Source organism: Carettochelys insculpta, chromosome 22 (genome assembly GCF_033958435.1).
Source record: "Carettochelys insculpta isolate YL-2023 chromosome 22, ASM3395843v1, whole genome shotgun sequence".
Taxonomy (NCBI): Eukaryota; Metazoa; Chordata; order Testudines; family Carettochelyidae; genus Carettochelys; species Carettochelys insculpta.
The window spans coordinates 6075929-6143951 of NC_134158.1; the positions used below are offsets into that span (position 1 = coordinate 6075929).

The 68023-nt window shown below is 52.6% G+C and overlaps 2 long non-coding RNA genes across 3 annotated transcripts; one reads left to right on the forward strand and one right to left on the reverse strand.

The window, feature by feature from the left end:
• Positions 1-476: 476 nt before the first annotated feature.
• LOC142025007 (uncharacterized) lies at positions 477-3793 on the reverse strand. The gene is made up of 3 exons (XR_012648571.1): positions 3714-3793; positions 2243-2364; positions 477-1432 (listed from the first exon to the last, which is right to left on the reverse strand). It is a non-coding gene; the product is annotated as an uncharacterized LOC142025007 (long non-coding RNA).
• Positions 3794-10357: 6564 nt separating this feature from the next.
• Positions 10358-41677, forward strand: LOC142024992 (uncharacterized). Of its 2 annotated transcripts, XR_012648552.1 has the most exons (8): positions 10358-10578; positions 28922-29054; positions 30706-30919; positions 31963-32090; positions 34076-34218; positions 34700-34767; positions 37355-37598; positions 41119-41677. It is a non-coding gene; the product is annotated as an uncharacterized LOC142024992 (long non-coding RNA). The 2 variants fall into 2 exon arrangements; XR_012648553.1 differs by lacking the exon at positions 30706-30919.
• The last annotated feature ends 26346 nt before the right edge of the window (positions 41678-68023 follow it).

Consider the following 68023-nt stretch of genomic DNA (forward strand, 5'->3'; position numbering starts at 1 on the left):
CTGCACCTGCTCAGGGCTGCCAGGCTGGTCGCAGACCCAGCTCAGGGACCTCAGCTGCAGAGGAGACCCCATGCCTCAGCAGCAGCTCCCTGAGGGGGAGGTCCAACGGGCCCTGCCCAGCCTGCTGGCCTCGCTGCTGGTGCCTGACCTCCAGGTGCACCGGAGGTTGAGTTGCACAGGATCCCTCCTGCGGTCCCCCTGCCAGGGGCAATGTCCAAGCCCCATCCTGCTGACCCGGCGATGCTGGGGCTAGCGCACCAGGACGCAGTGGTGGGACTGCCTCATGCTGGGGGACTGGGACGATGACTGGTGGTTGCAAAACTTCAGCACGACCAGGAAGCTCTTTGAGGAGCCCTGCCACTAGGTCGCCCCAGTCCCCCACTGGGCGAGTGTGTGCAGGGGTTGTTCACACTGGAGACATTTCTGTAGGGCTGGAATATTAGCAAAGAGGTTCAAGTTTTAGTACAAGGCAATGCTGGAAAAACACAACATGGATTTTTATTTAAGCTTCAAGTCCTTGCAGGACACCAGGGTGCAGCCGCACTCCTCCTGCACAAGGGGACAGCCATTGCCCTTTGGAAGCTGGCCAGTCCGTCAGCCATCAGTTCAGGGTGGGCAAGGCCACCACTGGGGCAGGCTGGCTGGAAGTAAGCCTGGCTCAGGCCACACACTCACCATGGAGAGGGGGGCCCTGCACAGGGACAGAGACCACCTGGCCACACGCTCATGGACAGATCTGTATTGCGCCCCCCCATGCAGGTTGTCTCGGCAATTAACACCCTTCTCCTCTGCCAGGTCGTCACCATCAGGGACCTGGATCTTGCACGCACCAGCTTTGTGGACCTGGGATTCCCCAACTGTTTTGGCGCACTGGACAACGCACACATCACCATCCGTGTCCTGGACCACAGGGCGGGTGCCTGTATAAACAGAAAAGGGACCCCTCTGTTGTCCTTCAGGCCCTTGTTGACTCCACCGTCAAGTTCATGGATGTGTGTGCGGTGCTGTTTGGCAGGACTCCTGGTGTCCAGGGTGTTCAGGAGCTTTGTGGCTCAGCTGCGGAATGCAGGGGGGACCTACCTCCTACCGTGGGAGCTCCCAGTGGGAGACATCACCGTGTCGCCCTGCATTGTGGCTGATGCCACGTACCCCCTGCACCTGTGGCTCATGAGGCCCTACACAGGATGCACGGACCCATCCCAAGGCCTGTACAACACATGCCTGAACCAGGTCAGGAACACCGCAGAGGGGGCAGCTGGGGGGCTGAAAGGGTGTTTTAGCTGCCCCCTCACACGGCTGGAGCTCGGCCTCCCCTGCGTGCCCCTGGCGGCTGCAGCCTGCTGTGCTCTCGACAATAGTGTGAAGAGTAAACAGGATCCCGTCCTCCAGGCTGGGCTGCTGCCGCCTACGACCAGTCGCCCGCTGTCCCGTGCTGCCAGGCACAAAAGGGATGAGCTGCGGGTCAGGGAGATCCTGTGGGAGGCCTTCGCCCCAAGGCCCACAGTGACCCGCTCCAGCCACCCTCCGCCACTGCACAACCCCTCACCTCTCACTGCTCCCCGACCACACACCCCTCATCCATGACGCAAGAGGGACACGGGGATGGGGTGAAAGTTCAGATATTTACTTAGGACAAATAAATGTTTCTGTATATAAACTTCTAAACAAGAGCTTGAAACTCTTTACAACGGGGGGAACTATGTACAGCAAGGATCCTGGGGCAGCATCTGGGGAGGGACTGAACTTGCGGGAGGGGACAGGGGACTCAACTCATCCTCTGGGGTGCAGGGCCAGGAGCCTCAGCAGCTGTGGGAGCCCCTACCACCCCGGGTCCAGGGACCCAGTAGGGCTGGGATGGGGGCTGAGACAATAGGGAGGTCGGGGTGTGGAAGGGGTGCAGTGACCTCGGGGTGGGTGGGGGCATGGGGAGGGGCCTGCTCGCCCTGGATGCTGCTGGCCACCAGCCACTCTGCTAGTGCCAGGCGTGTGGCAGGTGGCAGGATCAGGGCCCCAAAGTTGGCACCGGTGGGGGTGCTGCAGGAGGGGCTGTGGGAGGGGTGGAGGGGGGGCTGGCGAGAGAGGGGAGGTTGAGTGAGACGGGTGGCGACAGACCGGGGGAGGGATTCCAGACTGTCAGCCGCCCGCACCCAAACCTCCTGCTCCGTTGCCAGCCAGTCCCACGGCACAGCCCTCATGTCCCACCAGGCGGCCATGTGGGCAGCTGCCTCCTGCTCCCCCCCACCTTCTGACGATGGCGTCCAGCCTGGGGCAGCTACGCAGGGAGGCAGCAGGGGGTGGTGGCCCCCGTCCCTCGCCGGATGGGGCTGGTCCCAGACAGGCCTGGGGCGGCTTCTGGACACAGACCTGTGGAGACAGAAGGTGACCGTGGGACGGCCCATCAGTTGTGCACCCCGATCCCAGGGGCCGTGGCCCTGCTCCACAGGCCCCCCCACCCCCTGCTGTCCGATGGCCCGGGGGCCCTGGGATCCCGGGTGCAGAGGGGTCCCGCAGGGGGAGGGTGGGGCTGGGGTTGGTGCACCTCCCCGCACCCTTCCCAGGCTCTGCAAGGCTGCAGGCGCTGAGCGTCGGCTGGGCACATGGCCCCCTGCTGGCCGTGGCGGGAGCAGGGTCCCCCTCCCTGGGCCCCGGGGCACCCGAGCGACCGCTACCGACCTGCTGGGACCTCCCTGCAGTCGGCGGAAGGCCGGCCGGAGGGCTCCCAGCTTGATGACTTGGAGGGGAGGGCAGCGATGAGGGTCCCATCACTGGGCCCTGATCACTGCTCCCCAGGTGGGTCCCCTGGTCCCTCAGACGGGGGATGGTGACCCCCGAGGGCCCAGCTCCTCCTCGCTGCCCGTCTCCAGCTCCTCGTCGCTCTCGGGGGGTGTCAGGAAGACGCTGCAGAGGCGGCGCCTCCTTTGGCCCCAGGAGGTGGTGGATCTCCTCACACTGGGGGCACAGGTAGCTGCGCCCCGGCCAGCTGCTGGCGTCCCTCACGTGGCAGGAGGCCTGGTGGGGCTCCTGGACTTTGGAGCGGACATGCTCCCTGGGCTGGCTGGGGTGAGGCCCCTGGCGGTGAGGCCCCTGGCCAGCCCCGCGAACGCACCCATGTTCCAGCACCGCACCCCAGGCTGGAGAAGGACGTCCCCCTCCCCACCCAGTGAGAGGGTCCTTGAGTTCATCCTCCAGCCCGGAGGGGCCCTGCCTCCACCTCCGCCTCCGCCGCGGGGTGTCCGGGGCCCCTGGCAGTACTCTCCAGGGTCCTCGCTGCCGGACATCGCTGGCTCGGCTCGCGGTCGCGCTCTGGCGCTGGGGGGCGGGGGAGGGAGTGCTCCAGGGAGCTCACAGCCCCCCCCCCCCCCTTCCAGCACACTCTCACCTCCTGCCTGGGGTTGCTGTGCAGCTGCTTCCTGGCACGCGGCCAGCAGGGCCCAGAGCCCCGTGTGGGCCGGCAAGAGCCACGCTGGGCTCCTGCAGGCCACCGCCAGGGCCACCCCTCTATTTCACAGTAGGGGACCTCAGAGCAGCTACACACGGCCTGTTTGGGAGTCACGCTTCAGCGCCCGGCGCGAGTCCCACGACAGGAACCGAACAGCGACTTCAAAATCCAGCCCCGGATTCAGCCCCCATTGCCAGACAGCACCGCTCATGTGTGGCTGCTCTGTGCCGTGCTAACACACAGGGCCAAAGCCCAAAACTCACCGCAAAGTTACCTGCTAGTAACAGAGAGGGAGCCGTGCTGGTCTATACACTATCCAAACAAAAAGCCGTCAAGTAGCACTTTAAAGACTAGCAAAGTAGTTTATTAGGTGATGAGCTTTCGTGGGACAGACCCACCTCTCCAGACCAGAGCCAGACCAGAACAGACTCCATATCTAAGGCACAGAGAACCAAAAACAGTAATCAAGGAGGACAAATCAGAAAAAGATAATCAAGGGGAGCAAATCAGAGAGTGGAGGGGTGGTGGGGGGAGGTCAAGAATTAGATTGAGCCAAGTATGTAGAGGAGCCCCTATAGTGACTCAAAGTTCCCATCCCGGTTCAAACCACATGTTAATGTACCGAATTTGAATATAAAAGGCAGCTCGGCTGTTTCTCTTTGAATGGTGGTGTGAAAATTTTTTTTCAGTAACACACATACCTTGAGGTCATTGACAGAATGGCCCATTCCCTTAAAATGTTGACTAACTGGTTTGTGGATCTGGAGTGTTTTGATGTCTGTTTTGTGCCCATTAACCCTTTGTCTAAGGGAGTTAGAAGTCTGTCCAATATACAAAGCATCTGGGCATTGTTGGCACATGATGGCATATATGATGTTAGTAGAGGAGTATGAGAAAGTGCCCGTGATTCTGTGAGTAACCTGGTTAGGTCCAGTGATGGTATTTCCAGAGAAGATATGTGGACAAAGCTGGCAGCCGGCTTTGTTGCAGGGAAAGGTTCCAGGACTGGTATTCCTGGGGTATAGACTGTGGCTGTTTGTGAGGATCCTCATAAGGTTGGGAGGCTGTCTGTAGGAGAGAACAGGCCTGTCACCCAGGGCCTTCTGGAGTGTAGCATCCTGATTAAAGGTAGGTTGTAGGTCTTTAATAATTCGTTGCAGTGGTCTGAGTTGGGGGCTGTAGGTGATGACCAGTGGTGTTCTGTTCTTGGCTTTTTTGGGCCGATCTTGTAGTAGTTGGTCTCTGGGTATTTGTCTGGCCCTGTCAATTTGTATTTTTATTTCTCCTGGTGGGTAATTCAGGTTTATGAATATTTGGCAGAGATCTTGTAGTTTTTGGTCTCTGTCAGTAGGATCAGAGCAAATGCGATTGTACCTAAGGGCTTGACTGTCAACAATGGATCTAGTCACGTGTGCAGGATGGAAGCTAGAAGGGTGTAGATAAGTATAGCGATCAGTAGGTTTTCGGTACAGTGTGGTGCTGATCAGGCCATGCTTGATTAGTACTGTAGTGTCCAGGAAACGTATCTCTTGCACGTTGTAAACTGTAATGTAATATGGTCTGAAGAAGTGGGTCTGTCCCACGAAAGCTCATCACCTAATAAACTATTTTGCTAGTCTTTAAAGTGCTACTTGACGGCTTTTTGTTTTTTACCTGCTAGTGTAGACACCCCCTGTGCTTCATTTAATTCTTAAACTCCAACACAGTTCTCACGCGCTGGTCTGCAGTTTGTCTAGGCAAAGATAGACACAGATCTATCTGGCATCACTGTGTGCTTGTCCCGAAAGCGAGACTTCCTGGTGAGTCTCTAGCCTTCTGAATGCTGAATATACTCAAACGTCTGAGAGGTTAAACAAAGGTCGGGCAGCCCAGGCCCTGCTCGGTGGCTGTGAAGGCAGAGGGCTCCCCTCAGTGGTGAGTCTGTTCATTGCCCTGACAGACCATATGGCAATTCCTACTTAGATTAGAAATGAAGAAAGGGGACAAACCCAACACTTCCTGCAGCTGTTCCCTGGGGGGAGCCCACTCAGGGTCTTCCCCCGGTCTCTCATTCTGAGCCTTGAGCCAACAAACACTTGAGCAGCCGCCTACGTGCCCAGGCGTAAGCAGCGCCCGTGACTGCGATGGGAGAGGTCGTTCGCATAACACAATCCACGGGCTGGGATTGGAGCCGCAGTCCTCATCGTCCCACGAGCCGGGTGACTCTAGCCTGGCCCGGGTGCTCCCTCACCGGCTCCGTGCCGTGGGCTGGAAGGTTTTCTCCCACTAAGATTTTGCTGATTCCTTCCTGGCCTCATTCCAGCCCAGCAGCTCCTGGCTGCCCTGCGCAGTAATTCCAGCCCTGGCGTTTGGAGCTGCTGGGGATTTGGAGCCCCCAGATTGGGCCCAGCTGATGGCATTTTACAAAGCTTTGCAGGGGCTGGTTTGCAGAGGTGGGTGCTCGGTGCTTTCTGGCAATGCAGGCCCCATTAAGGGGGTGCAGACCAGGCTCCCCCATCACTGTGGAAAAGCTCAGCACAAGTTCCTGCCAGGGCAGATTAGTAATGACCCCATTGCTACACTCCTGGGGGGGGAACACCACAGCCAGCAGCCGGCCCCTCAGCTCCAGCTGCTCCAGTGGTACACATCACCCCCCGGCGTGCAGCATGGCCCAGTGGTACACATCACACCCCGCCTGGTGTACGCACAGGGCTCTCTCCCTCCTGATTGAATGTCTAACTCCCGGGGCACCACCTGCCGCCATTTCTGTCTAGCACAGCCCCCACTGCAGGGCAGAGGAAGGGATGTGCTGGGGAGCAGGGGAGGGTCCATCTCTCCCCAGATCCCCAGGGGTTTCAGCCTGGACTGGTCTAACTCGGGAGCATCTCACCCGCCAGGTGCATTTCCCGTCCCTCCCCCGCCCTGCCCAGCGCTTGGCCTCAGGTATTGTGTGTTCGTGATTTACAGCTTCCAAAGCACTGTGAGAGTCGTGTGTGATCAGCCCGGCTGGTACCAGCCCGACAGAGCCCAAACACCGACCCCCGTGGGACTGGGCGCACGCGGTCAGTTACACCTGAGACGTTCCCGCCTTCCCGGGACAGAGCAAAGCCGCGCAGGTTCCATCCACTTGTGAACCAGGGACAGGACGGACACGCGCGTCCGTTGTTCTTTGCAATTCCACGGCCGGGTCCTGCGAACTCCTGCAGCAGATCTGAGTTTGGCCCCTTTGAGTTTCAGTTTGTTTCTGATTCCCGGGGATCCTGTGGGTGTTTGTCAGCGTTTTGTGGGGTTTGGTCTGACCGGGGACAGCGCCCCCTGGTGGGCAATGTCTCCATTGCATAGACCTGACCGTGGCCTGTAAATTACAGAGAAATCCCAGGCCCAGGGCAGGGTCTCCCACTTTATCTTGGTGGTTCTCGCCTGGGTCTGCAGCCAGCAAACATTTCAGCAGCTGCCTGTGTCTGTGTGTGAGCAGAGCCCGTGGCTGCGACGGGATGAACTGGGCAGACAGGCTCACACGGGCGTCTCCGCCCAGGTTGGGACGGTTGTATCTGTAGGGAATGTGGCAGCAGGAACCCAATGCTGCTGAAGGCTGGGAGGAATGTGTCTCCCAGAGGTCATCTGCATGAGAATGCAAATGGCTGCAGGTGTGATACTGAGGCTGGGAGGAATGTGTCTCCCAGAGATCATTTGCATGAGAATGCAAAGGTGTGCATGGGTGATACCTTTCAGGCAAAGCCTAATGGGTAGCAAGTCAGCCATGAGATTTGGTCTCTTGTAAACATGTAGTTGTAAAATCACAATTTAAGCTGACACTTAATGCGGGAGTTGTGAGATCTCACCAATGCTCTGGGTTGTTGTGGGGGACAGGGCAGTCGCCATAGCTGTGTAAGACATTGATTACACAGGGCTCCCTGGTTTAAAGACTTGGAAAGAAGCTGGGGTGGGTATTGGTAGCGCTAAATAGTTGAAAGCCTTTTTCCTGTTTATTGGTTGGCCTTTTAGCTATGACAGTGGTTTTAGTGGTGTTCCCCATCTGTTGAAAAATCAAGTTGGATGCTAGCCTGTGTGTGAAATCTCACAGTAGCAATATCAAGAGCTAAAACCACAAAGCAGCACCAGGGGCTATGCAGAGCTAAAATTACAGGGTTCTGTCTCGGGGTGATGGGAGGGGCTAGTGGATGACAATGGGCAGCTAGCAGGAGGAGCCACAGTGACTGGCCCGGTGGCAGCAAGGGGGTGCTGTAGACAAGTGGACAGCTAGTCCTGTCCTGGTGATGTATCTGTGGGCTCTGGGTTTGGGACTGCACCGCAGAAGGTACATCCTGTAACCGCGTGGGGTAAAGGGCCAAGAGCCCCAGCAGGAGACTTGGTTCTACTGCGTATGGGGATGGGATCCTTTTAAAGGGGTTTGTCTCTGCTTAGATATACTGCATCTGTCGCTGTAACCTTGGGGTAGGTTACGGTCATTAAACAACCATTTCTATCTCAGACTCTGTGCTTGCGAGGGGGGGAGAACCACCTTACAGGCACCCAGCACGGGGGTGAAATTGTCCCAGGCCACTGGGTGGGGGCTCGAGCCGGTTGGTTGTATCCTTGACAGGAAAACCCCACAGGAGTTGAACCCGGCCCTTCTGACAGGCATCTGGCGTTAACAGAAGGGTTACGTATCTAACACCCCCAATGCTGGGTTTCCCCAGCCTCACCTTGGGCACAACCTGGCTGCTTCCATGTCAGAGGGAGGGAGGTTTTAATATTTAGCTTAATTTCTTCCCTTCACTGGTCTGGCCCAGCTCCCCACACAGCGTGACAACGGCCCAGGTTTGCTGGAGCTGCTGGTGAGTTTGGGCTGGATTCTGAGCTCACATCAGTTTCACACTCACGTACCTCTGCTGACATGGGGAGGTCTGTCAAGGTGTGGGGGGGAACCCAGCCCCTGCCCCTGCCCCCCACCCCTGCCCCACTCAGCAGGTTATCAGGCTCCAGGACACAGCGTAGAACAGACTTGTCAGTCCAGGAGCCAGACGCCCTCAGTACAATCTGTCTTGGGGAGAAGGGCCCAGAGGGGGTCCCTGAGCCAGGCCCTGGCCTCCTTCCTCCCTCTCCAGCCAGAGGAGAATGCATCACCCCACAGCCCAGTTCCAGTTCCAACCAGCCAGGCCCCTCCTCCCTCCTTTTTCTGCTTCCTGGGGAAGGAAGGGCTCACCTGGTTGCCTAGGTTACAAAGTGCAAAGACCCCCAGTGCCTACGTGTGAGAAGTCATCACCCCGACACTCCCATCACCACCATGGACTAGTGCTGTGCCCAGGGAAACTGAGGCACCTGCCTGGGGTTACTGCAGGACAGTCAGAAACACCTGCACCCCAACCAGGGGAATCAAACCCTCCCTCTCCCCACTTCATCACAGGGTCATTCCAAATTCGCACCTGGGTCAGTGAGCTCAGAATCCACCCGGACTCCATTGGACTGAACAGCTGCTCGTGTTCCTGGTCCCTGAGCAGCGAGAAGAACCGTGTCCAGGTTAAGAACGTGCGAGCGGCCGGATTGGGTCCCACCAAAGGTCCATGAAGCGCAGTGTCCTGTCTCCTGACAGTGGCCATTGCAAAATCTGTGATAAATACCTCCCCAGAGGGCCCCAACCCTGGAGAATACACCGAACACGACAGGGGTTAGATGGTCAGTGGCTGAATTTAACCCAAACGCAGAGCTCTCAGCAGAGCTGAGTCTTGATTGCTGAAGTCCTGGGGTTGGCAGGTCCTACGTGATTGCCGAGCAGCATCCCTTGGCTGGCGTTACGCTGGAAAGCCCAGCCTGGGGTGTGCCAGAGCAGCGCAAAGAGAGGACACAGCTGGTGTCTGCAGAGCCCCTGGAACAAGGGGAGGGTTCTGGCCAGGACTGGGGATCCGAGAAATGACACACTACTGCTGATACCAATGAAACGCTTGTACAGCCCCTAGCACCATGGACTGGCGAGCAGTGACTTGCTCTCCCATGCAGTGCCACAAGAGTTATAACTAAATAATGCAACAGCCCCCTGACTCATCCCATGCTATCAGGGCTCTCTGTGAGCTGAGCACTTGGGTAGCTGCTCAACAGAGACACAAATGCCAGCTGATCAGTGCCCAGAGACAGGTTTTGTTGTTGTCTCTCTGGGTGGTGCACAGTCACACAGCCCTGGCTGCACGTAAAATTTATTCCATTGATGGGTGCAATAAATTTTGTTACCTGCACCAGGACATGTGCAGCTGTGCACCACCAATAGAGACACAAGCTGCCAGCTGTGGGCCTGCTGCTTCTCAACTGGGCAGCAGCTGAAGCTCAGCCACCCACGTGCAGCTCCCAGGGACCCCTGGACACCGCCTCCTTCCTGACACTTCCGCCGCACGTGTTTAGAGGGGGGTCAGGGCCCATCTCATGGAACCGCTGGTGCTGCGGCCAGCCAGCAGCCGTTCTCCCCAGGGATACACATACCCCTGGAGGTCTTCCAGGGGCTTCAGCTCATCTGGAGCTTGGCCTAGATTTACAGCAGGCTCCGTACCAGGGTGGGACGAACGCCTGTCTCACACAGTGACTTATTTACAAGGGCTGAGCAGCTGCACACAGCACAGCGCGTCCCATAGCTGTGGTCCCGGCCCCGCGTTTCCTAATGCCCCAGCAGCCAGCTGTGCCCAGTGCCGGAGGCTGGGGCAGTGCTGTAGCTGTGGCTGACTTTGTGAGTGAGGCACATGAAATGGGGGTGGAAGGTGGGTGACACAATCCAGAGGGGGGCGCAGATGCCTGGCAGGGCTGAGTGCGAGCTGCTGGCTGGCTGCCCGGGCTGGGTAACCCTGCCCCCCGCCCCCCCATTGGCTCAGCACCCAGCTGCCTGGCCCCCTGAGTCACAGCTGGGGCGGAGCCGCCTGGAGGAGCTTCTCCTTCCCTGCAGCGCAGGGAGCAGAAGGCACCACTCTCCTTGGCTGGTGGGTACGTCCAGAGCCCGGGGTGGGGCAGGGCCCCGTTCCCACCCTGGGCACTGGGCAGGTTTCCTTGGCTCTGTGGATTTTGCTGGCTGGATTCCCCTGACCAGATGGCTGGATCTGAGCGCCGCGGGCCAGAGCACCGTGGAGGAGAAGGGAGCCGGGTCTGCAGCCAGAGCTTCTGCCCCCACACAGGGGCTGGAGGTGGGCAGCGCAAGCTGGGGCATGGTGGGGTTTGGTGATAGGTCCGGGTCCTGGGTTCCATCCCCTGCTCCGGGAGGGGAGTGGGGACTAGTGGTTAGAGCAATGGGCTGGGCGCCAGGACTCCTGGGTTCCACCCCCTGCTCTGGGAGGGGAGTGGGGACTAGTGGTTAGAGCAATGGGCTGGGCGCCAGGACTCCTGGGTTCCACCCCCTGCTCTGGGAGGGGAGTGGGGACTAGTGGTTAGAGCAGCGCTCGCTGAGAGACAGAACCCTTTGGTTCTAACCTCAGCTCTGGGAGGAGCGTGAAGACTACTGGTTAGACGGGGGCGGGGTGGGGTGGAGGGCCTAAGAGCCAGGACTCCTGGGTTCCATTCCAAGCTCCAGGCAGGGTGTGGGTAGAGCAGGTGGCTGTGAGCCAGGACTCCTGGGTTCTCTCCCTGGCTCTGGAGAGGAGTGGGGGGCCAGTGGCCAGAGTGGGGTGGTTTGGAGCCAGGACGCCCGGGTTCTCTCCCAGCCATGGGACAGCAGCGAGGTGTAGTAGTTAGGATCAGGTGGGGATCGGTTGCCCGAGCAATGGACGGGTGAGGAGGAATCACGCCAGATGTGCGGGGACATCAGAGATCTCCGTGCTGCAGAGCAGGAACAGAGAATGGCGGCGTTTCAGCTGGAATTGCTTTTTTGGGGGCTTTTTCCCCAGCCACAAAATGTGTCAGTCGACTGGACCCTGCAGTTCTGGGCTGGCAGGAGGATCCAGTGGTAATTTTCCTTATCTTGAGCCCATGGGCCAACCGGCGTCCCTGCAGGAGGGGGCGGGGCAGGGCAGGCGAGTGGGGGGGTGGGTAGGCGGCAGACAGGAGGTCTAGAAACACGCACACAGGCAGACAGACAGACAGGCAGACATCCCCCCTTCCAGGTTTATGGACCTCGCAAGCAGAAACGAATCCCCCCCCAGGCTGCCTTGCAGGTCCAGCGTGTCCTGGCTCATCTCAGCGCTTATCCTGTGCCACCCCCTGGCCTCCCGCCAGGTGACAGCCCAGCCTGTGTGCAGAGCCCGGCCGGGGCCTGTGCGAGAAGGCGCACCCAGGACATGGCTGCACCACAAGCTGTGCTGTCGCCTGTGCTACACACTAGGGGCTGCTGGTGCACTTCCCACTGGCTCACCCGGCTTGGAGCCTCTCCACCCTCAATCAACATGAGGCAGGGAGAGGGAACGCCAGGGAGGGAGCCGCTCGCACGAGAGGGACTGGTGTGACAAGACCGTGTCGCACACTTGTTTTGCACGCCGGCTGGAGGCTAACGTACGTGTTACGTGCAGGGAAAGGCCATTAACCCCATGCGGCAGCAGCAGCAGTGGGAGGGCCTGGCCTGTCTGTGTGCTCTGTGTTCAGACAGCTCCTAGCACAGTAAGGTCCTGGCCCGGGACTGGGGCTCTCCAACCCGGCTGCTGTACGAATGGTTTCTGCTCCTCATTAGAATTGTAGCAATAACTAACAGAATCACAGGGCTGGAAGGGACCTCAGGAGGTCATCTAGTCCAGCCCCCTGCTTCAAGCAGGATCAACCCCCACTAAGTCATCCCAGCCAGCACCTTGTCCAGCCGGGACTTAAAAACCTCAAGGGATGGAGAATCCACCACCTCTCTAGGCAACACATTCCAGTGCTTCACCACCCGCCTGGGGAAGAAGTTTTTCCTAATATCTAACCTACACCTCTCCCTCTTGCACACTGCTCCTCTCTGCACAGCACAAGCTCAGGCACACAGGCAGCTGATCAAACTGCCCTTCTCTGCAAAGTAACATAGCTGCACAGAGAGACATTCACCCACCAGCTCACCACACAGTCCCCAAATCCCACACTCACCCAAGCTCCTCTAGGACGCTGTGATGGGGTTCAGGGGTCCCCCTGCACTGCACCCCGTCTGCTGGCAGGAGTGACTCTCACTCAGCAGGTACAACAGGAGGTTTATTAGGCAACAGATGCCCAGTTTCTCACAGAAGCGTCAGTACAGCAGCCAGAGACAGTCCTTCCAACCCCTCCTGGGGGGAAGACCCGAAGGGGTGCCCCTCTGGGGTGTAGCTTTCCCCCTCCTCAGGCAGGCAGCCTTCTAGCTCTCCCTTCCCCTAGCCCCTACCTGCGGCCCCCGATTCAAACCCAGCTCGGCTCCTCCCTCCTCTTTGTTCAGGGCAGAGGTGTTACCTGCCAGTTGTAGCCCCAGGGTCATCCTTAGCCACTGGGAGCTGCTCTGCTTGTCTCAGACATCCAGCCTGACTCACACAGGCCCTCCCCCCACTCCATCACAGACGCTTTGCCCAGAGGCAAACTCCCTTCCCTGTTAGCTGCTGCCCCCTGTTCGCTGCTCACAGTGTTTGCTGAAAGCTCCCTTCTTATAGAGAGCTGCTAGCTGGTCAGGCCTGGCTCAAAGCCTTGCCTCCAGTCTAATCAGCCCTTGAAGGCTCACCTGGCAGGGAACTCCCCCAGTTCACACCTTGCAAACTGCTCCTCTCTGCACAACACAAGTCTACAGAGCCTGCATCCTCAGCACCCTCCTTTACGGCAGCGAGACTTGGACCCTGTATGCCCGCCAGGAAAAGAGGCTGAACGTCTTCTACTTGCGCTGCCTCAGGTGCATCCTTGGCATATCGTGGAAGGACAGAGTGTCCAACACCGCCGTCCTCAAGCAAGCTGGAATCCCAACCATGCACACCCTCCTCAGGCAGCGTTGGCTCCGCTGGCTTGGCCACGTCCACAGGATGAATGATGGAAGGATTCCAAAAGACATCCTGTATGGTGAGCTAGCCTCTGGCAAAAGACCTCCCGGACGCCCCCATCTGCACTACAAAGATGTCTGCAAGAGAGACCTCAGAGAGGTAGACATCGAGCTGGACAACTGGGAAGAGCTAGCAGACGACCGCAGCAGATGGAGGCAAGGGTTACACAAGGGCCTTCAGAAGGGCGAGATGAGGATCAGACAGCTAGCAGAGGAGAAGCGAGCGCACAGAAAGCACACTAAGGACTTACCAGAGACCCACCACATCTGCAAGAGATGCAGCAAGGACTGTCACTCTCGTGTGGGTCTTCATAGTCACAGTAGATGCTGTAAATGAAGTCCTCAACTGAAACTATAAAGGGCGCAGACTGAAGGATGCCTACTACTACCTACTACCTTTCCCTGTTCAACTTCTGACCATTGCTCCTTGTTCTGCCATCTGACACCACTGAGAACAGTTTCTCACCCTCCTTTTTAGAGCTCCCCTTCAGGAAGTTGAAGGCTGCTATTAAATCACCTCTAAGTCTTCTCTTCCGTAAACTAAACAAACCCAAATCCATCAGCCTCTCGTCATAGATCTTGTTCTCCAGACCTTTAATCATTTTTGTTGCCCTTTGCTGAACCTGCTTTAGCAAATCCACATCCTTTTTATACTGGGGGGCCCAAAACTGGGCACAACATTCCAGATGTAGCCTCACCAGTGCCGAATAAAGAGGAACAGCTACTTCTCTAGATCTGCTTGAAATGCTCCTCCTAATGCACCCCAGTATGCCGTTAGCCTTCTTGGCTACAAGGGCACACTGTTTACTCATATCCAGCCTTTCATCCACCATAACCCCTAGGTCCCTTTCCATCGTACTGCTGCTGAGCCAGTCAGTTCCCAGCCTGTAACAATGTTTGGGATTCTTCCGCCCCAGGTGCAGGACTCAACACTTCTCCTTATTGAACTGCATCAGATTTCTTTTGGCCCAGTCCTCCAATTTATCCAGGTTCCTCTGGATTCTCTCTCTACCCTCCACCATATCTACCTCTCCCCCTAGTTTTGTGTCATCCACAAACTTGCTGAGGGTGCAATCCAGTCCCTCATCCAGGTCATTAAGAAAGATGTTGAATAACACCAGCCCCAGAACCGAGCCTTGCGGCACTCCGCTTGAAACAGACCGCCATCCAGATATTGAGCCATTGACCGCTACCCGTTGGGCCCGACCATCAAGCCAGCTTTCTATCCATCTTCTAGTCCAAGGATCCAGTCCATATTTCCTTAACTTATGGACAAGAATGTTGTGGGAGACCGTATCAAAAGCCTTGCTGAAGTCAAGGTATATCACATCCACTGACTTCCCCATGCCCACAGAGCTTGTTACCTCGTCATAGAAGCTGATCAGAGTGATCAGGCAGGACTTCCCCTGGTGAATCCATGTTGGCTACTTTTGATCACTTTCACCTCTTCCAAGTGATTCCCTCCATTATTTGCCCAGGGACTGAGGTAAGGCTGACGGGTCTAGAGTTCCCTGGATTGTCCTTCTTTCCCTTTTTAAAGGTGGGCTCTACATTTGCCTTCTTCCAGTCATCCGGTATCTCCCCTGATCTCCAAGAGGCAGCTTTCAGCCTGGCCTCCAACAGGCAGCCCCAGATCCCAGTTCCTCTCACAGTCTCTCCCCTGTTGTGACCCTGGACATTGTCATGCCCCTGTTGCTGCCCCGTCTTACCTCTCTGCAGGGCCCTGCGTGTGGGCAGAGGCTGTGACAGGGTTTGGCTGGCTCGGGGTGTGAGGGGGTGATGCTGGCCCTTTAAGAGGGAACAGCCCAGTGCACCTGTGACTGGGTAGCTGACCCTAGCTGGGCCTGAGGTCTCCCTCTGGGCCCTAGGACGTGCTGCACACCCACGGGACAGGGCACAGGCCATGGACGCCAGGCCTGAGACAATCAGAGCGCAGGGAGGGGGAGCTCTGCCCAGGAGGGGTCTCGGAGGGAAGAGATTCGACTTTGAGGTTATTTGGTATTTAACAAACCTGTCCCCAAGTCTGGGGGGGGTTATTATTGGACATCAGCCTCTGTGGATCACTTCTGGGAAGGGGAAACTGAGGCAGGAAGTTGCACACACCCTGGCTACAAGAGGGCACCCTGGAGGCAGCAGACCCGTGAACAGGAGTCAAGTCCCACGACTGCTGGGAAATGTCAAACCAAACATTTGTCTTCAGGTCTCAACTGTAATTTCCACGTGTGGCTTTTTGGCGCTGTCCCTTCCTGTCTGTTCCGGGTTTGCCACATAAAGACTGTGTCAGAAGTGGGGGAACCTCATCTCCGCTCCTTTTCCTCCCACTTTTCCTCCCACTGGAAGCAGAAATCTACTTTTAGTCACCAACACTTAAGAACCCCATAATCAAATGTGAATTTTTTAAAGGAAAAAAGCAGCGCGAGCGAGAGAAAGTAGCACATACTGGCTGGGCTATTGAGTCACCCTCGTCCATTTGAAAAAAGCTTCAACTTTTGTGGCAATCTCATAACCAGTTGTAAATATGGTTTATTATTTTTAAGGGGAAAGAATTTGGAAGTTGAAATAAAAATCAAACATTCTGCTTATCCAACCAGCGAGGAGCCTTTCTGTCCAGGGCCAGGCTGGCGACAACCAGCACGTGGGACAATGAAAACTGTGGTCCCGATCCCAGCCCGAAGGTCATTTTATGGGAATGACCTGTCCCATCGCAGTCATGGACTCTGCTCATGAGTGGGCACTTAGGCGGCTGCTCAAGTGTTTGCTGGCTCATGGCCTAGGTAGAGCCGCTCAGAATGAGATACAGGTGGCAGAAGTGGCACAGGTCCCTCTGGGGAACGGCTGCAGGAAGCGTCGGGTTTTTCCCCATCCGTCATTTCTCAGTAAGTTTGCATATGGTTATGCCAGGGCAATGTACAGATCTACCACTAAGAGGAGCTCTTGTGTTCACAGCCATGGAGCAGGGCCCCGGCTGCTGACACCTCTGTTTACTCGCTAAATAAACTTTCAAATACATGTAGAGTTCAAAAGATTAGAGACTTACCAGGAATTGTTGATTGTGCCATAAAGGCACAAAGTGGTGAGGAAAAAAATATTTAATAACAGCCAGGACTAGCAGGCAAAGTCAGAGACCAGCGCTTGAGAACTGCGCTGGAGTTAAGACCAGAACTGCAACCTGAGAGGTTGACGGTTTGTATTGTGACTTTTGGGTGTTAGTGTTAACTCTCTGAATCCCAACAGCTGCTGTCATTGAATAGTTATTGTCTGACACCGTCACTCCTCCGCCTCCAGGTCTGCCCCACTGAATTTCCCACTCCCATGGAAATTTAAATCAATGGAATGAAAAACATATTTAACTCCCCATTACTGTGTACAGCTGTGAAAATGTAAGATGAAAACAGTAAAAAAGGCTTTAAATGAAGTGTGAGCCCTCAAAATTATGAAGAAGTAAAACTCATATTCTGCCAAACCAAAAGGTACTTCAAGCACAAGGACTTGGAAATGTAAATAAAATTCAGTGCTGAGTTTCTACAGAATTTCCTTGTTTTAAAATTTGAATGTCTTTGTTACTATTCCAGGCATATGGAAATGTCTCTAGTGTAGAGAACTCTTGCAAACATTTGCGTAAGTCAGTACCATAGCAGTACGCTGGAGAATTCTGTTTGTGCTCAGCTGGCATCTTATGCAGCTCAGTGGGCAGATCACATAGGATCTTTGTATGTAATAAACAGCCCTGTGGCTCCTCAGAGACTAACAATTGGGTCATGAGCCTTCATGGGTAAAACCCACTTCATTAGATGAAAAATGTAGAAGAGAAACAAAATGCAGGATTTTCCCCTTCTTTGTCCCGTTGATTTCTCATCTGATGAAGTGGGCTTCACCCATGAAAGCTCATGACTTAATACATTTGTTAATCTCGAAGGTGCCACATGACTGCTGATTATTTGTGAAGATACAGACTAACACGGCTGCCCCGAGACTCATTTTGCCAGCTCTCACTAAAACACCCAGTTTCACTTGTTTGGAACTGAAGCAGAACGTTATCCCTAAGGGGACATATACCTAGGGGAGCTAAGGGCAGCGTTAGATTTCCTGATAATGAACTCTGTTTAATTAAAGTAAAAAGTAGTGAAAAACCAGTGTTTACTCTTGATGTATTTTACTCCACAATAAAAGCTTATAAGAAGTTAATCACACCAATACGGCCCAAATTAAAGATTTTTACGTTATTGAAAAAAATGTGTTTGTACTTTATCCAATGGGTATAATTCAACAATATAAAAAAAGAAATGTTTAAAGGCCCAGTATTGAAATTTTGAATGTTTAGCTTTGCAGAAGACTTTTAAGATTTTTGCTTTTTGTCTAACTCATAATGAAAACAAAGCCCATTTTCAAAATCTCAGCATGGAAATTCTGTTTTCCCACCAGCTCATGTAGAAACATCCTTACTTTTATCACGAAAGCTGAGATTTTTCTGTGATCACATGACTCCAGTAGCTGGGGCTTTAAGAACACCCTTTCCCCATATTCTGGTGGTGAGAACTACACTTTTCTTTTAGGGTTTGTTTATTACACCCTCCTCCATAGTCTGATGGTGAGAAAGCCAAGTTTTTATCTTTTTTTATTTTATTTTATTTTTCCAGCTCACCACCAGCACCAGGGATGTTTCTGGTTGAAATTTTTCCCCGTGGGTCACACACAAAATGCTAAATGACTAATTAAGGAAATGAGTCACTTTACAGGCTGGCTACCAAATAGGTTTCAGACTTATGGGAGTGAGTTTCAGAAATACTCAGTATCAGGCCTATTCTGAATGCTTAGCTCCCACATCTCGTCCCTGTGCCTGTTTTGTGGGTGAGTCTGCAGTGCATCCTTTCACTCGGTGTCCAGTTTCAACCCCACCTTTGCAGCTGTGTGTAAGTGGCTGTCACTGGGTTGAGCCCAGCATATGAGAGAGACAGAGTGAGGGAGGGGACAGCTTTTCCTGGACCCGCTCCCTTGGGGCCAGCGCCCGGCTTTGAGCTGCACAGCCCTGATGAAGAGCTCCAGTGTCTCTCCCCAGCAGCAGCGGATCCAGTAAAAGCTGCCCCTTTCCCCGCATTGCTCCTTGTAGCGCTTGGTCTCTCTGTTCCTTGTGCTCACACTGCACTTAGCTCTGTCGCTGCCGTTCTGTGCAGGATGGGCGCTGGGTCCTGGTCTCCATGGGCCAGGTGCTGCCCCCGCACCTAGCAGGAGACAGGCCCTGCCCTGAGCAGCCCCCAGTCTCAGGGGCTGACCCAAAGCCCCTGTAGTGAGAGAGGCCTGGTACAGATTTCAATGGGCGTCAGAGCAGCCCTGTCATTGTAAGCTCTCTGGGGTTGGGACTGGCCTTTTCCATGTCACCAAGACAGACTGAGGGGGGGAGGGAGAAGGAATGTTATCCCCATTGCACAGATGGACAACTGAGGTCCGCAGAGGAAAAATGACTCCACAAAGGTCACATGGGGAGTCAGTGGCAGAGTTAGGGACTGAGCCAGCTCTACTAAATCCTAGCCTTGTACCACAGCAGGAGACCAGCCTAAGCCAGGGGCTACAAACACAGGGAACGTTCATAGCCTTGCCTAGTGACTTACTCCATCACTGATACGTTTGTAGGTAACACAGAAATGGAGGGGTGCTAAACAGGAGAGAGGATGGAAAGTCTGTGTGTCCCTGAGCCGCTTTCTGCGAAAGTCTTTTTTTGGCAGGGGGTGGGGTGGGGTTTGCTCAAAAACTCAGTTTTCCATGCAAACAGCTTTAACGGGCCATTTCCAACCAGCTCTCCCCAAAGCCCTGAGCAAAGGGCCCGGTCCCTCCGGTGCAGAGAGATTCCCTTTCTGAATGCTTCTCACTCCCTGCTACCCTCCTTTCTCTTCAGCTTGCACAGGTGGGATCAGGGCACCTGGGATTTCACTGAAAGCCCAAGGCGGGGGAGCAGCTGGCTCCTTTGTTCTGTGGGTATTTGCGCTGCCTGTAAGTGGACTGATTTAGACCTGGATGGCTTGTTCATTACCCAGGAGCCTTTCAACTCCATTAGTGCCAATATTGATCTCAAATATTTGCTAGGCTCCATTGCCAGTGGATACATTAGAAGCAGGGCTTGCTGTGTGCACTGCATCCGTGTCAGTTTCATAAATAATGCAATAAGGGAGCAAACAGATCATGTGCTTCCCCCGCAGCCTGTCACCCACTGATGTCCATTGCCCACATGTGTGTCAGCTGTTTGCATGCCAGGGAGCCTCAGAAAAGTCCTTGATGATTCAAACCCTCCCTCGAGCACTAGTGGAAAGGCCAAAGCTCGGTACTATCAATAGATCGAATCAAATGAGCAATTTCCAGCTCACAGACTCCCGCTGGTCCCCAGAACAAGCTCTCATTTTTCTAATGGCCCTGTCCTGAAACCCCCTGAGGCATCGCCTTGAATAGAGGCAGAAAGTCCTCCAGCAGAGGAGATGTAACCCACTGATGTACCCGTCTCACAGCTCTCCCCTGTGCCTGGTACAGAGAGGATGTTCGCTGACTCACAGTTTAAAACCAGAAGGGAACATAAGCACAACCACACAGCCTCAGACCAAAGGTCCATCCACCCCTGCATCCTGTCGTCTGACACTGGGCCGTGCCAGGTGCCCCAGAGGGAATGAACGGAACTGGAAATCATATGATCATCACATGATCAAGGGAACATAAGATCATCTAGTTTGGCCACCTGAGTGTTAACCTTGTTGTCCCTTCCCATGATGTGCAGGCGCCCAACACCCATTGGCTTTAACAAGGGTTGTGTTTGTCATTGGATCTAAGGACCCTCCCCCCAGTTAGCAGCCCTGCTGCACTTTTCAGCACACCAGTTGCATTGTGGGATTGCAGCTGGAGGACTGCTTCTCCTAGAAGAGAGATATGGACATCCACGCTCGCCCATCCAGGAGAGGTGGAGCCAGATGTATTGTCCTTGTATAAGATATAAGCCAGGGTGAGGAACCTATGGCCTCTGGGCCAGAAGCCCCAAGTCTTGGCACCTTGCTCCCTTACCCCATCATGGGGCTGGAGGGCAGCGCGCACCGAGTTAAGTGAGTGAGGGGTGGGTCGGGTTCGGGGTATTTTGCTGCCCTTAGGAGCACTGAGGCAGGTGTGTAGCGAGGGCTTTTGTTTTGATTTCTGCTTCTCATTTAGGAGCAGGTGAGCCCTGAGGGTGGTTTTTATTTTATTTTGTTTCGTTTGCCTGTGTGTGGCCCCTGGCTGAGTGAACAAAGGTTCCCCACCCAGATCAAAGGCTGAACCAGAGGCTGGGAACCCAGATTCGGCCCCAGACTTGAGCAGACGTTGACTAGTTCATTGTCTGAGCTTGGCAAAAGCACCGGCAGTGCAGGGAAATCCCAGGTGCAGATACAGAACAGATAAGCCAGAGGGAACAAAGACAGGACAGGTGGTGGCTGTGCGTGAAACCAGCCCTCCCCCACCATGGACACGGGGTGCTAGCACCAGAGGAGGCTGCCCTGCCCCAGAGCCCTGGAGCACCACACACACAAGGGCGCTCACACGCAGAGAGTTGTCTGGACCAGCTGGGAAGTGTCAGGGGGCCTTGTTTTAACCCTTTGTGTGGCCGACACTCGTGTTAGCAGTCCGGGAACCGCAGTCGGGGTGCAAGGGCTGAGACTCGTCCGGCTGAGGGCCTTTGCCACTGCGCTGTGCTGGTAGTGGTGTATTACCGCATGGGCCAAGGGGGCCCATGCCCAGGGCCCCTCGCCAATTCGGGGCTCCCAGAAAAATCGCTGCTCGCTGGAATGGGGTGGTATGGGGGCGGGGTTACAGGAAAAGGGCAGAGCAAAATGGGCTGCAGCCAATCACACGCAGAAGGGCAGGGTCACAGGCGGGGGGCGGGGTCATAATACCAGCCCCAGGGCCCCCACTCCATTTGCTGAAGGCCGGGAGACCTTAATCCGCCTCTGCGTGCCGGGGGTTGGGTTCTTTATGAACGACACCGGGGCGCATCGAAGCTGCAGCTCAGGCTTGCAGCGCTCACCTCCTGGGCGTGCTGAAGGCAAAAACACGGAGAGCCGGGACCTCTCCGAGCAGCCCAGCCTGAGCTACCACAGCAATGTCCTTCCAGCCTCTCTGCCCCACGCAACAGCCCCAGGCCAGCAGAGCGCTGCTGGGAGGGGACGAGGATGTTCTGCGGAGGGGGATCAGGACGCTGGAGATGCTGGCGGGCAGGAGAGAGGTGCGGGCGCAGGACAGGCTGGAGCAGAGCATCTCTGGTGCAGCGTTCTAGCCTGACACAGCCTGTTACAGCCCGTCACAGCCTGTTACAGCCCCAGCCGCAGGCTGCCTCGTTAACTCCACAGCCAGTTAAGCTGCTGGCTCTAGTCCTGTCCAGGTCACCCTGGTAGCGGCCAAGAGAGCAGCTGTCATGGGAGCCAGTGAGGGTGTGGTTCCGGGAAGGAGATCAGATCTATTGCGGGAGATAAGGGATGATCTGTTTTTGAGAACAACAAAAAGTCTTGTGGCACCAAGACTAACCCGGCCGCCTCTCTGATGGATGGCGTGTTTGTGTATCGCTTCACCCAGGGCGGTTCTCCTCTGTGGCCTGACCTTTGTGGGCTCCTGCCTTCAGCTTTGTAAAGCAAGATAGGCACAAACAGGGCCAGGTTCTGATCTCAGAGAGCTCAGGGTAAATCCAGTGACGCCTCCCTTGTCTCTGGAGTTAGGGGCGTATCCTGATTGCAATGATGCCGGTGTAAGTCTGGAGCGACCCCGCTGCAGGCTGTGGAATCATGGCTGGATTCTGGTCTCAGTGCCCTATGGCGAGTGCAAATCTGGAGTGACCCCCATGGAGCCTGGATTCTGTCACCCCAGACTGGCTCATGAGGGATGTCCATGGACTCAGGCCAGACTCTGGCCTCTGTTGCAGGGTTTGGCTTAGGCAGCTGTGAACTGTGCAGCAGGCTCCTGTCTCCTGTTCCTGCCCCTCTGAACCCTGGACCCGCTCCTGCGTCCCGCTGACACAGTGGAAAGCCAGCTACAGGCCTGTGCCCCTATCCGGCTGTCAGGACCCCCACGCGGGCCCCACTGCAGTACTGGGGCCGTAGTTCTGGCGAAGGTATTGTATAACACAACACAACCTCACAAAGGCCTGGTCCGTCCCCCTTTACCATGAACGGCTGGATTCCCAGTGACACCAGTGATCTGTGGAACTCCCTGCCAGGGGATGCTGTGTAGGTGGCAAACGTAACTGGGCTCAGAACAGAGCTAGGTAAGCTTGTGGTGGACAAGGCCATCCATTAGCTGCTGTGAATAGGGATGCACCCCATGCTTGGGGTGTCCCAGAACCTCTGAGTGACAGAAGCCAGGAGGTGAGGATGGAGAGAGGAGAACCTCCCAAAAATTCTGTCAGACACTGGGATGGATGGACCATTGGACAACACTCTTGCCCATAAGTTAAGGAAATATGGTTTGGATCCATGGACTATAAGATGGATAGAAAGCTGGCTTGATGGTCGGGCCCAACGGGTAGCGGTCAATGGCTCAATATCTGGATGGCGGTCTGTTTCAAGCGGAGTGCTGCGAGGCTCAGTTCTGGGGCCGGTGTTATTCAACATCTTTATTAATGACCTGGATGAGGGACTGGATTGCACCCTCAGCAAGTTTGGGGATGACACAAAACTAGGGGGAGAGGTAGATTCATTGGAGGGTAGAGAGAGAACCCAGAGTGACCTGGGTAAATTGGAGGATTGGGCCAAAAGAAATCTGATGCGGTTCAACAAGGAGAAGTGTAGAGTCCTGCACCTGGGACAGAAGAATCCCAAGCATTGTTAATAGGCTGGGGACTGATTGGCTCAGCAGCAGTACAGCAGAAAGGGACCTAGGGGTTATGGTGGATGAATGGCTGGATATGAGTAAACAGTGTGCCCTTGTAGCCAAGAAGGCTAAATGGCATATTAGGGCGCATTAGGAGGAGCATTTCGAGGAGATTTAGAGAAGTGTTTTTTGCCCTCTATTTGGCACTGGTGAGGCCACATCTGGAATATTGCGTCCAGTTTTGGGCCCCCCCACTACTGAAAGGATGTGGATGTGCTGGAGCAGGTTCAGCAGAGGGCAACAAAAATGATTAAGGGTCTGGAGCACAGGACCTATGCAGACAGGCTGAGGGATTTGGGCTTGTTTAGTTTACAGAAGAGAAGACTTACAGGTGATTTAATAGTAGCCTTCAACTTCCTGAAGGGGAGCTCTAAAGAGGATGGTGAGAAACTGTTCTCAGTGGTGACAGGTGGCAGAACAAGGAGCAATGGTCTGAAGTTGAAGAGGGAAAGGTGTAGGTTAGATATTAGGAAAAACTACTTCACCAGGCGGGTGGTGAAGCACTGGAATGCTTTGCCTAGAGAAGTGGTGGATTCTCCATCCCTTGAGGTTTTTAAGTCCTGGCTGGACAAGGTCCTGGCTGGGATGACTTAGTGGGGGTTGATCCTGCTTGAAGCAGGGGGCTGGACTAGCTGACCTCCTGAGGTCCCTTCCAGCTCTGTGATTCTATGACCCAGGACAGCAGATCTTGTGTTCTCCTCAGGGCCCCTGCCCCACTGCCAGGCAGTGTCAGCCGGCAGCCCATAGGGAGAGGTGCTCTTGGGGGGAGTCCAAGGGGCTGACAGAGGAGGGCAGGACAAGTGGTTATGACACAGGGCTGGGACTCAGGTGATATGGCTCCAATTCTAGGTTCTTTGGTAAGACTTTAGCTTGGGTCTTGTACACTCTTGTAGCTCCTAACAAACTAGGCAAATGCAGCCTAGGTGGAGCTACTGTGAGGTGGATGCGGAACTGGTTGGATAATGGTCCCAGAGAGCAGTTATCAGTGGGTCACAGACACACCGAGAGGGCAGAACATGTGGGGTTCTGCAGGGGTCATTTCTGGGACTGGTTCTGTTCAATATCTTCATCAACGATTCAGCTGGTGGGCTAGAGAGTGCGCTTACAACGTTGGCAGGTGAGAGTCAGCTGGGAGGGCTGGCAGCGGTTCGGAGGACAGGGTTATAACTCCAAACGAGCTGGACAAACTGGAGAAATGGTCTGAGGTAAATGGGATGAAGTTCAATAATGACAAATGCAAAGTGCTCCCCTTGGGGAGGAACCATCAGCTGCCCAGAGAGAAAATGGAAGAGCAGAAGGGGATCTAGGGGTCAGAGTGGGCCACAAGGTGAGCGCGACTCAACAGTGTGATGCTGTTGCAAAAAAAGCAAACACCGAAGTGGGATGTATCATCAATTCTTCTGCTGTACGATAGACTGATCAGATCTCCACTAAGCGTTATGCCCAGGTCCGGGCACCACATTCCAGGAAATATGTGAACAAGTGGAAGAAGGTTCAGAAAAGGCCAACAGAATGATTAGCGGTCAAGCAAACATCACACATGAGGGAAGGCTGGAAACCCTGGGTTTGTTCAGTCTGAATAAAGGCGGCTGAGAGGGGACAGGATAACAATTTTGAAGTACATAGAAAGTTGGTACAAAGAAGAGCCTGAACCATTGTTCTTGTGAATCGCTGATGACAGAAGAAGCAGCAATGGGCTTAGACTGCAGCAAGGGAGGTGTAGGTTGGACATTAGGAAAAACTTCCTAACCATGTAGGTGGTTAAACACTAAAATAAATTACTGAGGGAGGTTGTGTCCGTGGAGGAATTTAAGAGCAGCTTAGGCAAATTCCTGCCAGGGATGAGGTAGATATTCCTTTGCCTTGCCTCAAATGCAGGGCATGGACCAGCTGGCCTATTGAGAGCGTTTCCAATCCCACCGGTCTATGATCCTGCCACTGATTCTGTATATGTCCTTGGGCAAGTCACTGCATCTCTCTGAGCCTCACACTTTGGAGGGGGGGATGATCCTGCCTTTGTCTGTGTGTCGACGGCTCGCAGGAGCTCTCGCTGCAGGTATGGGCTGATGTTGTAAAACATTTTCAAAACCAACACTGAGTGATCTCTGCCCAAAGTGTTATTTTGTCAGAGCTATTCCCAGTCATCCGCTTTCTAATTAGATCAGAGTTTCCAGTGAAACTAGAACACCAAGGGGTTTTCCTGATCTGACCGACACCTGGGCTTGCTGCTTCCCCTGCAGCTCTTTCTGCTTATTTTGAGATAGCTTTTGCATATGTACCAGCTTTGCTTCTTTTTTCTGCACCTGTCTCTGAAATACGGCTAGTACATGTGGTGTGCTCGTCAGTGTACTGCTCAGTCTTTTGCCAAGGGAACGTTCTTCATTTAAGTTTATTTATTTATCTATTTTACGATAGCAGCTTGTTGCCCAAATAGGATCAGGGCCCTATTGCACCAGGCGCTGCACAGACACACAGCGAGAGACAGTCCCTGCCCCAGCTGAGATCAGGGCCCCGTTGTGCCGGGCGCTGCACAGACACACAGCGAGAGACAGTCCCTGCCCCAGCTGAGATCAGGGCCCCGTTGTGCTGGGCTCTGCACAGACACACAGCGAGAGACAGTCCCTGCCCCAGCTGAGATCAGGGCCCCATTGTGCCGAGCGCTGCACAGACACCCAGCGAGAGACAGTCCCTGCCCCAGCTGAGATCAGGGCCCCGTTGTGCTGGGCTCTGCACAGACACACAGCGAGAGACAGTCCCTGCCCCAGCTGAGATCAGGGCCCCGTTGTGCCGGGTGCTGCACAGACACACAGCGAGAGACAGTCCCTGCCCCAGCTGAGATCAGGGCCCCATTGGGCTGGGAGCTGCACAGACACACAGCGAGAGACAGTCCCTGCCCCAGCTGAGATCAGGGCCCCGTTGTGCTGGGCGCTGCACAGACACACAGCGAGAGACAGTCCCCACCCCAGCTGAGATCAGGGCCCTGTTGTGCTGGGCGCTGCACAGACACACAGCGAGAGACAGTCCCTGCCCCAGCTGGGATCAGGGCCCTGTTGTACATATTAAGAAACATATTTCCAGCACACACATCTAACTGTGTAAACACCCCATATATTTATCACACCATGATTACCTGAGCCAACCGGTTTTCCTTTACATACAGAACTTTGCATGGCACCTTTTAGATCGCCAGTGCAGCATGAGTTATGTCTGACGAGCGCCAGGGCTCAGGGTTACGTTAGATGAGAGCCAGGGCTCAGGGTTATGTTGGATGACCACTATTGTCGACCATACACAGGAGGTGCCAGAGTGGAGCACCCTCAGCACAGCTTTTTGGAACTGCAACAAGCCACAAATGGGAGATGCGAGTTCTCAGATCAGAACTTTCTGTGCTGCTCGGATTGGGGCCAACTGCATGAAGCCAGCCCAGGCCACATATCACACATCCTCTCTATGTGGGCGTTGCCGTTGGAAACCAGCCACGTAGAGACCACATCCTGCCCTGCACACAAGTTCGTTCCAGTGCAGCTCCGCCTAACCGCCCCCTGCACTGCCCTGCACCTCGCACCGTGAGTCCAATGTCTGCACCGTTCCCACCTCGGCTCCCCTTTGGACTCCCCGCCCCGTGCACGATCGAGCCAACTCCTCTGAGCAGGAGACAGACAAACCCTTTATGACTCTGCACCAGGAGCACCCAGTGAGCTGCACAGACACACTGGGAGAGACAGGCCTGGCCCTGGTGAGCTAGTAAGCGAGCTAGAGAAATGCATCTGTTCTTAGAGCAACACAGAGCGAGCGCGCCATCATCTTAGTGCACCACACAGCACTCTTACTGTGCTTCCAGCCCCCCTGCCGCGTCCTGTACGACCGCAGCTCAAGGCCTACTTGTATTTAGACTCACATCTGCGAGGGCCAGAGCCACGTCTCTGTGGCTACCACAGAGGCCGCCCGCCGCCTTTGCACAAACTCAGAAATGAAAGACGAGTATCTCCCATGGAAACTCCACAGCTGCCCACCCAGCATCATTCTTTCAAGTGTGTTCTTAAAAATAACGCCTATTACTCAGCCCAGTCCTTCCTGGCTGGCTGCTGAGAGCCCCAGTGCTGCAGCGGTAGGTGCTGGGAGCCCCTGGGCCCCACCAGCAGTGTGAGATCAGAAGCAGGGGAGGGTGGAAAGGAACGTTCGCTGCCCCTGCGGCTTTGCCCACGCTAGGAAACGTGCACATGGCAGTTAACGTCTCTGAGCAACACAGACAACTGCATCTGTCACTATCAATGGCTAAATTTCCCAGAACAAGGTCTTATCAGAGGCTCTTGTCTGAACGAACAAGGGCAGCTGTGGTAGAGACACAGTGTAGCCTGCTCTGCAAAATTATTGCCTCTTGTCAAAGTTTCGCTTCCCTCAGAGGAAGCAGACGCAGCCTCTCTCTCAGCCACACAGTCGCTGTGCTTGGCAGTCAATTAATTAGGCAGGTCCAACAAATGAGGGATTCTCTTTGTGCTTCCCATGTTCTGAGGTTTTTGAAAGCCTTATGCAGCCCTGAGTGTAAGCTAGAGCAGTCCATGGGCTGCTCCAATTTACAGTCTGCTCCCTGTGGGCCCTGGGTCGCATGGACTAGCCATAAGGCAGCATGCTATGGCCACATCCCCAGCGCCTGTGCCGGCAGCCTGAGAGCAGGGTGGTTGCGGGTTCCTTACGCCAGCCACTCAAGAGGAATGGCCTGTACTAGAGGATCAAAGCTGTCCCACCCATTGGACAGCTGGGGGCAGGACAGGGGCTTTCACACCTCTCTGGCTGAGACCGGAAAGCCCCTGGACTCCCCGTGCAGTATCGCTCTGAGATCAGACAGAAGCCAAGCAGGGACGGCCGCACGCTACATTCAGTTTCATGTTGTGAATGTTCTGGCAGGTGACAGATTCCGAAGCCTCTCAAGAGGAGCGGCTTCCTGCACCGCCGCATCGGAGCATCCCATCCATGGCCGGCGCGGGGTGGCTGCCCCAGGGCCCACGGCAGCCACCTCCGCTGTTCTATGGACAGGCCCCAGGGCAGCCCAGGAGATTATCTGGGGAGAAGGGCTTGATGCCCTCCTCTCTCTCAGAGCCAGGCTCACAGTGGCTTCCCCTGGCTCCTTGCCTCATGCCTCTGCAGCCCAGTCTCCTAGCCCCTGCATCTGCAGTCAGGGAAACCCCTCCGCCCACATGGCTTAGCTGTGCCCTGCCATGCACCTTGGAGGGTCCCATCCTTTGCTCCCAGCTGCTTTTACGACAGAGCAGCGGCTTCCTGGCTCCTTGCACTGAGCCTGGCAGGGGGTGCTCAGCCACCTGGGGACTCCCACGTGGTCTGCATCTGTCTTAGGAGCGAAGACTTACTTGGTGGTAACCGTCAGTGACTCCCAGCACAGCGCTAATTTTGTGTAGTGTCGAGCACAATGGGGACCAATCTTGAGGGGTTTTGATGCTTCCTTTAGTATTAATTACAAGCATTTTTCTGTGGAAGGACTTAGAGAAGCACTGGGGATGATACAGGCAGCAGGATATCCAAAGAGAAGAAGGGAAATGTCCCCTCTGGCTGACCCTCCATTAGGCAAGTTGAACGCAATACCCTTTGTGTAAGCTGAGACAGGGCAGAGTCGAAGGGAAGGCCCAGGGGTCTGGAGGCCTCTGCAGTTGCCACAAAGAGGAATTACTTCATGGTTCGTTGTCCGATCTCATTGGCAGGTGGAAGCTTCCCAAGAGAAGAGGTGATTGCATTAGCTCTAAATCGAGACATTTCATAACTCAGGAGTCACGGCAGAGCTGCTCAACATTTTTCATGCAAGACAAAAGGTTTCAAGGGAAAAATTTACTTTTGGTAAGATATGGAGGGATTTTCACCAGCAACCAAAATATTTCCATTTTCAGCAACCAAATCCTTCTTCTTCTTCTTCTTTTTTTTTTAAAGAAAGCAACTGAAAATTTAGACCCAATCTGGAGAACTTTTTGAGTGACACCAAAAATTTTGGCCAAAAATTTCATTGCGGTGTAGCAGGAAATCCTCACAGGTGTGTTTCTGGGAATAAATACATTGTTGATTGTGACGTGCTCAGATACTCGGTTGGTCAGGCCACACAATAAGACCAGGGACATCTTTGTTTGTTTAACGTGGATCATTAGGAGTTCATTTATTAACAAGCTGCATAAACAACAGAGGCTTCATTCCAGGGAAAGATCTCACACACTTCTCAGTCCTTCCATTTGCCGCCATGTCGCATGAATGTGTCCTCTCCACCCGGTCAAAGGCTGTTTCCCGAGTGTCCTTCTGCTTGTGCACTCATTGGCACTAGTGTTAGGGGATCTGGAGCATGGCTGGGATTTGGAAGCACTCCCCAGCTGGTGTAAATGACCTCTCCCTGGTGTAAATCAGGGCCCGCCAACTCATGCAGAACTAAGACTGCAGCCTGGCTGGTTCTGGCTTTCCCCTCACTGAAGGGGGAACCTTGTCAACCTCTAGAAACTCTTAATCAGTGACCTCAAATATGGTTCATTTCTAAGGAGGCTGCTGTGGCCAGTGAGTACATTAACAGGCAGCTGTGACATTTGTTTCTCATGCCTCAGTAGCGTGACAGCGCACCGCCCTTACAGCACCAATAACTAGCTGTTATATATGGGGGTGTAAACACAGATCACAATGAAATGGATTCATGCAGATGAACAAGAAGAATGGTCTGGGGCTGGGAAAAGCTGCCTTACAGTGAGCTACTAACAACGAGAGCTGGAACAATTATCTGGCTGTATTGTGCAGCGATACAAAACAGGGTTTCAGGTCAGCTAAAACTCCCAGATTGTTTGGGCCAGCCAATGAAATGAATAACTAGCTTCTCCAGGGGACTTAGGAACCATTTATTGAACCACTGGAGGAATGAGTGGTGCCCAGGCCCGCCCTTAAGCCCAGTGTTTGGGACACTCACCTGGTGCATGGGACGTGTTGGGCTGTAAGTCTGGACAGGGGTGTGACAGCAGAGGATTCTACTTTCACAGACAAAGGCCAGGTGCAGTTCCGTGGCTGGACATTGTGGTGGGACAAATTCAGACCAGAAACAAGGCCCAGTTTTCAATCAGGGGGGTGCAAAATCTTTGGAGCCACTTCCCCCAGGGACAGGAAGGATTGTCCAGTACATGGAGTCCTTTGCCCCAAGGTTGGGTTGGTGATTCTAGAAGATAACATCTGGCCCAAGCACAGGTCACGGGCCTGATGGCCGAATCGCTGAGTGAAAACACTCCAGCCTGTGTGAGGCAGGTCAGGCTATCGGCAGTGATGGTCCCTTTGCGCTTTAAAACGTATGGAGCTCCTGAAAGCTCTCGGTTCATGAAAGCACCGGGCCTGTGACCTGTCAGTCAGCTTGGTGGTTTTGTTGAGGTCTTTCACGCAGCCACAGGGGAGAATCCCACTGAAAAACAGGTGGCATGGAAATGAGGTGCAGATGCAAAAGCAGAGGCTGAAGATGGGGTGTTTTCATTTTCAGGAGGTCGGGGCACCAGTGAGTGGTGGCTGTGGGCTGACAAACTGTTCACCCTGCCTTTGGCTCTGACTCAGCGGTGCCTGTAAGAACCCACCCTCGGCCTCGCCTGGGTGCAGAGCACAGCTGCAGGTGGCGGTGGCTGATCACCCCGCAGGGAGCAGTGCGCCAGGTGACACAGGCAGCCTTTCAGAGCGGGAGGTGGCCACGGGAGACCCGTGTAAGTAATGCTCCTCAGGCTGTATGTCCCCAGGATTTTGTTGTGAGCTCAGCTCCATGTTCTGAGACGCTCACTGGGGCTTCCCCCAGCCTGGGCAGTGGGAGAGGATTCAACCTTCAGCCCCACAAAGGGGGCTCTGCTGTGGGCACAAATTCCCAGCAGCTCCAGCTCAGAACCTGTGCCCTCATGAAAAGGTCACGAGAGCCTTTCCACGGCTCAGGTCTCTCTGATCTGGATTTCCCAAGTGTGGGTGAAGAGCTGACAATGCGGCTGTTCTCCCTGGTGCCTGGCTTCAAGAGGCCACCCAGGTATTGTCTAGAAAACCCACCTCAACCAGCAAATGCTAGTTGTGCTGGAAATTAAAATCACTTTTGAGGCAGGATGAGGAACAGGAAGATGTGAGCACAAGAAAACATGTTTGTGAAGAGATTAGAGTGCAGGATGTGGAGCAATGAAAACCCATCTCTGACAGATCTACCATCTGCTCATCCGTGCAAGCATTCAGCCTGGCGGCCATCAGGGTCTTAAATCAAGCTGGGTGAGAAAACGTTGACTTTTGATCAAGAGACTGAAAAATTTTCAGCATCTCTTGACAAAAACTCAACATCTTCTGCAGAAGCCAGACACGGTCCATGAAAAGTTTCAGCTAATCCAATATCCAGCTTTCCCTCAGGTAAAAGGTTGGTTGGAAATCTTTTGACGAGCTCTGCTCTTGGTATCAAGACCTCGCAGAACGAGCGTGCTCGCTGCTTCCCTAGTGCGAACATCCTGCTCCTTCTATGCAGGGATCAGCTCTACAGTTTATCAATACCTGGGAGATCAGGTGTTAATATTGGACTTAGAAGCAGCTTGTGGCTTGTTCTATAAAGTGAAGATAAAGCTCTTTAAAGCCAGACCGTATAGAAACCATGTGAGAGGAGCAGCCCCCTCTTCGTGTGCTCCCTACGTTGGGCACCACACCCCTGGGAATGGAGAACTTCACTGTAAAGATTTTGAAGGACACACGTGGGTTTCTGAAGGTCTATAAACCTTTCTGCTTTCAGAGCGTGAGAACAAAGATCCATCTACCCACCCCGCTGCTTTCCAGCAGTGGCCAACGCCAGATGCTGCAGAGGGAATGGACAGAAGAGGCATCAAGGGATCCATCCAAATCCCTGGTTCCTCTTCACAGGCGAGTTCAACCCCAGAAACAGGGGCTGTGCTCAGAGGTAGCTGCACTGACTAGGTCTGGGAAGGGACACACCCTTGATGAATACAAGGCGCCATTTGGGGGCCCTGTGGGGTGTCTCTTGGCCTGGCCCTCAGCCACAGCATAATGTGCGGAGTCGCCAGTGCCACTATACGCACAGCGCCAGTTAATCTAACCCCAGTGCCTCTATACGCACAGCACCAGTTAATCTAACCCCAGTACAAGTCCACACCGCTCCCCGCTCAGCGGCCTCTGGCTCTAAGGGCACATCTACACGTGGGGAGAGTGACCTGGTCAGGGTCGGTCTTCTGGGGTCTGATTTCATGTCCCAAAGTCGACCCACTGGGGCTCGAGAGTTGACCCCGTACGCCTCATTCTCACAAGGAGTACGGGCGAGAGGACAACTATCTGGTGCTGCTCAGGCTGGGGGGGAAGGCAGAGAACACATCACCCCATGTGGCTCTGCACTCTGCAGGGAAGCGCCCCCACCCGCTGAGGCTGCCTCACGCCTCTCCCATTGAATGGGAGTCAGCCGGTGGGGCGGCGGGTGGCTGGCACACCTGCCATGGCACCCCCTGCATGGCGGTGCACCGCTGGCAGTTCGCACCCATGCCAGAGGGGCGGGGCCTTGTGCGTCAGATCCAGGCAAGCCAGCCCCGGCCCAGAGGTTCCCCATGCCTGCTCTAAGGGCCCGGACCTAGTTTTCCAGAAAGTTGCCTATAAATCTCTTTACTAGTTCAAAAGCTCGAGGCAGGGCAAAGGAACGTGTAGAATTTGTAAAAACAAGGAGCGGTTCTGTAGCACCTTAGAGACGAACGGACCGATCAGAGCAGTAGCGCTCGTGGGTAAAACCTGCTTCCTCAGAGGCCCTGGAGTGGGAATACAAAGGCAGGTGTCTCGGGAGGAATATTACTGCAAAAGAAAGAAGTTACTGTCCCTTATCAAGGAGGGTGATCAGTTAGGGTGATTGTGACCATTCACTGTGGCCGATGAGGAAACATAAATATCCAGGCAAGTTGCCTTTGTATCACATTAACCAATTTAGGTCCTTATCAGGGCCTAATTGTATGGTCTGAATTTGCAAGTGAGGTCCAGGCCGGTGGTTTCCCTTTGTAATCGAGTTTTAAAGGGGTTTTTGTTTGTTGGTTGGTTGTTTTTTGGGGAAGAACGGCGACTTTTAAATCCATTCCTGACTGTCCCTGGACATTAAAGTGTTCCCCTATGGGTGTCAGGGGGTAGCCAAGTTAATCTGTGTCCACAATAACAACAAGAAGTCCTGGGGCACCTTATAGACCAACACATATTTACGAGCATGAGCTTTCGTTGGTAAACACCTGCTTCGTCCGACAAAGCGGGTCTTTGCCCCTGAAAGCTCATGTTCCAAAAACTCTGCAAGTCTACAAGGTGCCACAGGATTTCTTGTTCTTTTTTCCCTGCAGGGTTGTGTGTGTGTGTCCCCTTTCCTGTTGTCTGGTTAGTGCCTGTTTATCCTTTGGTGAGGGACTGTCTGGAGAGTCCAACAAACACGGCAGGGGAGCTGGCACACGATGGCACAGAGCACGTCAGGGGATGGGCAGGTGGCTGACCCCTGAGAGTGCGGCTGATGCGGTGAGGTCCTGTGACAGTGTCACTTTGATAAAACCATGGCGAGATGGCAGTGGGGTTTGGTGCAGGGACAGGTTCCTGGGTAAGTGAGTTTCTGGGCTGTGTTGCGTGGCAGCTGGTGAGCATTTGCTTCCGGCTGGGAGGCTGGCTGTAGACGAGGACTGGCCTGTCTCCCAAGGGCTGTGATATGTCAGAGTAAGTCCTTTAGCTTCACAAACATCACATGTTTCTGCTTTCAAGGACCTCTGCAGCCTCCCTGATGCCTCTAGGCTAGATGGGTTCTCATCAGGGTGAACAATTGTTCTTCAAGGGGATGAGATTTTTGCCTTTCAATTTAATCACCAGCTTTCACTCCCTTCCAGGGAAATCAGGAGAAGAAACATGCTCACAATCACCGGCCTCTTGCTGATGGAGAGCGGCACTAAGAAATAAAGCACTTGTCTTGGCAACAGCCTTGTTCACCGCACTGTTTGCTTTGAAGCTGTTTATGTGCCTAGCCCGGCAGGTGAGGTGCACCTCTTGTGAACAGGGAGAGAGTGAAGTAGAACAGACACGTCAGTGCTTTAAGATGCAGGGAATTCACACAGCCACTCAGAGAAAGCACACAAAAGTCCCCAGCGCCCGCTCAGCCAGGTCGGGGTCTCCAACGAGACGACGACTGAACCACACCAGCTGGGCCAGCTGGTCCCTTAGCATGCGACTGTCAATACCCTGAACATGGGAGTAGCTGGGCTCTGCAGCTGTGTATGGGGAAGAGACTAGAGTCACAAGGCTGGGGGCAGATCACACAAAACTGACCCCAGGATCCAGGCTGAGTTCCCAGGCTGGGCTTTTGAGGCAGCTGGCCCCGGTCAGGGGCTGGAGGGAATGGCTGGGTTGGCGCTGAGCCCAGCATAGGATGTTACTCAGGCACAGCCTGAGATTCCTGAGACTTTGTTTGAACTGATTTTGCGCTACCATTTATTCTGTGCTGGTTTTGTCCTCAGGGAAGGGCCCTCGAGATAGGAAGTCCAAGCTGTGGCACAACAGCAACTTCATTGCACCATGGACAATGGTAGGAAGTGAAAAATAATGGCAGGAAGGCTTAACCCACCCATCTGCTAAGCTTTGGTATTTCCCCTAAACATCCGCATTGACGTCACTCCCGCTTTCCTTTGCCCAAGGGCTGCCTTTTCGAACCAGGACCCAGTACAGATGTGCAGAGTTAAACAACCGAGAAGCAGCAGGAGAATTAGGACATGTAATAGATAAACAAAACCTCTCCCGCTGGAAGACACAGCCGCTGCCTCAGTTTCCCTCTTCTTACTGGGCAACTTAGCTCTGCAGTGCAGTCACCGCATCCCCCACTTGCTGAAGACTAGAGGAAAACTAAACACTGGCAACCTCTGACCCAGCCCATCACTGCCCACCCACAGCCCAGTCTGTCTGCCACCTCTGTCTGAATGCAGCCCCTCAGAGCAGATGTCTGAGCATCCCACATCTAGGGGCTGCTCAGGGATGCAGGGTAGCTCACAGCTCCCTCTGCCATGGGACCCACCTTGGGTCCATCTGCTGCATCTCCCCACTTAGCTCCCTCCAATGCCTAGGAAAACTTCCAGCACCTGTCCCGTCTTCCAGGGAATGCCGGCACCCTACAGAATCCAACCTTCCTCCAAACCCTTTTCAAGCCCAGGCACACAGAAATAAACGCAACGCTCCTGGTCTCTCCCACAACCTGCCTTCCACCTACTCAGCCAGCCCCACAGGGAGTTCGTATATAAACCTCCCTCCCAGCATTCCTGGGGGTGAAGCCCACAGTTCCCACCAGCTCCGGGAACAGTAAGTCTCAGGATTTACCAGTCCAGGACAAAGCAAGGCCTGGAACCTCTCTTAAAGGGCCAGCACACCCGGGCAAAGTTCTACAAGCTGGGTGGGGTGTGCCTGGGAGGTGGTGAAAGAGCTTTCTGGGGGCTGTCAGGCCCTTACAATTACATCCCTGCAAACAGATTTAATTACATCATGAAATTTACAAGTTTAAAAATCCCAGGACCATGGCACTGACTGAAACGGGCCATGAATGGGGCAGCGCCCTAGCTACGGCTGAGTGGCTGCTTCAGGGCCTGGAGCGTGGGGCTAGGCCATGCCGGGTATCGGGGGGAGAGCAGAGTCACAGGGCTGGGGTCAGACCACACAAAAAGAGATGCCCCCTGGCAGCTCTGTCACACCTCCCCCGACCCAGCCAAGATCTTCCCCATTCCTCCAGGTGTGGGACAGCTGTGGGACCCCCCTCCTGGGGGCCGTGGCGGGACCACATCGAACGGGCCACCTCCCTGTGCCCCCTGCTCCTGGGCGATGGGGAACTGAGGGAGGCAGGGTCAGGCTGGAGTGTGTGGCTTGTGGAGGGCAGCAGGAGAAGATAGGGGGCTACTGAGGTGAGGGGCAGAGTACGATCAATACTCCCAGCCTGCCCCAGCCTCTTCCCACCTGTGCCAACAGCCCTGCCAGGCTCCCCCTTCCCCCACACAATCAGACATCTCCTGGACTCCTTCCTACAGCATCCACCCCTTGTCCTCTACTTCCCACCAGCTCTGTCAAACATGGCCCTGGCAGCTCCTGCACCTCTCCAAGCCCCCTGGTGTTTGAGGTGCACAGGGGGTGGGCGCCTGCCTCCCCCACTTTTGCTGGCGCAGACCGGTGAGGACTGAGACCTGTTACACACCAAGCAGCAGAAGACTGGGGGGAGATGGGCAAGAATCAGCACCCAGAGGTGTGGGTGAGCTGGGGACCGTAGTGTGAAACCCTGTTTGGAAACTGCCCGGGGGCTTTGACGTAGGTGTGATCACACTCGGACAGCCACAGGTTTGACAGCATGTACGCGCCAACGTCTTGTGAGAAACCGACAGCCGGGGATGGGAACGCACTCACTGCTGTGCTGCTCTGGGCCTCATGGCTCTGAATTCTTCATGCTTGTGCAGCAGCTCAACTAGGCAGTCCAGTTCCCCAACAGATGCTCTGAGGTCTTGAACCATGGCTGCATCCGCAGGCATTTGGGCTCTGTTCTTCTGAGGACAGGACACAGGAGGCAGGCAGCAAGGGAGCGGTTTCTGCAGAGCTACCTAGGAGGGCTGTAGCTGGTCGGAAACCAGCGAGGGGTCTTTGTGTGGAGACTTTTGACATTTCTTCTCTAACCTGGAAATCTTCAGTGGAACTGGACAAGTTTGCAGCTGAACATTTAGGGAGGCCGGCTGCAATCTGAGACTCCCCCCCGCAGAAAAACATCACCACCCTGCTTAAGCAAAACCACAGTTTTCCCTCGGCAAAGGCCTTAGCAGAGAGCAGCTGACCAGCTGCACAGCAGGTGGGCCATAGCAGTGTGCCAGGCCCTCGTGGGGGCACCAAGGCCCAGAGAAATGCCTCCCTAGCAGGTCAGGGTGGGACTGCCACTCTCCAGGCTCAGGCTGATCTGCCACACCTAGAAAGTAATGTTGATTAGGGCTGAAGAAATACCCCTTGAGAATGGTGGCTGTGCTGACCGCATCCCCAGGGCAGCTGCTGCTATGTCAACCCACGATCCCTTCTGTTGCTGTAGCTCCATCATGCCTGGACATGTCTTACCCCGGGGAAACCCTCTTCCCTCAGCGCAGGCCACTTCTATCCCACAGGGTTATGGTGATGTTGCTACGGCGACATGGCGATCCTGGAGGACTCTGTGTGATGTAGCCCTGCCCAGACTCAGGCCACCTTCTCTCTGCTCCTCTGCCTCAGCGAACACCTGGGGAAGCAGCAACGCTCCCGGGGGCTCGGGGAGGAACTCGCTGGCTCTGCAGGGCTCGGCGTGAGGTCTGCTGCGGAGCTCTGATCAGGCCTTTCATAGGGACAGGGACCTCAGAGAGGCCGTCTGGCCAGGTGAGGGTACTTGGGGAACCCGGCGCCCTGCGTTTCCCAACAGATGAAATCCCCAGCAGCGCTGGCCAGGCACTAAGTCCTGACAGCACTCGGCAGGACTTCCCCAGGGTGCCTGTGTGAGGCCACATCCTCTTCATTTGCATGGGCCCACCTGCCCCCTGCCCCTTGTGCTGTAGGGGGTCCCTGGCCCCAGTGGGGACTTTCTCCCACACTGGCTGTGACATCAGCGCTTTGTGGGCTTTGATCCCAGTTCTCTGGTTTCCTACCAGAGCCATCAGCTCAGTCTACAAGTCTCTTCCTCAGGGCCTTGTGACACAGGCCCACCTGTGCCTATGTGGCAACTTCATAAATGTGGCCGCCCAGGCTGACAGGCAGTTAACTTGTCCTAAGGCTTTGCAAAGACAGGCTGGGTGGCTCAGTGGTTCAGGCCCTGGGCTGGCACTGAAGAGAACCCAGTGTCAGATCTCAGCTCTGCCTGAGACTTTGTGTGACCTTGGGCAAATCACTTAACCCAACCCTCAGGCAACAAAAATGATTAAGGGTCTGGAGCACGAGACCTATGAGGATAGGCTGAGGGATTTGGGCTTGTTTAGTTTACAGAAGAGAAGACTTAGAGGTGATTTAATAGCAGCCTTCAACTTCCTGAAGGGGAGCTCTAAAAAGGAGGGTGAGAAACTGTTCTCAGTGGTGTCAGATGGCAGAACAAGAAGTCATGGTCAGAAGTTGAAGAGGGAAAGTTGTAGGTTAGATATTAGGAAAAACTACTTCACCAGGCGGGTGGTGAAGCACTGGAATGCATTGCCTGGAGAGGTGGTGGATTCTCCATCCCTTGAGGTTTTTAAGTCCCGGCTGGACAAGGTCTTGGCTGGGATGACTTAGTGGGGGTTGATCCTGCATGAAGCAGGGGGCTGGACGAGATGACCTCCTGAGGTCCCTTCCAGCCCTGTGATTCTGTGAGTACAATCTCAGCTGAAGCAGGGACTGTCTTTTCTCTGTGTAACTGTGCAGTCCAACATAACAGGGCCCTGATCTCAGCTGGGGCAGGGACTGTCTCTCGCTGTGTGTCTGTGCATAGCCCCACACAATGGGGCTCTGATCGCAGCTGGGGCAGGGACTGTCTCTCGCTGTGTGTTTCTGCAAAAGAAGAAATGTGCCTTTTATTGTCACAGTAAAAATAAGACGTGAATAACAAAAGGCTTTGTGATAAAGAGGAAGGAGCAATGAGGAAATTAAATCAGCTATAAAAATAAAATGAGAGAAATGGAAGAAAACGTGAAGTTCACGATAATAAAAATAAGTTAGGAATTGTGGAAAATTTCTGACATAAGCAAAGACACACAAGGAGATCCACCATAATGGACTAAAAATAATTGGATGATAAAATCTGCCTAATAGTCGTACGAGGGAATGTGCAGACTAAAAAGACAGATGGGGCATGAGTGTATTGATGGTAACATAAGGTAACCACATAACAGTGTTTCGCCCACTGGGTTATCTTTAGTCCATACATTACGCTTTTCCGGGACGATAGGTAAACATCCTCCCCATAAAAAGATAAAAAGTGGGGGAATGTAGTAAGTACAGGCCCAGTATGAGGCCTTAGGCCTGAACCAAAGTAATGGTCAAGACTTTGCTAACAGAAAGCAAAGTGCAGCTGTGAACTAAAAGAATGCATTGCTCCCAGAAGTTGGCAAGAAGAGGGGTGATGTTGCATAAACATATCTACCTAGCATATTGAAGTATGAACATGGTACCAGAACTCCCTACCCTGCAACAGTCCACAGATAAGAAAGAACAGGCCGACCCATCCCAATGACAGGGGCAAAAGGGTAAAATGAGGGATAGAGTTGTTTTGTTCGAACCAACATGTACAAGGTGAGAGGCGGCACCTGACTACGTAGCAGGGTTGTACCTCAGTACGTCAGGAGTGATGTGTAAATTGTTTGTACCTGTGTATAAGAATGTACTCCTGGGGTGTGGTCTGGGTCCGGCCGAGGGGGCAGTGGAAAGTCCTGCCACTGACTGAGCTGAGTCCATTGATCGTGGGTGCATATTGGTAGTATGCCCTGACTTAGACTGAGAAGTCTACAGGGAACTATTATTGTGTCCAATACGGCAATAAACCTGGCCGACACGCCTTCGCACCTTACTAGACTCTGTGGTCATTGGGGGTTCTCTTCGGGTCTGCTGTGTCAGCTATCTGCAGAGCTGGGGCAGCACACAGAGGGAACACACGCACGCAGCCGAGTGATACCAACACTGGAGAGAGCAGACCACCACGCTGGTAGCATCTGACAACACCTATGGCCCGTGGAGTTAGAGATAATGAACTAAAAAGAATCTTAACAACTATAAAAGGTTTGAAGTAACATATGTAGAGTTCTGTAAAGTGTTTGGCTTAATACTGGCTTAATACTGGCCAATACACAGGGTCAGCTGGGGGAGTCTGTCCCAATCCCAATCCTTCTGCCCAACACCCTGCTCCTGCTCCTGCTGTGGAGACATCGAAATAGGCTATTTCAATGAATAACGTCTACACGTCCTCCAGGGCTGGCAACGTCGACGTTCAACATTGACGTTGCGCAGCACCACATCGAAATAGGCGCTGCGAGGGAACGTCTACACGCCAAAGTAGCACACATCGAAATAAGGGTGCCAGGCACAGCTGCAGACAGGGTCACAGGGCGGACTCAAAAGCAAGCCGCTCCCTTAAAGGGCCCCTCCCAGACACACTTGCACTAAACAACACAAGATCCACAGAGCCGACAACTGGTTGCAGACCCTGTGCATGCAGCATGGATCCCCAGCTGCGGCAGCAGCCGCCAGAAGCCCTGGGCTAAGGGCTGCTGCACTCGGTGACCATAGAGCCCTGCCGGGGCTGGAGAGAGAATGTCTCTCAACCCCTCAGCTGATGGCCACCATGGAGGACCCCGCTATTTCGATGTTGCAGGACGCAGATCGTCTACATGTGCCCTACTTCGACGTTCAACTTCGAAGTAGGGCGCTATTCCCATCCCCTCATGGGGTTAGCGGCTTCGACGTCTCGCCGCCTAACGTCGATGTTAACGTCGAAATAGCGCCCAACACGTGTAGCTGTGACGGGCGCTATTTCGAAGTTAGTGCCGCTACTTCGAAGTAGCGTGCATGTGTAGACACGGCTTTTGGTTTCAGATAAACTATTTCCGGTCTTGAACTTGCATCAAAACCTCAAAAACGAGATTAAAACTCTTTTTTAAAGAATTGTTTGAAATTTTCCCTGGTTGACAACATTCTGACAAGTTGTAGTGCACATCTCATTTATTGGACACCTGGTTGACTGAGTGAGTTGGACACCGCCCCGACATGTCCAAAACACATCAATCAGAGCCCCCCCGAAAATCATGAAATGTTAAACAATTGTAACTGCTGAGCTCTGTCTTCTAGTTTTAAGCCACACACTGGTGAGGTCGTGTTTTTAAAACTTTTTGCAGAAACCACAAGAGCAAGAAACATACCTTCTTTTTGTTTGTTTGTTTTGCAGTGAGATTATCAACAGCTCAACTCCTGGGACTGGAGCTTTAAGAAACATACCTAATATCTTGAGACTGGTGATCAAATCCACAAGAGTTGCCACCACAGCGTTCTCTGCCCACATCTCTCATCACTGAAAGGCAACAAGAACTGCACAGCTGTCGTTCTAAGAATACTAGATGTCTGAAGCTGACTGTACGGGTTGACCTCTCTAATCTGGCACCCCTGGGAACTGACTGGTTCTGGACGAGAGAATTTGCTGGACCACGGGAGGTCAATATTGTCTAGCACATTACCAACACTTCCACTGCTCACTGGGCTCTTAGAAGACATTTGGGGTAAATTAGAGCTAATTAACAGCACAGAGCACTGAGATCCAGGGCTGGTGGCTGTAAACAAACTTTATGGGTCACAGGACATTTGGAAAGCGGTCATCCAGATAACTAAAATCATGCTGGATTATTGCTGTTGCCAGATGAGAGAGTTCTGAATGAGAGCGGTTCAACCTGTTAGTGTTATGCCGAGGCACTGTTACTTTAAAAAGGGCATAATGAATTTTCTTCCACTGCTCCCCCACCTCCAGCCTTTTGTTTGTCACTTATCCGCTGAGACTATAAAGTCTTCAGGGCAGATTGCGCCTTTCCGTACTTTGTTGAGGGCTAGGAGCAATGAACCACTCATCCTGGTTGGACTCTTTCGGTTCTGAAATAGTTTAGAGTCTGTGTACCTGTCTGTCTGTGTCTGTTCAGGAGCTCCTCTGACACGGTCAGAGCTATACATTACCAGTGGAAAGACTAGCAGCATACAGCTTCCTCTTCTGGTACCTTAATGCAAGGTCAGGATTTGGTTGTGCCAGGAGAATGGGATGTGCCTGGAATGGGATTGCTTCTCATCAAACCATATAGGAGAAATAGAATCACCAGGCAGGTGAAAGGGGCTGGTTGGAGGCATCTCTCCTCCTCGTGTCTGGGCCTGCCCCAGTTCCTAGCCTCTCTTCTTCATGGCACCCTTTGAGGGGCTGGGGTTCTCACCCTGCTCTCTTCATACTGGAACATTGCTGGCTGTTCCCCGCTGTCAGGGAGCGAGGGGAAAATGCACAGTCTGCTCCACTCCTTGCTCTGGTAGGGGAGCGAAGGGTGCAGACAAACCTAGACCTGCCCCGGCTGGGGGACATGCACCCCTCCCCGAGCTGTGCTGGCTGGAGCTGCAGAGGCCAGGGAGAGGTGCTTCTCGCTTGGCCCCAAGCTGCTGTGCTGAGAGGGCTGAGGTTGTCTCTCCCCGGGGCAGCCTGTGCACAGAACCCTCATGTCCAATCCCACCCCAGAGCAATGACTGAAACGGAGCAGGACGTTTTCATTTTAATTTCCAAAAAACCACCCCAAATTAGTTGAATTTGGTACCTAAGCAATGCCGATCTCTGCATATTTAATACCGACCCGGTATGCAGAGCACATGAATTGCTATTTATACTGAGTTACTGCATTTGGAGGGTGACTCCTTTTAATTCCTTGTCTGGAATGCAGAAGTCGGGTGAATGGCTTGCAAAGTATGTACACAGTGGGGAGGGGAGAGCGCATTGTTACTTAATATTGTCTCCTGCCTGGCTGATGACCTCTGCCTAGTTTCAGGTTGACTGAGTGAGTTGGCATGTGGGAGGGCAATGGAGACAGAGAGAGTCAGGTACAGTAATAGCTGAGTTTCAAGGGGTGGAATATGCGAAGGATTGGTGATTTCCTTGGTCAAAACAAAAAGCCATCAAGTAGCACTTTAAAGACTAGAAAAAATGGTTTATTAGGTGAGCTTTCATGGGACAGACCCACTTCTTCAAAAGCTCACCTAATAAACCATTTTGCTAGTCTTTAAAGGGCTACTTGATGGCTTTTTGTTTTGATAGTGTATAGACCAGCACGGCTTCCTCTCTGTTACTGATTTCCTTGGGTTTGTGTACTTGTCTGCATTCCACTTCAGTTACCTCAGAGACAAACTTTCTGAAGTGCTCTCCGTTGGTCTCACTCAAGCCAAGGCTGAGAGCTTTTGCAAATCCCACCTCTGTTCCCTTAATTAATAATTCTTGCCATGTGGTTAATAAGTTATCCTGCTTGTTCTGAGAAAACAGCACCCCCAGCTTTTAAGTGTTCAACGGTGAAGGGACCCTGTCAGTATTCACTCAAGTCCTTAGAAAGGAAACAAAGGTCCTGCAAAGGAAACAAAGCAGGTACATAGCAACAACCACAAAGCACAAAAACAAATCAAAACAAAAAGCAGTCCAGTAGTACTTTAAAAACTAACAAAATAATTTATTAGGTGAGCTTCTGTGGGACAGACCCACTTCTTCAGCCCATAGCCAGACCAGAACAGACTCAATATTTAAGGCACAGAGAACCAAACATAGTAATCAAGGTTGACAAATCAGAAAAATATTATCAGGGTGAGCAAATCAGAGAGCAGAGGGGCAGAAGGGGAGGAGTCAAGAATTAGATACAGCAAAGTATGTAAAAGAGCCCCTATAATGAGCTATAACAGCAACGAAGGGTCCTGTGGCACCTTATAGACTAACAGAAAAGTTTTGAGCATGAGCTTTCGTGAGCACAGACATCTGAAGAAGTGAGTCTGTGCTCACGAAAGCTCATGCTCTAAACTTTTCTGTTAGTCTATAAGGTGCCACAGGACCCTTCGTTGCTGTTACAGATCCAGACTAACACGGCTCCCCCTCCAATACAATGAGCTAGAAAATTGTCATCCCGGTTCAAACCACGTGTTAATGTGTCGAATTTGAATATAAAAGAGAGTTCAGCAGCCTCGCTTTCCTAACTGCTGTGAAAATTCCTCTTCAGTAAAACACAGACTTCTGAGTCATTAACAGAACAGCCCACTCCATTAAAGTGCTGGCTGACAGGTTTGTGAATCAGGAGTGTTTTATGTCTGCTTTATGCCCATTAATTCTTTGTCTAAGGGAGTTTGAAGTCTGTCCTGTATGTCTCCTTCAAGTCTTCTCTGGGGAAGAAAATGAGAGAGACAAGGGGCACATTGCTCAGCATGCAGTTGGAAGGTGAACAGATAGAATTCAAGAAGCAATCAAGCCCCTTAGGTAGCTATGATAGCCAGACAGGCAACTGCCCCAGGGCAAGGCTGCATGGCCGGTCAGAGCTGTGCCACGTGGGTTGAGGTTTTTGTAGCTAGAAACACTGGCTCTAGCATAGACATTGCAGGTTATGGCTACGTCTACACGTGAAGCCTACATCGAAATAGCTTATTTCGATGTAGCAACATCGAAATAGGCTATTTCGATGAATAACGTCTACACGTCCTCCAGGGCTGGCAACGTCGATGTTCAAATTCGACGTTGCGCAGCACCACATCGAAATAGGCGCTGCGAGGGAACGTCTACACGCCAAAGTAGCACACATCGTAATAAGGGTGCCAGGCACAGCTGCAGACAGGGTCACAGGGCGGACTCAACAGCAAGCCGCTCCCTTAAAGGGCCCCTCCCAGACACACTTGCACTAAACAACACAAGATCCACAGAGCTGACAACTGGTTGCAGACCCTGTGCCTGCAGCATGGATCCCCAGCTGCTGCAGCAGCAGCCAGAAGCCCTGGGCTAAAGGCTGCTGCCCACGGTGACCATAGAGCCCCGCAGGGGCTCGAGAGAGAGCATCTCTCAACCCCTCAGCTGATGGCCGCCATGGCGGACCCCGCTATTTCGAAGTTGCGGGACGCGCAATGACTACACGGTCCCTACTTCGACGTTGAACGTCGAAGTAGGGCGCTATCCCCATCTGCTCATGAGGATAGCGACTTCGACGTCTCGCCGCCTAACATCGAAGTTAACTTCAAAATAGCACCCGACGCATGTAGCCGTGACGGGTGCTATTTCGAAGTTAGTGCCGCTACTTCGAAGTAGCATGCACGTGTAGAGACGGCTTATATGTATTAAATCCAGAAGCCAGGAGAAGCAAATGAGGTGTAACTTTGCACAATGTATCATTTGCATATCCTGACTTCAAAAGAGCTTCTTTTGAAAGAAATGCAAGTGTAAACACAGCCTTGGCATCCACCAAAGCAGGTTCACCCAGCTAGTTCAACCCCTATCTCTTCTTTTCTGCTTTATAACACTTTAAACCAGGGGAGCCCTGTGTAATCCATGTCTTACCCAGTTATGATGACCTGCCCTGACATGCCCCTGCCCCCCCCACCAAATGACTTGGAGCATTGGTGAGATTTCACAATTCTTATACTTAGTGTTAACATAAATTGTGATTTTACAACAACGTGTTTACAATAGATAAAATCTCATTGCTTCCTTGCTACCCATCAGCTTTGTTTGCAAGGTGTCACACATACACCCCTTTGCATTCTCATGCGAATAATCTCTGGCAGACACATCCCTCCCAGGCTTGAGCAGCATAGAGTTCCTGCTGAAACATTCCTTACATCTTACCCCCAGCTGAGAATTTGTCGTCCCGGCAAATCACACTTCTGATTACACCATCCAAGTGAATTCTCTTCTAAGGGTCTTAGAAAACCCACTATAGCTTCCATGAGCCTGTGTGCCAGGTGTGTTACATTCCCCCAGCAACTCCTGGTGCCTCGTAAGTTAGTCTATTTATGGGCTCTATAACTCTATCTCGCCTATTGAGCGTGGGCATAACAAGGGCTGTGGGAGCCTCCTCTGAGGACAGGAGCAAGGGGGGCCCTCCTGTGGATTCCCTTTGTACTGGCATAGGCCCTTGTATCTCTTGCTCATACACAGGGATGTCCTGGGCAAAAACATCTCTACCTGCTAATTGAGGTGTATGTACACACGCTTGGTTCTCATGGTTTACATGTGTCTACACTGTCTGCATGTGGGACAATCTCATCATCCCAGGCTAGCCTTGCTATGGGAGGAGGCTTTCCAGCCACAGCCCTAAACACTTCTGCCTCGGGATTTAGCGCTGAAGATGCTGAACTTTCCCATGTTCCCTTGGTAGGATCTGGGGGCTCGTTCCCATTCTAAGGTGCTCCGTGGGGACCTCATGCTCTTCACAGTCACTCTCAGAGCTGCTTGAGAAACAGCCCCGGCATGCTGAGCCATCTCCCCTGTGCCTGGTGCAGACTGCGGTGTTTGTGGGAGTGACCGGCAGATTGTATGGTTCAAAATTTGCTTTCACTGGCATTTTTTCTCTTCTTCACCCTGCAGAGTCAGCACCGCTAAGGGAAGAGGGAGCTGGTGGCTGTGTTATCCCTAGTGGCAAATCCTGCCAGAGACCTGCGATCTCGTCCCCTCTTGCATCCAGTAACCCCTCTGCAGCCCCGTTCCCATTGGGTCCTTGGTGACCCACATGCTGTCTCTCTCACCGTCCCCTTCTGCCTTTGATTATCCCCAAGTAGACGCACCAAAGCTGCGTCTACACGTGCACGCTACTTCGAAGTAGCGGCACCAACTTCGAAATAGTGCCCGTCGCGTCTACACGCGTCGGGCGCTATTTCGAAGTTAACTTCGACATTAGGCGGCGAGACGTCGAAGTCGCTAACCTCATGAGGAGATAGGAATAGCGCCCTACTTCGACGTTCAACGTCGAAGTAGGGACCGTGTAGACGATCCGTGTCCCGCAACGTCGAAATTGCTGGGTCCTCCATGGCGGCCATCAGCTGGGGGGTTGAGAGATGCTCTCTCTCCAGCCCCTGCGGGGCTCTATGGTCACCATGGGCAGCAGCCCTTAGCCCAGGGCTTCTGGCTGCTTCTGCGGCAGCTGGGGATCTATGCTGCAGGCACAGGGTCTGCAACCAGTTGTCAGCTCTGTGTATCTTGTGTTGTTTAGTGCAACTGTGTCTGGGAGGGGCCCTTTAAGGGAGCGGCTGGCTGTTGAGTCCGCCCTGTGACCCTGTCTGCAGCTGTTCCTGGCACCCTTATTTCGATGTGTGCTACTTTGACGTGTAGACGTTCCCTCGCTGCGCCTATTTCGATGTTGGGCTGAGCAACGTCGAAGTTGAACATCGACGTTGCCAGCCCTGGAGGACGTGTAGACATTATTCATCGAAATAGCCTATTTCGATGTTGGCTGCACGTGTAGACGTAGCCCTAGTGTCCTATGATTCTAAGAAGATGGCAGGTCACTGATGCAGTGATCTGGGTAGCATGTTAAACAGTGCACAAGCAAACAAGAGGCATTTTAATAGCCTGATATATAATTATACATCCAGGGAAAAGAACGCAGACCATAGTTCATTGGGACGGATCCTGCTTCCGGGAGCAGGAGGGACTAGATAGGTGCTGAGGTCTCCTCCACCCCAATTCTTTTATGGGTCTATGCAGCCTATGAGAGTCACTGAATTTGAATGTACACAAAGCTGGAGAATTCCTGGCAGCTGTGCCGCTGAACGTTAACCTGGAACATGCCCGAGTGAGCAAAGAAACCCGAAGCTGTACTGTGACCAAAGAAGCTGTGAAAAAGCCGCACTTTGTTCTGCCAGGGCTCAGGGCCTGTCTAGGCTGCGAGCCAATTCCTACTTATTGTTCAGGCCTTGCAAAGGGACAGGAGAGCAGCTACCCAGGTGGAACTCACAAGTTCTTGGGGGAAGGCCCAAGCTGGGCCCAAGCGGAGGAGAGAAGAGCAAGGAGGCCCGAGCTGGGTGGGGGGACCAAGTGAGGTGCTATTAAGCTCTCAAAGGGGCAGCCTGGGCAGTCAGTGCCTGGACAAGAGTGAGGAGAACTGAGGGGAACCCCGGAGGGGAAGGACCTTTGGTGTGCGTTGCAGCTGAGACTGCAAATGGCCCAGAGAGGAACAGAGCCGTTCATGACTTGGACAAAGGACTGAGCTACAGAGAACCCAGATGAGGAGCCAGGAGGAGCCAGTGGCAGGGTGCAGCCACTGGGAGGTATGAAAAGCAACTCCCCCTGCAAAGCCACACACCAGAGAGAAGTGACACACATGCACCCCTGACAGTAGGGGGAATGGCTGTGACATGGTGCACCCCAGGAACCTCCTGAGTGGGCAGCCCCCGAGGGACCCAGCAGGCTGTCGTGGAGCCATTCCCAGGGGCAGGCAGGCGTGCTCAGCCCTGTTGTGGGCTCTGCCTTTCCAACCGCCTACAGAAGTGCTGGGTGCCTGCCAGCGTGTGGAGCAGACCTAATGGCCCAAGGGAGAGCTGAAGCGGCGGTTTCTAGTTCAGAGCAAGAGGACCTCCCTGTTCTGAGAAATGAAACTTAGTGGCTTGGCTCCATTCCAAGCACATGGGGGAGGGGAGGTTGTTTTCTTTTGTAACTGGCAACGACTTATCAGCTCTTCAGACATGCACAGTCCGTAAGCTGTGCCTGCAGCAGGAGCCTCCCTGTGCCGTGTGCTGCGCACCGCAGCCCACGCTGCTCTTGTTCAAGGTTCCCGCTGATTTGTGTTCATCCACGTGCGGAATAAATTGTGTAATGCACACTGAGGCAGGCATGGATGTGCACCACCCATAGATATCTTGGAAGTCCACTGTAGGTGACTGGGCAGCACATGAACCTCTCCGGGGAGGCTGCCCAAGCGCTCAGCTTACAGGGAACGCTGATCTGAACCGGTGTCACTGCACAGAAGTTGGAGGGACCCCCCGGAAGCAGACACCAGCCTTGACTCCATGGACCACAGTAGGGTGGCTCTGGATTTACACCAGGTCACTGGGGTCAGAATCTAGCCCACAGACTCCCCCTTTGTCACCAGTTTGCAGTGGTGGGAACCTTCTGTCAGTTTTTGGGGCTGGGGGAGTGGGAAGGTCGTGGGCCTGTGATGACCACAACACTTTGGGCAAAGGAGTAAACAGGAAAGTGCTGCAGCAGCCGTTAATCCCCAGCACTTCTCTCTCTTCCGGGTCTCTGGCAGGAACGAGGACACAGAAGTGAGTTTGTTCCCTGTCTCTCCCCACCTTCACCAAACAGCCTGTGGCTTGTCCTTCCCGCTAACCTAGAAGCCCTCCCTCCCCTGCTCCTGTCCAGCCTCCAGCTGAGCTCCCAGTTCCAGACTGACAGGCTGGATGAAGGTTAGGGTTAGTATGAGGATCCAGGTCCTTTGAGTCTTTGACTCAGCTCAGCCACTCCCTTGGCAGTACAGGAGACCCCTGACTTACGCAGAGGTTGCATTCTTGCATAACTCAGGGGAGCGGGTCAGTTTCCTGTCCCCTGTGAATGACAGGCAGTTAAGACCCTGGTGAATCAGGCTGCCACCTCTAACAGGAGCCGGGAAACTGACCAGTGCAGCAGCTGGTCAGTTTCCTTGCTCCCGTGAGTGTGTGGGATCTGGTGCCTGGTTCCTGGCTGTCCCCCACTCAAGGGAGCCGGGAAACTGACCAGCACTGCTACACGAGTCAGTTTCCCATCTCCTTAGTGGCGGGCAGCCTGGAACCATTCGCCAGCTCTCTGCCACTCAGAGTCAGGTTAACCTGAGATGTGCACAAATCAAGTGCACATATCTTGGGGTTCTACTGTAGAGTAGATTTTTTCTCTCTGTAAGGGGTGGAGGTGCCACTAGATGGGACAGAGAACCATACCCCCAGATGTGTGGGTTACAATATGACAGCACTTCCTCCTCTGGAAAATCTCTCACATGGAGGGTGTTAACAAGGCTGGTTTGTAAAAATGTTTCCTCCTCCTTAGCTGTGTGACCGCTGGGGGCTTCAGCAACAGCTAGTTCATTCACTTCTCCTTCTTTCCCAAACTTCCCCACCTTCCAGGCTGCCTCCTTCCCATCAGCCAGCCTCTCCATCCTCCTTCACCCCAAGGAGATTCTAGCTGCAGTCCCAGGCAGTGAGTTCAACAAGGCCAGACACCTCCAAAAATGAGAGCATTGGCTGCATTTAAGAGAAATAACTCATCACGAAACTGCTGGGATGAGTCCTTTCTATATGCAATGTAGTGAAACAAAGTTCTGCAAATTCCCCTTCTGACTATACTTGTATGCCTCAGGATATGACTGCATTCCAAAATTAAGCCAGCCCAAGATGTAACCCACACAGCTAGATGATGTGAGTCAGCGTCCCATGAAGTGGCTCCTAGCTCATGTAGGAAGAAAGAATTTATCTCCATCTGTAGAGGATCCTGCACTGAGTTCAGGTGGTGCTAGGTTCAAGTCTTTCTGTCAGTAGTTGCATAGGCGTACAGCCACCCTAGTTGTTGTCATGGCTTTCTGTGGCCACACTATCCCACTGGGTGGTTGTGCTTGGCATTATCACTGGGGACACTTACATCAAATTCACTGTGGTTGCGGGGGCACTGATAGCCCAATGCCCTGTCAGCTGAAATAGCTGATGCTGTGTCTAGCTGGATGCCAAGTCAACCTAACATCCACCTAAGCCCCAGGCGTCCTGCAGATGTGGAGTTAGTAGATCCATGTGATGGGTGACTTACTTCGGTGGGAGCAATGTTGTACAGGTTGACTTTCTAAGCCAGCACCCTCGTGACCTGGCTGGTGCCAGACGAGAGAATTTGATGGATCATAGAAGGTCAATATTGTCTAGCACATTATCAACACTTCCCCTGCTCATGTAGCTCTTGAAAGACATTTATGGGCAGATTACAGCTCAATGAAAGCACAGAAAATTGAGAGCCAGGACTGGTGGCTGGAAACCAGCTTTATGGAACTGCGGGAAACTTGTCCACACCCAAGATAAGTGATCATCCAGCTAACTAAAATCATGCTGGACTATGGATTTTGCCAAATGAGAGAGTTCCGGATTGGAAAGTTTGAACCCCTAATGTCAGGTTGATATCAGCTGTCTGGCATTGACCTGAGTTTGTTTAGGTGGGCTTATGTCCAGACAGCAGTGGGTTGTTTTTATCCCACAGAATACACTGGGTGTGGGCTGACGTTGGTGCCTGGGTGTGGCAAAGGGGGGATGGTGGGGATTTTATTTCCTTTGTTCTGTTGCATGTGTTTCCTACTGCCCCTGAGTGTGTGCCTCAGTTTTCCTGCGCACTACACCAGCACCTGGTTGGCGATGAGCCTTTCAGGTGTGATAGTCTCTGCACATACACAATGGACATGCCCTTTGTAACATGAGCCTGTAACCTGGGGGCTGGGGGAAGAGCAGCCAAGTAACACCTTTTGCCAAGGTTGGAGCAGGTGCCTGCCTCTTTGAATTTGAACAGGGCAGCTGGAAGTGATGCAGTTTTGCTGTCTGGGGAAGCAGGCGGCCCCCTCTCCCCAAGGTAGATTGTACCAACAGCTTCTGGTTCCTGAGCTGACAGGTCTGCTCTACACTGTGTCCCCGTTGACAAATAACCCTTCTGTTCTCCCTGCTAGCTGAGAGTCTCATCTGGCTGCAGCTGGGAGCGCAGGATTCAGTGACGTCCTATGGTCCGTGACATCTGGCCTCTCCCCTCTCCTTTGAGTTTAGTTAATACTCTACCAGCTTATTTTGCTGTTCAGTGGGTTGCAACTTATCATTCCTGGGCTGAAGCAAAACAGACATTGCTTTAACTCTGGAGCTGCCTTCCAGGAGAAAGTTTGTACTGGGCAAGAGATAGGATTCAGATAGAGTCAGATGGGTAAAGAGCTGTAAGACCAAGTCCATGCCTCTTTCAGGACCATCCTTAAGAGGGTGGGTTGATGCAGTGGGGTGTGGAGCAATAAATGTTCTGTGACTGAAGTGCTGTGTGACCATGAGCAAGTTCCCTCACTCCCTGCCTCTGCTTCCCCATCTCTAAGTGGGGCAATAATGTGTGCACACCTACCTCATGTGTGTGGTACAGGTTAATGGGTTAGTGTCTGCCCAGTGCTTTCAGAATGCACAGTTCTCTGGAAGGTGCTAAGTAGGTTTATTACTGTAGAAAGTTTGGATATTGGGAGGCTTGTTAAGAGAAAAGGTTGAAAATCACCCCCATCCCCCACCCGCCCAGAGAAAAACTCTGAACGAAAAATTTCCAGCCAAAGTCTAAGGATACCTGGGGTTGGTGCGGATGGTTCTTGGTCCCACTGTGAGGGCAGGGGATGGGACGTGATGATCTCTTGAGGTCCTTTCCAGTTCTAGTGTTCTGCGATTCTATCTACGTTTACTTGAAGATTAGTAACAGAGAGAAAGCCGCGCTAGTCTGTATACTATCGGAACAAAAACACAGTCCAGTAGCACTTTAAAGACTAACAAAATAAGTTATTAAGTGATGAGCTTTCGTGGGACAGACCCACTTCTTCAGACCAGAGCCAGACCAGAACAGATGGAAGACAGACATGGAGGTGGTTGATCTTCCAGGGTTTGATCCGCCATGCCTAATGGGGCTACGCTGTATCAAAGGATCACGGCTCCGTCATTGACCTCTGTACTCGCAAGCAATTGCAGGGAGCAAGAGAAATCAACAGGAGAGTATCTCTTGTTGACCTCCTGCTGTGGGGATGGCAGGAAAAATCGATTTAGGATCTGTCAACCCTGGTGATGCAATTCAAACAACTGGAGTTCTGTCCCTTAAATCCATTTTATCTCTAGCAGACTGGCTAGAGTCAGAATTATTCTCAGGAAAGATTTGCCTTGACTCAAAAACGCTGTGGACTCACTGTTGGCTCCCTGTGGCTCTCTGTGGCTCCCCGTGGCTCCCTGTCGGCTCCCTGTGGATCCCCATGGCTTCCTGTTGGCTCACTGCCGGCTCCCTGTGGCTCCCTATGGCTCCCTGTCAGCTCACTGTCACTTCCTGTCGGCTCCCTGTTGGCTCACTTCTGGCTCCCCATGGCTCCCTATGGCTCCCTGTTGGCTCCCTGTCGGGTCCCCATGGCTCACTGTTGGCTCACTGTGGCTCCCTGTTGGCTCCCTGCCGGCTCCCTATGGCTCGCTGTTGGCTCACTGCCGGCTCCCTGTTGGCTCACTGCCGGCTCCCCAGCATTCCCCTGCCAGCTCTCCACCAGCTCCTTGCCAGATCTACACAGCTCCCCACCAGCTTTCCACCACTCCCTGCCAGATCCCTGCAGCTCCCTGCCAGCTTCCCGTGGCTCTCTGCTGACTCATCACTGCCTCCCTGACAGATCCATCCCCAGCTCCTTGCCAACTCACCGTAGCTCCCTGAAGCTCCCTGAAGACTCCCTGCTGCTCTCTTCTGGCTCCCTGCCAGCTCCCGGAGGCTCCCTGCCAGCTCACTATAGCTCCACGCTGGCTCTCTGCGGCTCACTGCCAGCTCCCTGCCATTACTGTGCCAGCTACTTGCTGTCTCCCTGCCGGCTCCCAGAGGCTCCCTGCCAGCTCACTGTGATTCAACACCAGCTCTCTGTAGCTCCCCGCGGCTGACCACCAGCTCCCCACCATTTCTGTGCCAGCTCCCTGCTGGCTCCCTACCAGGTCCCCACCAGCTCCCCATGTCTCCCTGCTGGCTCCCTGCCAGCTCCCGGGGGCTCACTGCAGCTCACTGCCAGCCTGCTATAGCTCCCTGTGGCTCCCCGCCAGGTCCCTGCCATTTCCGTGCCAGCTCCCTATGGCTCCCTGCTTGGCCCCTGCCAGCTCCCTTCTCTCCCTGCCACATCCCTGCCAGCTGCCAATGTCTCCCTGTCGGCTCCCTGCCAGCTCACCGTGGCTCCCTGTTGGTTCCTTGCGGCCCCCTCCCAGCTCCCTGCTGGCTGCTCACATCACCCTGCTGGATCACCGCTGCCTCCCTGACGGCTCCCTAACAGCTCCCCACCAGCTCCCTGAATCTCCCTGCCACTCCCTGTGGTTCCCAACTGGCTCCCAGTAGGCTTTCTGCTGCCTCCTCTCCGGCTCTCTGCATTCCCTGCTGCTCCCCCAGCTCCTTGCCAGCTCCCTGCTGGTTCCCCATTACTTCAGGGCTCAGCCCCTAAACAACGTGCGTGCGGATCAGTGTGACTTATAAGGGACCTGCTTTCCTGAATTAATTAACAACATATATGCAAAATGACTTACAGCGAAGTGACATAATGAGGACCCCCATACTCATAGCCCCTGGCTGAATATATGCAGGATCAGGCTTTACACAGCATAAGTGGTGGGTCTTAATGTTAGCTCCACACCTCTAGAAATAACCTTGGCAAGGCAGAGTTTGTGCAATATGTGCCTTATGAAAGGCAGGAAATTGCAGCTGGTGGTTTCCCAAAGTTGCAGTGACCTGTGACCTTGTCCGTTATTGCACAGCTTTCTTTCCCAAAAACTTCCCTATAACCCAAGTGCTCAGAAGTGCTTCAGAAAGTCAGCCAGAAAACATTTTTTTCTATGAAAATTTCATTTTGTGTGTGTGGAAAAAATCCAAACCAAGATATTCACAGAGGAAAACCGAACACTTCCATGCAGAAATGCTGCCCCAGTGCATTGTGGGGGTTGTAGTTCAGCTGGTTTATGCTTCTGTTCTTCTCTCTAGGCCAGGCTCTGGGGCCAGGGTACATATTCCATGAGGCACCATGGCCTTTTCTCTTGTCAAGCTGCAGCAGGGCATAGAATCGTAGAACACTGGAACTGGAAGGGACCTTGAGAGGTCGAGTCCAGTTCCCTGCCCTCATGGCAGAACCAAGCACTGTCTAGCCCAGTGGTGTCCAGAGGTGGCATGCGCAATGGCCACAGCCCCTTGCCTCCCCCAGCCAGGCCCCATCCCCCAACCAGTCACTGCCCCCACTCTAGGTGCCGTCTTTCCTCTCCACTTCCCCACCATTATTCATTGCTGGATGTGGCTCCTCTGGTCCTGGTGGGCAGCGCCATGTGGGGGACCAGGTTGTCTTGTGCCCTGTGGTGCCTTGACCAGTGGTGTGAGATGCCCAGCCCCTTCCCATGCAGAGCAGCCCGAACTGCTATGCAGCGGCCAGCTGCCAGGACCGGAGGAGCTGCATCCACCCCTGCCACAGTGTGCGGCCCCAGAGAGCTGCATTTGCCACAGTTTGCTTCCTTGCTCACCACAGGTGGCAAATGAGGAGCCTATTGGATACTGCAGGTCTAGACCATGCCTGTTGGATATTTATTCAACCTGCTCTTAAATAGCTCCAGGGATGGAGATTCTGTACCCCCCCTCTCCCCCGCAGGCAATTTATTCCAGTGTTTAACCACCCTGACAGGAAGCTTTTCCTAATGTCCAGCCTCAACCCATTTACGCCCATTGTTTCTTGTCCTATTTTCGGACGCAAAGGAGAATAATTTGTCTCTCTTCTCCTTGTACCACCTGTTAGGTACTTGTTAGGTGAAGCAGGGGTATAGCAGAGGCAGAGTAGGGGCAGAGCAGCGGCAAGAAGCTGGAGGGGGCAGGGGTAGGGCTTGGGATAGAGGGGTCTTTGTCCTGGCCCTCCACCATGCTAAGGGTGTCATGGTGAGGAATCACTTGGGGGTGAACATCATGTGGCTGGGCCCCCTCCTTTGTCCCTCCTTCTCTGTTGCCCCTGCCATTCGGAGCCCTCACACCTCAGCACCCCAACCCTCTGCCCCAGACCGGAGCCCCTTCACACACTCCGCACTCCTCGCCTCATCTCTGCCACCTGAATTTTGTTCTGTGCACCGATGTGAAGGTGATGTGTCGCACATCCCCTCCCGTGCTGCATGTTCACTCCATGTTGGTGCAGCTAATAAAATTCATTCCACTTGGGGGGTAGGGGAAATAGAGGGAACACTGGTTTTGGGAGTCGTAGCCCAGTTTGGGAGGCAGGCCCACACAGTGGTGGGGGTGATGAAGCATGAGAACTACAACTCCTAGAAGGCAGCTCTACTGCATTTCTGAGTGGAAATGCTCAGATTTCAGCTAATTTTTTTTGTGTTTGGAATCCAGAAGCATTTTGGTTTTGGGGTGAAAATTTTCCATGTCCCATGGAAAGTGGATCTTTTTCTGAAGCGTCTCATTTTGTCACAAGCATAGTTTTACACCAGAAAGCCATTACAACGGAAAACTCTGACCCTAGTTCCGGTGCATAATTCGCATGAGGCAGCCCTTGGATTTCACAACTTAAACCCATGTGCTTCACATTCATCACATGTAGATGTTGCTTTCTGGATCCAACCTAAATCTGCTTGACCTGCTTATTCCAGCAAGGAAATGAAACTTGGAAGGGCTCCACATAGGTGCTTTTGTTACAGGTTGAGATAAACACTTTGGCATAACCTATAGCCATTGTCTGACACCCTGGATAGTTGCAAATATATGGCTGATGCAGCAGCAGCACCCAAGACATGGGCAGCTGGGAGAACATGAGTAGAAGCTGCCTCCTGTGGTCTGAGGAGGTTCAAAGGCAGAGGTGATGGCTTGGATGGGTGGAACTCTTTTTGCCTTGGTCCATGACAGATACACAGCACTGCCTAAAATATCACCGTAACACGGGGCTGGTCAGGTGGCTCTGTGAGATAGAGCTTTTTGGGCACAGTGCTGCCTGGAAGCAGGCTTGGGACACTGAGTTTAGGAACTGTCTCCTACTGTGATCTAGGAAATATGATTTTGCCCATTCCTTGTAAATAAACAAAACTACATCAGCAAAATACCTGACTCTCTCTAATGCCTGCTTCTAACTGGAACACACTGCTCAGAAGGGATAACATTATTTAAGTCCCTTATGACACTGATATCCCTAAGCAACCAAGAAATGAGAAAGCAAGAAAAGGCATCGGACCCAATTCACTGCAGCCTTCAGCCTTGTATTCCACCTGTTCAAAGTGATCGTAGAAAAGCACCTGAATCAGAAAAGTAGAACTTTGCCCTGGCATAATGACAACCCAGGGACAAAGGGCAAAGGTGAATGGGGCCCAGGTTGTCTAAATGACAATTGTCTGGGTGTGATTGTGCCTGCACCTCAAACAGAGTTTCTGGGATAGGGGAGTCACCCCTGGTTAGGCAAAAAGAAAAGAAACATAATTTGAGATGGAAATTTCCCCAGTGAAAAGAGATTTGAATAGCAAAGAGCTGGGGATGCAAACACTCTTGAAGCTTATCTGGCTGCTGACAATAGGAGGGGATGTGTATGCATATAGGAGAGGGGACAGTGTATAAGGGTAGGAGGGTGATAGCCAGTATGGGATTAACCAAGAGCAGCTCATGAGGGAGGGGGCGAGGACATATGGCTCCATAAAGCCCTACGCCTATAGGCACCTCCCGCACTGTTCCCATTGACCACAATTTCCACAATGGGAGCAGCAGCGGTCCAGCCTGCAGGTGAGTGCCAATAGCAGTGATGCATGCCCAGGGTGGGAGGGGAAATAGCAGCTTGTAGGTCTTCCTCTTTGGCAGGCAAAGTAGAATTCAGGGGCTGTAGTGGCTGCGTCTCAGGGACCCTGGTTAAGGGCCCTCCCCTCAACCCAGGTCCCTGGGATGCAACACCTAAAGTGTGTGTCATAATCCAGCTTGAGCTGTGCACATCCTCCCCGCAGGCAGTGCCTGGTGGGCACTCAGGTCCCTCCCAAGAGACTACTGAGAATCTTTTTCCCCAGCCCTGTGTGGAATGAATTTTTCTATGTGAACCAAAGCATGTGTGAATGCACACCGCTGGTAGAAACAATAATCTGGTAGCGGAGCTCTCTGCCAATCAGCTGAGCCGCATTTGAATCTCTTCTGAGCAACTGCAAAAGTGTACGGCTTACGGGGAACACTGATCAGTGCCCAGTTCACCTGCATCAGACCAGACGGAAGTAGGGCTGGGACAAGGCAGGATTTATGCCCCTCATCAGGCAGGGTAGCCAGTCGGGCCACTGCAGGCCAGCTGTACTTGTTAATTACCGAGAGCCAGATTCTGCCACAGATCCTGATTCTTAGCAATTAGTGGCTGATGGTGTTCCCAGCCATTAAATTCCTTGGGTGATTTTGACCTTCCCGACTGCACACTCCAAAATTTTGAAATGCCTGGCGGGGCATGTGGAGCTCCCATTGCCCATGGATGTGGTGTTCGGTGGAGCCTCACAGCATTTCAAAGAAACCATCAATCTATTCAAGGTCTTTCTCTGGGTCACTGTTGTGTTTACTGCCCTTCTGATTGCTGGTGCAGAGATAATGGGGAGAAGCTTAGAAGAAAAAGGTCACCTTCAAGATGTATAAGACAGTCCTATGCCCAGGCAGGTTCCAATTTCAATATGTTTATTGGTTAAGGGATTGGCTTGCCTGTCTCAACAAACTGGGGAGAAATGCAAACTGCAAATATGAAAAGTAGTGTGTGTTTTGTGAGGCTGATGTTTTTATCCTCCTTCATGTCAGATTGCCAGAGTTACTGCTGAGGGTGTTGTATCAAAACAAAAAAGCAGTCAAGTACCACTTTAAAGACTAGCAAAATAATTTATTAGGTGATGAGCTCTCGGGGGACAGACCCACTTCTTCAGTTCTTGCTGAGTGTTTTGGTTTATATCAGATTGTAAAGTATCCATCTGTACTTTGAAAGGACTTGACAGGCTGTAAGGACATGTTACGACCTCCTGTGTGGTGTAATCTAGAGATCCTCACCCAGGGATTTCTGTGTTGAGCCAATAACAGGGGGTTGTGATGAAACATGGGTGCTCATTACCCCCTGGGGTTTGCAAGCTTATTACAGAGGGTGAGGTCATGAGCAGTCAGGCCCCATGCATGAGTGAGGCTCACAGACAGAGCTCATGTGAGCTGGGTAGCCAGAGAGAAGCAGCTGCTTACAGCCACCCAGCTCCACAGAAATATCACCTGCCTGCAACAGTGCAGAAGTAAGAGTAACCCAGAGGCACTGAGACCACTTACTATAGAGTGTGATGCCTTTGCTCTACAGCCTTGGCTGAGGGCCCCTGGCCTTTAGCTCATGTAGTAGAGCACAGGGTTGCCAGTTCAGTCCCTTTTGCTGACAACCTGCATCTGTCAGCCTTACATAAGGATGGCATAGAGGGTGAGGGTCTGCTTTTGTGTGTGGGGGGAGGGGGTCATCACAGGCTGAAATATTTTCAAAGGGCGTCCCTGCCAAAAGAGTGTGAGAACCCTGGAGTGATAATGTATTTCGGTGCAATCCCATCTTAATTACAAGGCTTCAGATGGCAGAAACGCCACCACACCCTTTGGTGAATTAAAAATTTCTCATTACCCTGCTTTAGGTGAGGGACGGGAGCTGAAAGAGTGAGATCTGCCCTGCTTCACACATTGTAGCTACGTCTACATGAGAAGCCTACATCGAAGTACCTTATTTCGATGTAGCGACATCGATGAATAACGTCTACACGTCCTCCAGGGCTGGCAACGTTGACGTTCAACATCGACGTTGCGCAGCACCACATCGAAATAGGCGCTGCGAGGGAACATCTAGACACCAAAGTAGCACACATCGAAATAAGGGTGCCAGGCACAGCTGCAGACAGAGTCACAGGGCGGACTCAACAGCAAGCCGCTCCCTTAAAGGGCCCCTCCCAGACACAGTTGCACTAAACAACACAAGATCCACAGAGCCGACAACTGGTTGCAGACCCTGTGCATGCAGCATGGATCCCCAGCTGCGGCAGCAGCAGCCAGAAGCCCTGGGCTAAGGTCTGCTGCCCACGGTGACCATAGAGCCCCACAGGGGCTGGAGAGAGAGCATCTCTCAACCCGTCAGCTGATGGCCACCATGGCGGACCCCGCTATTTCGATGTGGCGGGACACGGATCGTCTACACGGTCCTAACTTCGACGTTCAACTTTGAAGTAGGGCGCTATTCCCATCCCCTCATGGGGTTAGCGGCTTCGATGTCTCGCCGCCTAACGTCGATGTTAACATAGAAATAGCGCCCAACACATGTAGCCGTGACGGGCGCTATTTCGAAGTTAGTGCCGCTACTTCGCAGTAGCGTGCACGTGTAGACACGGCTTGTGTGATGAAAAAAAGCTAGATATTGCACCTGGGTCTCATGAATACCTACCTACCCGGCTGGTACAGCTCTGCCTGTCGTGCTGGGATTTTTTGTGCCCAAGTGAATCAGACGTTATGTCATTCAGGAAGGTAATTAGGGGCTGTGTGTCTGACAGACCAAGATAAGTGTCCCCATCCTGCAGGTGTGTGTGACTTACAATAAGCATGTCTGTATCAGGGAAGGCAACAAGAATTAGACCCTGCCTACCCCATGCTGCACTCGGAGTACATGGGTTTAATAATAAATAAACTGAATGGTCAAGTGGGTTTCCTGGGTGAAGAGGAGAAAGTGGGCCAATCGGCCCCTTCTCTAAGATGCTTGTACACTAATGCCAGAAGCCTGGGGAACAAACAGGAAGAATTAGAGGCCCTGGCACAGTCACACAAGTATGAGGTGCTTGGAATAACGGAGGCTTGGTGGGACGATTCGCGTAACTGCAGCACGGTCATGGAAGGTTATATATTGTTTAGGAAGGACAGACGGGAGAAAAGGAGGAGGGGTTGCGCTCTATGTGAGGGAGCAGTGTGATTGCTCAGAGCTCCAGTATGAGGAAGGAGAAAATCCAGTTGAGTGTCTTTGGGTTAAGCTTAGAGGTGGAAGTAACAGAGGTGATGTTGTAGTTGGTGTCTGTTATAGACCGCCAGATCAGGGAGTGGAGGTAGATGAGGCTTTCTTCAGGCAGCTTAGTGAAGCTTCCAAATCACAGGCCCTGGTTCTCACGGGAGACTTTAATCATCCGGACATTTGTTGGGAGACCAATACAGCAGCACACAGACAATCCAGGAAGTTTTTGGAGAATGTTGGGGATAACTTCTTGGTACAAGTGCTGAAGGAACTGACCAGGGGCCATGTGCAACTTGACCTGCTGCTCACAAACAGGGAAGAACTAGTAGAAGAAATAGAAGTGGGAGGGAAACTGGGCTGCAGCGACCATGAGATCGTAGATTTCAGGATCCGGACGAAAGGAAGAAGGGTGAGCAGTAACATACAGACCCTTGATTTCAGAAGAGCAGACTTTGACTCCCTGAGAGACTGGATGAGCAGGATCCCTTGGGAAACGAAGATGAAGGGGAAAAGAGTTGAAGAGAACTGGCAGTATTTTAAATAAGTCTTACTGAAGGCACAGGAACAAACAATCCCACTGCGTAGTAAGAAATGCAAACATGGTAGGCAACCAGCTTGGCTTAACAGGGAAATCCTTAGTCAGCTTAAATTAAAAAAGGATGCAGGCAAGAAATGGAAACGTGGACAGTTGACTAAGGAGGAGTATAAACATATGGCTGGAGAATGCTGGGCAGTAATCAGGAAAGCGAAAGCACAGTTGGAACTGCAGCTGGCAAGGGAAGTGAAGAGTAACAAGAAGGGTTTCTACAGGCATGTGAACAATAAACAGGTTATCAGAGAAGGTGTGGGGCCATTACTGGATGAGGGAGGTAACCTAGTGACAAATGATGCAGGAAAAGCTGAAGTACTCAATGCTTTTTTTGCCTCAGTCTTCACAGACAAAATCAACTTCCCCATGATGGTCCTAGACGATGCGGTATGGGAAGATGGGGGGCAGCCATCTGTGGGGAAGGAACAAGTTCTGAGCTATCTAAAAAACTAGATGTGCACAAGTCCATGGGTCTGGATTTAATGCACCCCAGGGTACTGAGGGAATTGGCAGAGGTCATTGCTGAACCTTTGGCCATTATCCTTGAAGACTCTTGGAGATCGGGGGAGATACCGGATGATTGGAAGAAGGCAAATATAGAGCCCATCTTTAAAAAAGGACAGAAGGACAATCCAGGGAACTATAGACCCGTCAGCCTTACCTCAATCCCTGGGAAAATAATGGAGGGAATCCTCAACGAATCCACTTTGGAGCACTTGGGAGAGGGGAAAGTGATCAAAAGTAGCCAACATGGATTCACCAGGGGCAAGTCCTGCCTGACCACTCTGATTAGCTTCTATGACGAGGTAACAAGCTCTGTGGACATGAGGAAGTCAGTGGATGTGATATACCTTGACTTCAGCAAGGCTTTTGATACGGTCTCCCACAACATTCTTATCCATAAGTTAAGGAAATATGGATTGGATCCTTGGACTAGAAGATGGATAGAAAGCTGGCTTGATGGTCGGGCCCAACGGGTAGCGGTCAATGGCTCAATATCTGGATGGCGGTCTGTTTCAAGCGGAGTGCTGCAAGGCTCAGTTCTGGGGCTGGTGTTATTCAACATCTTTCTTAATGACCTGGATGAGGGACTGGATTGCATCCTCAGCAAGTTTGCGGATGACACAAAACTAGGGGGAGAGGTGGATACGTTGGAGGGTAGAGAGAGAATCCAGAGGGACCTGGATAAATTGGAGGACTGGGCCAAAAGAAATCTGATGCGGTTCAATAAGGAGAAGTGTAGAGTCCTGCACCTGGGGCGGAAGAATCCCAAACATTGTTACGGGCTGGGGACCGACTGGCTCAGCAGCAGTACGATGGAAACGGACCTAGAGGTTATTATGGTGGATGAAAGGCTGGATATGAGTAAACAGTGTGCCCTTGTAGCCAAGAAGGCTAATGGCACACTAGGGCACATTAGGAGGAACATTTCGAACAGATCTAGAGAAGTAGTTATCCCTCTTTATTCGGCACTGGTGAGGCCACATCTGGAATATTGTGTCCAGTTTTGGGCCCCCCAGTATAAAAAGGATGTGGATTTGCTGGAGCAGGTTCAGTGAAGGGCAACAAAAATGATTAAGGGTCTGGAGTGCAAGATCTATGAGGATAGGCTGAGGGATTTGGGCTTCTTTAGTTTACAGAAGAGAAGACTTAGAGGTGATTTAATAGCAGCCTTCAACTTCCTGAAGGGGAGCTCTAAAAAGGAGGGTGAGAAACTGTTCTCAGTGGTGTCAGATGGCAGAACAAGGAGTAATGGTCAGAAGTTGAAGAGGGAAAGGTGTAGGTTAGATATTAGGAAAAACTACTTCACCAGGCAGATGGTGAAGCACTGGAATGCGTTGCCTGGAGAGGTGGTGGATTCTCCATCCCTTGAGGTTTTTAAGTCCTGGCTGGACAAGGTCCTGGCTGGGATGACTTAGTAGGGGTTGATCCTGCTTGAAGCAGGGTGCTGGACTAGCTGACCTCCTGAGGTCCCTTCCAGCCCTGTGATTGTGATTCTGTCCTTTCCTAATACAGACATACTTTGTTCCCTTTGTTTGAGGATGTAATACATGATTTCTCTTCCCTGGGTCACTTTGCATTGCTGGGGTCCATCAAAGCCAGCCCCTAAGGTACACTTTTTGGCTGGTATAGCAAGTCCCTTGCACCAGTGCAGTGTGCATGCACTAGGGCTGTGGTGTCCAGTATGCTGTCCATTCGCCACGTGGTGAACTGGACAGTGTAATGTGGCAAATGTGGTATGGTGGCAGCAGTGGAGGCCACTGGTTTGGGCAGCTTGTGCTGTGCAGCCCTCGGGGCTCAGCCAGCTTGCACCGTGAGGATCTCAGGGCTTGAACCGTGTAGGTGGCTTGCACAGTGCCTGCTTAAGTCCCACATGGCAGCCACTTGGGAGCTCCGGCGCTGCATGGCTGCCTCGGGGCCTGTGTGGCTGGTGCAGCGGCTCCTTGGGCACCATGCTGCCAGAGCTGCCCAGCCCCAAGCCATGCAGCCCTGAGACCCGCGTGGGTGCCGCTGCCAAAGCTGCTGCACTGGGTCTTGGGACCACGCAGCTTGGGCCTGGCACCTCCAGCAGTGTGGGTCTGGCAGCAGCTGCGGTAAGTCTGCAGGGGTGGGAGGCGGGTAGGGTGCCTGTCTGCAGGGTGTGGGGCATGTGGCGATGGGGGGTCCTGCTTTTGGACACCACTGCTAGAGGGCCGCACCGGTGCAGCTACATTGTTCTTGTAGGTTTCCGCACAGACACACAGTGATGGCTCGTGTTCTACCTGATGTGGCTTTGTGTATTAGCATTAGGCTTGGCAGAAATTAGGCTTATTTCTGTATAATTTCAATGGATACGAGCAATATTTATCTGTAGGCCTTTTTTGACTGTCTTATCTATGTAAAAGGTCAGAGCTGGGGGAAATGGCAGTGTTGCCTGTTCGTTGAGCATGGGTGGCCGACCAGGAGATGCTCAAATTCTGCCACACACAGCCAGCAGCATACGTTTCTATTGGTGGTGAACATCCACTCACGCCTCAGTGTATATAACAAAATTTATTCTGCACATGGATAGGAAAAATCAAAGAGAACACTGGCTGCGGGTCAGACAAAAATTATTTAATGGTGATAGAAGTGAAGATTCAAAAGCTAACACTTTATAGTTGTTATAAAACAAACAATTAATGTCATATGTCCAAATTTACAAAGTAAAAAGCCTAAAATCAAATGCTAGTAAGTTGGAAAGCAGCAATTTATTTGCTTTGCCCATCTGTAAATTTTGATGATTATCGATGGAAAATATTCTTTCTTTGGTGCGTGCATGTGTGTGTGCGCGCGCGCAGCGCGCGCATGCACACGCACATGCAGTGAAATGTATTACTTAATTTATTCACTCAGCACTCGATTAAAGAAAGCATTCCGGCACCTCTACCTATGTGGTGGGGGGCAGGGAGGTAAACTACAACAGACAAAGAACCGGGAGCACAATCAAATCAGTCTGAGAACTGCTGCCTTTAACCAAAAGCAACCTTCTTCTGGGCTAGGTGGTGACTGTGGAGCCATTGTCAGTCCTGGCTCCAACATGCAGTCTTCGAATGAGCTCCTGTCTTACAAGTGCCCAGTTCTCTCCTCCCTTCCATATGTAACCCCAGTCACGTATTCCTTGTGTAACACAACATTGGACCATGGGACAGTGCAGCCAACACTCTAGGTAATGTGAGCCCATAGACTCCTGTGGTGTGGTGGGGCTGGGGCTGCCACGAAGCCCCGACAAAGGAAAAGAAATAAAATCATTTGTAAATAACCTTAACTCTGACCCACACTGAAAACACCTCTTTCAGAGACAGCACTGTTTGCATGGTTTTGAACTGCATATGGCTTTTATGTGGTAAGACCACACTTTTCCTTATTATGTGGGAGATACAAGAGTTATGACATTCTCAACACTCTCTGATCTTGGTTTAAAAAAAATGCTTGGGATTTTTGAAACTATTAGATCATGACTGCCCTCATGTCTGTCAGCAAAGAAATGTCCTATGGGTTTGGGAATACAGATACAAGAAGGGCTTGCTAGTGGAAGCTGACTGCATTGTGACATGCTAGGGGCCATGCCATTCTGCATTCCATACGTGCCATCTTTGGACCAGGATAACTTTTGTAGAAGTGACCCTGCAAGTGTGCAAATGGGCTGCAGACCCTCTTTCCCTACCCTTTCCCGGAAAAGCAGAAGGTTAATAGTTGAATCCAGATGTGCAGGTCTCAGAGGCAGAGAATTATAGACCAGTTTTAGGAACACTAGAAATGACCTCAGCTCTCTCCCATGCATACCAATGTCATGATTTTATAGTAAAATGTTTCTGTGCCCACCAAGCTAGAATTGCATGCTGGGAATCTCTAGGGCGCTGTGTGAAATTCCCATTTCTTGTGCTGTAGCCTGACCTTAGGCCAAGACTAAATGTTACCCCATATTAGGCAATAAAAGGAGTGGGAAGGGGCAGTTTGGAAGGAAGGATGGTTAAATCACTAAGCTAGCCTGGAGAAACTTTAGCTCAGTTCTATGTATACAGACAGGCCGTTTCTACACAGGCCACCTCCTTTGGAAGTGGCATGTTAATACAGGGAGCAAAAGATGCTAATGAGGTGTGGATACAAATTCCCTGCACCTCATTAGCATAACGTCATGTGATTTGGAGTCCGGAAGACCATTCTTCCGGACTCCAAAACGCCATGTAGAAGCCCCGCCCCTGCGAGGTGGCGGGGGGTTGCTTCTGGAAGGAAGTGGCCTGTGTAGAAACGGCCACAGTGTGTGGTATGGGCTAGAAAAATTCCTAAGTTCGTTTCCCCTGTGAAATAGCCATGATGGGCCTTTCTGCTTCAGAGAACATCTCATGAAGCAGTTGCTGTTTCAGTTATGGGGGTAGTATGGGTTTCTGACACATGTCAAGGGTGATCCCCCTGAGTTGGAGGAAAGAACCAACTGTTTCCATGAAGGTCAATTACAAAGAAATGCCCATGGTAGAAGCAAAGCTGGGTGATGAGTCACTTTCTTACCTCATGAAAATTTTTATGTTTTTTGAAACAAAAATTCGTATTCCTCATCAAAAGGAAATGTTTGAAATGATTTTGCTTTCAGAGAAAGAAAAGATTAAAACATGAGATCAGCCACACTGAGTCAGACCAAAATCCACCTAGCCTAGTGTACTGTCTTCCAATAGTAGCTAATGCCCGGTGCCCCAGAGGGAATGAACAGAACGATCCATCCCCTGTCACCCATTCCCGGATTCCGACAAACAGAGGTTAGGGACACCCTCCCCGCCCAGACTGGCTAGTAGCCATTGATGGACCTTACCTCTATGAATTTATCTAGCTCTGTTCTGAACAAAGTTATAATCTTGGCTTTCACAACATCCTCTGGCGAGGAGTTCCACACGTTGTCCATACATTGTGTAAAAAGATACTTGCTTGTGTTTGTTTTAAACCTGCCACCTATTAATGTCAGTGGGTGACCTCTAGTTCTTGTGTTATGAGGAGTAAATAACACTTATTTTCTCCACATCAGTCATGATTTTACAGACCTCTGTCATATGTCCTCCTTAGTCATCTGTTTCCAAGCTGAAAATACCAGCCTTAATCATCTCTTCTCACATGGAAGCTGTCTGATACAGCTGATTCAGTTATCTTGTCCTTTTCTGAATCTTTTCCAATTTCAATGTCATTCTGAGCTGGGGAGACCACATCTATAGGCGGCATTTGAGTTGTGACCTGTATACAGAGGCAATAAACTTTCTGCCTTATCTGGATGATTCTCAACATTTGGCTCACTTTTTGGACTGTTACTGCCAATGTTCACGCTAATTTTTTCCATCCACGTGTGGAATAAATTTTGTTATGTGCATCAAGGACTGTGCTGTTGGAAAGGAGGCTGAAGGAGTTTGATGTGTAAGCATGTGAGTGTGTTAAACAACCCCACTGAAGAAGTAAGTCTGCTCTTCTGTCTCAGGGTCTGTCCCCCGTGGATTACCACAGGTGGTTCGCTCCCTCTGCCTTAACCCCATAATGAGGAGTCAGAAAAATGAATCAAACCAGAATTAGGTACCTTAAGGGTCAGTTTACAATATGAGGAGAGGGGGAAAAATTAGTAACCAAAAGTCAATGGAATAAAATACACAATATGAAACAGGGACCTTCCCACTCAGCAGGAAGCCCAGACCCAGCCTGGCGCACCTGGACATGCAGTACGGTCAGTTTGCCCAACTAGAGAGCCCTGCCTTGGGTGAGCACCATGTGGCGTCCATCAGGGCAGCCGGCGCTCAGACCCTATGACCGTTTGACTCTGGGAAATCCTTCAGGAGGGGCACCGAGAAGTCCCTGGGCGGTGGGAGCTGCGGGAGGCAGCAGCTGGGCAGCGCTGGCAGGTGTGCGGATGGGGCGTGAGGGGACAGACGAGCAGGTGGGAGGACGATCTCCTCCTTCCCCTCCTTTGGCAGGCAGCAGCCGGCCAGCGCTGGGCAGTGTGACTCCTGCACTGGGTCTGCCCTGGGCCAGACAGTGCTGCTGCTGCCGGGGGGGGCAGTGCCGGACAGCTGCCCTGAAATGTCCGTCCGCAACCGGCTCTGACAGACGCCTTGGGGGAACCTGTCCCTCGCGCCCTGTGGGGGCAAACAGCTCTGAGGGGATGGAATGCTCAGACGAAAAGGGCGGGAAAAACCAGTTTGGTCCGGTTCCAACTGTCACTGATTAACCATTCTCAAAGGCTGAGCCCCAAATGGCATCTGAGTCAGGTGGTACAACTCCATTTTGAATGTGATCACATCTTGCTTATAACTACAGAATGTATATTTAAACTTGTCTTAAAACAGTCTGGCAGTTCAGAGCCATCTCTTCAGGGCCTGACAGTTCAGTGTCCATCTCTTCAGGGCCTGGCAGTTCAGAGCCCCACACCTCAGGGCCTGGCAATTCAGAGCCCAATACCTCTGGGCCTGGCAGTTCAGCACTTGACACCTTTGGGCCTGGCACAGGAGCACCCAAAGTAGGCCTGGGTCATTTGAGGGTGGGAA